Genomic DNA, 63,981 nt, shown 5'->3' on the forward strand with positions numbered 1-63,981 from the left:
CTTCATCTTGGTCGTCTTGTCTAGCCACCTCTTGGCCATCGATGAGGGTTAACATGTGTGGATGACTGAAGTGCTCGATCTGCAGGGCTTTATCATCAGCGGTGGTCTCAATGGCTGAGGGACATTTGGATGTGGATGGTTCATCATTATCATCGACGGGGATGAGCACCGAAATTCTTATGCATTTACTGTGGGCAGCATAGCCACGACATTCATCATCATGACAACAATACAAAGCACGGATTCCGTCCACGTTTTCTTCGCAGATGTCACAGAAATCTTGGTAATTGGGGTACTTGTCTTGGAACCACCAGGTAAGTTTGAGTTGGTGTTGGTGCCATGGTATTTTGACTGGGAGTGGTAACCAAGAGCATTTGCGATGGACAATGAGCTGGCAGATTTTACAGATGTAGTTGTATTGAAGATCGTCATCCCCTTGGCCACAGAAATCGCAGGTGAATTTAATGGGGCCCGTAAGGGTGGTGAAGTTGTGCTTATGACCGTCGTTTTGGTTTTGCCACTGGGAAGCACATTTGATGTCTATCCAGAAGTTGCATCCGGAACAATAGTAAGCTAGAAAGACTTCTCTTGGAAATAATTGGCTACACACACCACATTGGATGCCGCGGTGGAATTCTTTGTCGGTGAGAATAAGAGGGTGATTGGGGTGGATCGGGTGGGAGATCTCACGGGGTAACTCTGCACATTGCTTATGTATAATCCAACGGAAGCCACGATACCACTCCATATTACACGTGTCGCAAGCATAGTGAGGCCCAATCACTGGTTCCAGGCACCCGTTACAGAACTCCAGTGGACCATCATTCTTCTTCTCTTCCTTCAAAGTCAATGAATGCCGGTGAGAGAAATGAATTTTCGGATCCATCTCTTTATCTGATGCATGCGAGTACTGCTTAATTCAGTAGATATTACCAACTAATATAATAACAACTAAATACTTGTAAACATGGATGCAAATTTGCACCAACAAATTAATCATAAATCAAATATGTTTTTAAAATATTAAAAAAATAAGAATCATACTACTAATTAAGAATACAAGAGGAAGAAATATTATTTAAAAGTTTAATTACAAAGAAAAAGTTTGTACACAGAGGAGAGAACTCGGAGTTACCAATACGGGAGCTCTTCAACGCCTCCCTCGATAAAAGCTCGTGAACTCTATCTGATGCAAGCAGTACTACTTAAATCAGTAGATATTACCAACTAATATGATAAGAACAAATGTAAACATGGATGCAAATTTGCACCAACAAATTAATCATAAATAAAATATGCTTTTAAAATATTAAAAAACTAAGAATCATACTAATCAAGAATACAAGAGGAAGAAATATTATTTAAAAGTTCAATTACAAAGAAAAAGTTTGTACACAAAGGGGAGGACTCGGAGTTACCAATACGGGAAAGCTCCAACGCCTCTCTCGATAAAAGCTCGTGAACTCTATCTGATGCAAGCAGTACTACTTAGATCAGTAGATATTACCAACTAATATGATAAGAACAAATGTAAACATGGATGCAAATTTGCACCAACAAATTAATCATAAATAAAATAAGTTTTTAAAATATTAAAAAAATAAGAATTTAAAATATTAAAAAAATAAGAATCATACTAATCAAGAATACAAGAGGAAGAAATATTATTTAAAAGTTCAATTACAAAGAAAAGTTTGTACATAGAGGGGAGGACTTGGAGTTACCAATATGGGAAGGCTTCAACGCACGCCTCGATAAAATCTTGTGAATTTCCGGATCCATCACTTTATCTGATGCATGCAGTACTACTTAATTCAATAGATATTACCAACTAATATGATAAGAACTAAAGACTTGTAAACCTGGATGCAAATTTGCACCAATACATTAATCATAAATAAAATATGTTTATAAAATATTTAAAAAACAAGAATCATACTAATCAAGAATACAAGAGGAAGAAATATTATTTAAAAGTTCAATTACAAAGAAATGGTTTATACACAGAGGGGAGGACTCGGAGTTACCAATATGGGAAGGCATCAACGCTGATGCACGCCTCGATAAAAGCTCGTGAATTTCCGGATCCATCTCTCTATCTGATGCATGCAGTACTACTTAATTCAGTAGATATTACCAACTAATATGATAAGAACTAAAAACTTGTAAACATGGATGCAAATTTGCAACAATAAATTAAGCATAAATAAAAAATGTTTTTAAAATATTAAACAAATAAGAATCATACTAATCAAGAATACCTGAGGAAGAAATATTATTTAAAAGTTCAATTACAAAGAAAAGGTTTGTGCACAAAGGGGAGGACTCGGAGTTACCAATATGGGAAGGCCTCAACGCCGATGCACGCCTCGATAAAAGCTCGTGAGTTTCCGGATCCATCTCTCTATCTGACGCATGCAGTACTACTTAATTCAGTAGAAATTACTAACTAATATGATAAGAACTAAAAACTTGTAAACATGGATGCAAATTTGCACCAATAAATTAAGCATAAATGAAATATGTTTTTAAAATATTAAAAAAAGAAGAATCATACTAATCAAGAATACAAGAGGAAGAAATATTATTTAAAAGTTCAATTACAAAGAAAAGGTTTGTACACGGAGGAGAGGACTCGGAGTTACCAATATGGGAAGGCCTCAACGCCGACGCACGCCTCGATAAAAGCTCGTGACTTTCTGAATCCATCTCTCTATCTGATGCATGCAGTACTACTTAATTCAGTAGATATTACCAACTAATATGATAAGAACTAAAAACTTGTAAACATGGATGCAAATTTGCACCAATAAAGTAATCATAAATAAAATTTATTTTTAAAATATTAAAAAAATAAGAATCATACTAATTAAGAATACAAGAGGAAGAAATATTATTTAAAAGTTCAATTACAAAGAAAAGGTTTGTACACATAGGGGAGGACTCGGAGTTACCAATATGGGAAGGCTTCAACGCCGACGCACGCCTCGATAAAAGCTCGTGACTTTCCGGATTCATCTCTCTATCTGATGCATGCAGTACTACTTAATTCAGTAGATATTACCAAATAATATGATAAGAACTAAAAACTTGTAAACATGGATGCAAATTTGCACCAATAAATTCATCATAAATAAATACGTTTTTTAAATATTAAAAAAATAAGAATCATACTAATCAAGAATACAAGAGGAAGAAATATTATTTAAAAGTTCAATTACAAAGAAAAGGTTTGTGCATAGAGTGGAGGACTCAGAGTTACCAATATGGGAAGGCCTCAACGCCGACGCACGCCTCGGTAAAAGCTTGTGAATTTCCGGATCCATCTCTCTATCTGATGCATGCAGTACTACTTAATTCAGAAGATATTACCAACTAATATGATAAGAACTAAAAACTTGTAAACATGGATGCAAATTTGCACCAATAAATTAAGCATAAATAAATACGTTTTTTAAATATTAAAAAAATAAGAATCATAATAATCAAGAATACAAGAGAAAGAAATATTATTTAAAAGTTCAATTACAAAGAAAAGGTTTGTGCACGGAGGAGAGAACTCAGAGTTACCAATATGGGAAGGCCTCAACGCCGACGCACGCCTCGATAAAAGCTCGTGACTTTCTGAATCCATCTCTCTATCTGATGCATGCATTACTACTTAATTCAGTAGAAATTACCAACTAATATGATAAGAACTAAAAACTTGTAAACATGGATGCAAATTTGCACCAATAAATTAAGCATAAATGAAATATGTTTTTAAAATATTAAAAAAATAAGAATCATACTAATCAAGATTACAAGAGGAAGAAATATTATTTAAAAATTCAATTACAAAGAAAAGGTTTGTACACATAGGGGAGGACTCGGAGTTACCAATATGGGAAGGCTTCAACGCCGACGCACGCCTCGATAAAAGCTCGTGACTTTCCGGATTCATCTCTCTATCTGATGCATGCAGTACTACTTAATTCAGTAGATATTACCAACTAATATGATAAGAACTAAAAACTTGTAAACATGGATGCAAATTTGCACCAATAAATTCATCATAAATAAATACGTTTTTAAAATATTAAAAAAATAAGAATCATACTAATCAAGAATACAAGAGGAACAAATATTATTTAAAAGTTCAATTACAAAGAAAAGGTTTGTGCATAGAGGGGAGGACTCAGAGTTACCAATATGGGAAGGCCTCAACGCCGACGCACGCCTCGGTAAAAGCTTGTGAATTTCCGGATCCATCTCTCTATCTGATGCATGCAGTACTACTTAATTCAGAAGATATTACCAACTAATATGATAAGAACTAAAAACTTGTAAACATGGATGCAAATTTGCACCAATAAATTAAGCATAAATAAATACGTTTTTTAAATATTAAAAAAATAAGAATCATAATACAAGAGGAAGAAATATTATTTAAAAGTTCAATTACAAAGAAAAGGTTTGTACACAGAAGGGAGGACTCGGAGTTACCAATATGGGAAGGCCTCAACGTCGACGCACGCCTCGATAAAAGCTCGTGAATTTTCGGATCCATCTCTCTATCTGATGCATGCAGTACTACTTAATTCAATAGATATTACCAAATAATATGATAAGAACTAAAAACTTGTAAACATGGATGCAAATTTGCACCAATAAATTAAACATAAATAAAATATGTTTTAAAAATATTAAAAAAATAAGAATCATACTAATTAAGAATACAAGAGGAAGAAATATTATTTAAAAGTTCAACTACAAAGAAAAGGTTTGTACACATAGGGGAGGACTCGGAGTTACCAATATGGAAAGGCTTCAATGCCGACGCACGCCTCGATAAAAGCTCATGACTTTCCGGATTCATCTCTCTATCTGATGCATGCAGTACTACTTAATTCAGTAGATATTACCAGCTAATATGATAAGAACTAAAAACTTGTAAACATGGATGCAAATTTGCACCAATAAATTAATCATAAATAAATACGTTTTTAAAATATTAAAAAAAATAAGAATTATACTAATCAAGAATACAAGAGGAAGAAATATTATTTAAAAGTTCAATTACAAAGAAAAGGTTTGTGCATAGAGGGGAGGACTCAGAGTTACCAATATGAGAAGGTCTCAACGCCGACGCACGCCTCGGTAAAAGCTTGTGAATTTCCGGATCCATCTCTCTATCTGATGCATGCAGTACTACTTAATTCAGTAGATATTACCAACTAATATGATAAGAACTAAAAACTTGTAAACATGGATGCAAATTTGCACCAATAAATTAAGCATAAATAAATACGTTTTTTAAATATTAAAAAAATAAGAATCATACTAATCAAGAATACAAGAGGAAGAAATATTATTTAAAAATTCAATTACAAAGAAAAAGTTTGTGCATAGAGGGGAGGACTTAGAGTTACCAATATGGGAAGGTCTCAACGCCGACGCACGCCTCGATAATAGCTCGTGAATTTCCGGATCCATCTCTCTATCTGATGCATGCAGTACTACTTAATTCAGTAGATATTACCAACTAATATGATAAGAAAGAAAAACTTGTAAACATGGATGCAAATTTGTACCAATAAATTAATCATAAATAAAATATGTTTTTAAAATATTAAAAAAATAAGAATCATACTAATCAAGAAAACAAGAGGAGGAAATATTATTTAAAAGTTCAATTACAAAGAAAATGTTTGTACACAGAGGGGAGGACTCAGAGTTACCAATATGGGAAGGCCTCAACACCGACGCACGTCTCGATAAAAGCTCTTGAATTTCCTGATCCATCTCTATGCATGTAGTACTACTTAATACGGTAGATATTACCAACTAATATGATAAGAACTAAAAACTTGTAAACATGGATGCAAATTTGCACCAATAAAGTAATCATAAATAAAATATATTTTTAAAATATTAAAAAAATAAGAATCATACTAATAAGAATACAAGATGAAGAAATATTATTTAAAAGTTCAATTACAAAGAAAAAGTTGGTACATCGAGGGGAGGACTCGGAGCTACTACCTCAATGCTGGAATCATATGCCTCAACAAGCCGGTCAACCGGGTCGTCGAGTCGAGCCCAGTTGTAAAAAACTCACCAGTTTATGCAGAATTCGTCGGAATTCTTCACCGCTCGGCGTGCATGCTTTGACGTTAGATAGGAATACTGGGCTTTCCTGTCATCAAGCCGGTGAACGGAGCCTTCGAGCCGAGCCCAGTTGCAGAAATCTCACCAGTTTCTGCAGAATTCTTCACCGCTCGCCGCCGTGCATGCTTTGACGTTCGATTGGAATACTGGGCTCTGCTCTCAAACTCGAGGCGAGTCCAATGGTGGTCTGGACACGTGAGGAGAGACGAAACTGGTGGTGCCCTTGGTTTGGGCCATGGTGACCGGAAAAGTTGCGCACCGTGTGTGCACAGTGTGGGCGGAAGAGAGACAGCGTGAGGGAGGAGAAAGAGAGAGGAAGTCTTGGGTTGGGGGAGAGAAAGCAGGAGTGATTTTCGTTGGTGGGTGAGTACCTTCCTCAACGGGAAAACCTTTATTTAAAGTAAATAAAACCCACCGGCAGTTTTCACTTGCACGACATGTGCGAGTTTCACACAAGTCCGCGTAAAAATTTATCATTTATCGTCATACTTTAACGAGCATAGTTTTTTCGTTACAAGTCTGATTTTGGATCTAGTTTATGCTTACGGGTTCGTATTGAGGAGCAATTAAAAAATGAGTGTAATATTCATACATCTCATTTTACTTTTCATACATTTTTTTAATTTTCGACCGTCAGATCAGATGAATTGAAGAAGATCAATGAATATAAATTATCAAATGATGTGTGAGAAGTAAAATAAGATGTGTAAATAGCACATTCTTTAAAATAAAACAACCAGATGTGCTTAAAGTAGAAGGCAAGGCAAACAAAAGGCAAATGTGTGATTCCAAAAAAAAAATTGAAAAGGCAAAAGGCAAAGGCAGAGGTGCTTAAAGCATAACGGAAGCCTTTTTTTTTTTAATTAGAGCACAACAGTCGGCTTTAGTTTATAGTCATGACCTTTACGTTAAGAATTTAAGAATCCTTGAAGACTAGGCCATGTTTATTTCTTGGAAAAATTAGTATCCGATTCCTAGTTTTTACTGTTCATTGACTAAGACCTTATTAGTTCTCAAATTTTGATTCAAGTCCCTAACATTAATGTGATAATGAATTTACATGTTTATTATATAATTTTTTAATATAAAAATTAGTAATTAATTTAGGGTTTAATACTCACACCTCTATTAAACTTCTAATTAATTTTCAATTCAAATATTTCCAAAATAATAAAAAATTAAATTAAATTAAGTTTGTACCCATTAGTTTTTTTTTATATATATAAAAAGATTCTCAAGTTTTTAATCTTAAATGTACCCATTCATATAATTTTTCAATTTTTTTAATCTTAAATGTACCCATTCTCAAATATATCAATTTGTTATATGTAAAATGTACCTTTTTTTTAATATAAAATCCATTCAAATTTTTTAATTCATGTTTAAACTTATATGGGTACATTCTTTTTCGTTGATTTGAGAATGTATCCATGTTTTGGTACAATAACTTTTTTTGTTAATTTTGGTTAATGTACCCATACATATATGTATACACACACACACACAATATAATAGAGAGTATAATTTATATTTTATTATTTTTAATCCCATAAATTATGGGTTTTATTTAAAATCTCATTAATATAAACAATTACAAATTTCAATTTTTAATTTTTAATTTAAAAAATATAGTAACTTACATTATTACATTAATGTCAGGGACCTCAATCAAAAATTAAAAACTAACAAGGTTTCAATCAAAGAATATTGATAACTAGGGACCGCATCCAAAGTGTCCCTTATTTCTTTATCTCGTCGTGTATAATTTGATAGCTTGCATTGCACGAAAAAATAAAAGATTCTAATAATTTGTTAACCTTTAATAATTCTGGTTTAGATCATTGAATTTTCTTTTTCCTATGACAAAATATTTAACTTCATTTATAAGATTATTTTACAGAGATTATACTACGCAATGTTAGAGCAATACTAAAAAATATCAAAATAATACAAGAATTGTAATGATAATAATCATAATGAAAATTACAACATAAATTTAAATTGTTTACAAGATTAATATAAACAACAGAGAAAGTAAGAAATACTGACAAATTTATTGTTTGTTGGAAATTAATTTATAATATATATATATATATATATATATATATATATATATATATATTTGTGAATGAAAATAAAGAGTCAAAGTGTTATAATTGAATTCAAATTCATGAGTTGCATATGTTCGTTGAAACTTTAAGTAACAGTCAAATGTTTCAAAATGGATGGCTCGAATTCTATAAACTCAAGCATTCCACCTATCCAATACATACAAAAAAAAAACAGTAAATTCTTACTCTTGAGAAATAGGTTTTCCCACTCTATTTCCACCAAGGTTCAAAGATTTGAAGTGCTTCGACTTTGGATTATAGATTGTTAAATTCTGAGAGACAAACACCTACCGAACTACAAGCACAAGAGTAGGGGCGAAATTCAGTCTTTAGGACATTGCATTTATGCAAGTCTCAATCTCCAAGTTTGTTAATATTTCTTACATTCTCTGTTGTTTATATTAATGTTGTATACAATTTATGTTGTGATTTTCATTATGATTATTATCATTAAAATTCTTGTATTATTTTCATATTTTCAAATATTACTCCAACAATCTAAAGACAAATTATTTATGGGACAGTTAGAAAATATGGATGTGAAAAAAAATCTCAAAGAGAAGAAAAATTGACATCATAAGATGACAAATCTAGCCATCATTTGGAAGAAGGGGGCGTTTCTCTAATATGAGATATTAATGTCAAATGGTTTGGAACTTAATAACTGTTAGGGCATGTTTGTTGCACCTCCTTAGGAGGGATTGGCTTGGACTACCTTAAGTAGGACTATAAGCCTACGTTTGGTAGGTTGTGGGACTAAAATAAATGGGACTCACCTCGACTACGAGTCCCTGCGCACTTCGCTAAACCTCTCAACCTAATCCCACGCTTTCGCTTGGTATTAGCAAGGACTAGAAGAAGGAAACCAGGCCAACATCTAATCCCCACTTTCGCTTGCTAAACCCCCTAGTCCATCCATGCTCCGCCTTCTTCTACGGAGTCGTCACCATGGCCAAGCCGTCGGCGGTGACCCACCTTCATCTTTTGTGCGACCAAGATTTGGTGTTGTTGAGGGAGGACGACGACGAGCTCAAAGAAGAAGAGATCGTCGACGACCAAAGATTCGGTGTCGTCAAAGCCACGGAAAGGAATAGCGCTGCAGTTGCACACTCTAGAGCATTCTTGGACCTTCTGGAGTTTTGGTTTAATTTTGAGTTCTAGAGTTCTAGGATAATTTTGTTTGGTTGGTGGGAAAACTTACATGGATTTGGCATTGCAGTGTTGAGTTCTGGGTTTAATTTTGATATTAATTTCTTTCATTTCCTTTTTTTTGGGTTTAATTTTGAGTTCTAGGTTAATTTTGTTAGGGCCTCAAAGTCTCGTTCTCAAAGGAATATACAGTGTGTGGTCTTTGTCATCATCGGCATGCTTTTCTCATCTCCATTTTCTAGTGTTTTACGTTGCCCATATACAATGTGGCGTTGCATTTCTTTCTTAATTTCTTGTTCTCCTATTAACAAAAAAATTGGGTCAATATTTTAGTCCGACACTTAATCCGGCACTGCACCAAACACTTCATTATTTTTATCTTGTTTAGTCTAAACCAAGTCAATCCAACTTAACCCCTAAAGCTAATCTAGTCCGAGATAGTCCGGTGCAACAAACGCACCCTTCAGATTTTATCACATTGAGATGAGATTTCTACACTGTCTTATATACCTTTTCAGTGTGGCGTGCACGGGGGTGCAGTTATAACTTTTTGTTGAAATTTGGAATCAAATCATTCATACAAAAAGGTTTCGATGCTTGGCATGAACAACTGTTTGTTTCATTTTTTTTTTTTTTGGAACACCTACTGTTTGTTTGATTGGGGTAGATCTTGTATGTCAACTAAGTTATTTATGAATTTTACTTTTGTTAGAAATACATCTGGGTACGTTCTGCACATAATGTAATTATGTGTTTTCGCGCTTTTCTGCTCTGTTTTGCATTGGTTTAACGGAACCATAATCTTGTACGTGCACAAGTAAAAGTGACTAATTTGAATAATCATATGAAATGGTCAAACGGTTTGTCTTTGCAAACTGTGAGCATGTTTGATATACTAATCAAGACATGGCTTCACTGTTTACTGCAATATATATTTTCCAAAAATTAATCTAAGGACATGAATTTTGTTTTATATATGTTAGAACTTACTATATGTTAGAACTTACTAGAAAATCTGTTTGCGTTTTGCTACGGGCATTGAATGTATTATTCGCAATAGGCATAAATAATTTGCATATAAAGATGCACTAAAAAAGCAGTAGGAAGGGAATCACACCCTTAAATGCACCAATGCAGATAACACACATTTTACCAAAGCAAATAACACACATTAATGCCCCTTCACATAAACTACAGGCCAAGATGCAGAAAGACATTTGCATATTTCTTCAAGGAAAATTTCTAGGCCTTTGTTATATTATGTATTAAAGAGAACAAAACTCCATTCCCCAAACACTAAATTTGTTCACTTGAGTCACAATCCTCTTGCAAGGATAGTAAAACTCAAAAGCTTACTGTCCAAAACCAGAAACAATTTGTAACATTTACATGCCTGTGCAACATATGCCTTACACTAGAAAAATGTCTAAACTCAAATACAAATTTGTAATCACAGACAGATTTTGTTTTACATTTTTATAATCAAGTAGCAAGTAAAATTACAAACTTGCAGCAACGAAACACACAACATATTGTATGGAAGGTAACCGTAGAGGTTTGTGAAGCAAACTGTGGCATGAGCTGAAGCCTCTTGAACAAATTGGAGGTACTTTAGCCTCTGTTCTTCCTCCTCAATAAAAAAAAATTACAAAAACATAGTAGCTTCACCAAAAAATGCATGATGAAATGGATACATAGTTTTCATGCAAAGAGAGAGAGTACTTTAAATCATTTTATATAATATAAGACAACTATACAAAGATGTTTAGCATTATATCTTAGGTACATGTATAATACACAGATTTGATGTGCGCCTAAGTAAATCTCGTAGGATTGTCAACTGGCCAAAATATATTAGACAGTAACCAAAAGAAAGCACTTTTAGTAGGTTAACTATTATACACTATGGAAATTAGAATGAAAGTACCAAACCAAAACCCCGATCAAAACAAAAGGCCTGCTTGACCAACTTTATTTACACCGAAAAATGTTTTAGCTTTTTGAAAGAAGTTTTACATGAAATGTATCAATTGGGTGGATCAAGCTCTTGGAGCTCTTTGAATCACTTTATGATCCTAATTGGTACAATTGAAAATGAAGAGTGTAATCAAACTTCATGAGTCTAATTGAAAAAAAAAATTAAAGACCAGCTTGAAAATAAATTAAAAAGCTGAAAATATGCTGTAAAAAGGCATTCAACTCTGCATTTACCTGCATAGTTTCAAGTTGTCTAAGAAAATGCTTGGTATATTCTGGCAATTGAGCAATCAACTCTGTACATAGGTGTTCAGTTGCCTAAAAATATAACAGAAATGAAATAAATTGCAACATATTTGGAATACTGGTGTATGAAACGTAATTTTCAAATTAGATCCAAGCTAATTAAAATGCCAAACCCTTTCAAGTAAGCTTGGCAGCCACTGATCGTGGTGTGTTACAAATCGGAAAAACAAAACCAGATGAACAACAAAATGTAAGTCGTAATCTGCAGAAGATTAATACCTTCACTAACTAAATAAACCGAGAATGAAAACATATAACAATTACCAAAGGAATCTGAATAAAATGTCAAAAGTGATACATTGAGATAAGGTTGGTGCATCAAAATCACTATAAAATATTCATAAACCCAGTATGCATCAAAATCACTAAAACTTGACTTAACTTGCTTGTCACAACAACAACAACAACAAAGCCTTTTCCCACTAAGTGGGGTCGGCTATATGAATCCTAGAACGCCATTGCGCTCGGTTTTGTGTCATGCCCTCCGTTAGATCCAAGTACTCTAAGTCTTTTCTTAGAGTCTCTTCCAAAGTTTTCCTAGGTCTTCCTCTACCCCTTCGGCCCTGAACCTCTGTCCCGTAGTCACATCTTCGAACCGGAGCGTCAGTCGGCCTTCTTTGCACATGTCCAAATCACCAGAGCCGATTTTCTCTCATCTTTCCTACAATTTCGGCTACTCCTACTTTACCTCGGATATCCTCATTCCCAATCTTATCCTTTCTCGTGTGCCCACACATCCCACGAAGCATCCTCATCTCCGCTACACCCATTTTGTGTACGTGTTGATGCTTCACCACCCAACATTCTCTGCCATACAACATCGCTGGCCTTATTGCCGTCCTATAAAATTTTCCCTTGAGCTTCAGTGGCCTACGACGGTCACACAACACGCCGGATGCACTCTTTCCATCCAGCTCGTATTCTATGGTTGAGATCTCCATCTAATTCTCCGTTCTCTTGCAAGATAGATCCTAGGTAACGAAAACGGTCGCTTTTTGTGATCTTCGCTAGATTGCTCCGGTCATTAGTGTGGATAAGTATATAAATGGATAGAGATAGGAAAGCAAACACAAGATGTACGTGGTTCACCCAGATTGGCTACGCCCACGGAATAGAAGAGTTCTCATTAATTGTGAAGGGTTTACACAAGTACATAGGTTCAAGCTCTCCTTTAGTGAGTACGAGTGAATGATTTAGTACAAATGACATTAGGAAATATTGTGGGATAATGATCTCGTAATCACGAAACTTCTAAGTATCGGAGTGTGGTGTCGTCTTGACTTGCCTTATCTGTCTCATAGGTAGATGTGGCATCTTCTCTGGAAGTACTCTTCCTCCATCCAGGGGTGGTATCTTTAACTGGTGGAGATGCACAAGGTAATGTATCAATTTCACTTGAAGCTTACTTGTAGTTTCAGGCTTGGTCAAGCGCGATACAAACCATGTAGTAGGAGTCCCCCAAGTCGCCGAGCTAGGGGGTCTGCTGAAAGAGGTGACAGACAAGGTAAGCAATCAGAGCTCCGACTGATTGTTCACCTTCTCCCCATCTTGCAGCAGCATGAAGGATAAAGAGAAGAAAATTGAGAAGAGATGATATGAGATACTTTTGCTTTTGAAGAAGTAACTTTCCACAGGCTTATTCTTGAACTGAGCTGGAGGGTTTTCTGGTTTCCTCCAGAGTATAAGGCCGACTGAAGAATTTGAGGGTCAAAACAAGTCCATCAAATCTAGAGTACGTTCCACCCTGCTGATATGGGATACTTTTGCTTTTGACAGAGTAATGGATGTATCGGCACGTGTGCTGTTACGCTTGTCTCCACATGCTTCCTTGTATCCTTCGCACTTGCCCTATCTATTCCTCAAGCAGATGCGGAATCTTCCCTGGAAACATAAGATGATGAAGATGAGTACTCGAGAGCAATGCCAGGTAAGTAATCAGGTAAGGGGTTCCAGGCAGTCAGTTCCTGGTTGGAAGCTTGATTCCAAGTACTGACTGATTGCTCTCTTTCTCCTTGTCTTGCAGGTAAAAACAAGGCCAAAAGAAAAAACAGGGAAAAAGCATGATATGGGATACTCTTGCTTTTAACCCTGATGATATGAGATATTCTTGCTCTAGTATAGCTTGTTTGCAGAGGTATTATCGGGGGGAAAGAAAGCTGAATATTTCGAAAGGCTTTGTTGGGAGTGCCCTCTCAGATATGATGAAGGGTTGAGCATTTTTGCAGGTCTGCCTGTCCGTTGGGGATGGAGGTCGACATATATAGGAGTCTCCCTAACAACAAGTAGTAATGTTATTCCTTTACCCTGCTTGGTCATAGCACGGTAGTGGGAGCTGCCAGTTTCACATGTTTTAACTCTGTCAGAGCACTTTGAAAAAGTGGTCTGTGGTATCTGGCTCTCGAGATTCGGAGAACGATGCCTCTTCGATTTTTGAGAAAGCAATCATGCTGGGGGTCTGACTCTCGAGATTCGGAGAGCAGTGTCTCTTCAATTTTTTAGGAAGTAATCATGTTGGGAGTCTGGCTCTCGAGATTCGGAAGGCGGTGCCTCTTCGATTTTGGAGCAAGCAATCTTGTTGGGAGTGTTGTCTCGAATGTGAGTAAAGGTTGGACATGTTTGCTAGTCTACCTTGCCACGAAGCACAAATGTTGACACACAGGGACTTTCCAATTATCCAGCAATGGTACTGTTCCTTTACCCTCTCTTCGATTTTGAGAAAGTAGTCATGTTGGGAGTCTGGCTCTCGAGATTCGGAAGACGGTGCCTCTTCGATTTTGGAGCAAGCAATCTTGTTGGGACTGTTTTCTCGAATGTGAGTAAAGGTTGGGCATGTTTGCTAGTCTACCTTGCCACGAAGCACAGAGGTTGACACACAGGGACTTTCCAATTATCCAGCAGTGGTACTGTTCTTTTACCCTTGTGGGTAATAATATGGTAGCTAGACCTTCAAAATTTATGTGTCTAAACTTTGTTAGTGCTGTTTCTTTGCTATTCTTTTACCTTTCTTGGTCAGAGCGATGTAGTGGGAGCTGCAAGCTTCACGTGCTCAACTTTGGCAGAGAACTTTGGCAAAGTGATCTGTGGTACCCATGAGTTATTGTTGCGTGTGGGAAGTGGGTGATTGAACAGTAAGATTCATGTGCTTTCTACTTCACCAGAAGTCTTCGACAAAATGCCCATAATTTCTGCAAAGCTGAGTGTGCGTGTGACAGGTGCTGACAAGGCTAGAAAAGTAGGTGCCTCTTCGATTTCTGAGATCGGCCCTCGTGGTCTCTGAGCAGCCCAGCTTTTGAGAAAGCGAGCGCCTATTCGATTGATTCGGAGAACGGTGCCTCACCGATTTTTGAGAAAGCAATCATGCTGGGGGTCTGGCTCTCGAGATTCGGGGAGCAGTGTCTCTTCGATTTTTGAGAAAGTAATCATGTTGGGAGAGTGGCTCTCGAGATTCGGAGGGTGGTGCCTCTTCGATTTTGGAGCAAGCAATCTTGTTGGGAGTGTTTTCTCGAATGTGAGTAAAGGTTGGGCATGTTTGCTAGTCTACCTTGCCACGAAGCACAGAGGTTGACACACAGGGACTTTCCAATTATCCAGCAATGGTACTGTTCCTTTACCCGCTCTTCGATTTTTAAGAAAGTAGTCATGTTAGGAGTCTGGCTCTTTAGATTCGGAGGACGGTGCCTCTTCGATTTTGGAGCAAGCAATCTTATTGGGAGTGTTTTCTCGAATGTGAGTAAAGGTTGGGCATGTTTGCTAGTCTACCTTGCCACGAAGCACAGAGGTTGACATACATAGACTTTCCAATTATCCAGCAGTGGTACTGTTCCTTTACCCTTGTGGGTAATAATATGGTAGCTAGACCTTCAAAATTTATGGGTCTAAACTTTGTTAGTGCTGTTTCTTTGCTATTCTTTTACCCTTCTTGGTCAGAGCGATGTAGTGGGAGCTGCAAGCTTCACGTGCTCAACTTTGGCAGAGAACTTTGGCAAAGTTATCTGTGGTACCCATGAGCTATTGTTGCGTGTGGGAAGTGGGTGATTGAACAGTAAGATTCATGTGTTTTCTACTTCCCCAGAAGTCTTTGACAGAATGCCCATAATTTCCGCAAAGCTGAGTGTGCGTGTGACAGGTGCTGACAAGGCTGGAAAAGTAGGTGCCTCTTCGATTTCTGAGATCGGCCCTCGTGGTCTCTAGGGAGCCCAGCTTTTGAGAAAGCGAGCGCCTCTTCGATTTCTGAGATCGGCCTTCGTGGTCTTTGAGCAGCCCAACTTTTGAGAAAGCAAACGGCTCTTCGATTTCTGAGATCAACCCTCGTGATCTCTAAGCAGCCCAACTTTTGAGAAAGCAAACGCCTCTTCGATTTCTGAGCAGGCGCCTCTTTGATTTCTGAAGCTCCGTCGAGTGCAGATTTTTATAGAGGCTGGCATTAAGTTCCAAAGCACACTTGAATCTCCACCAGTAGAAGCTTCATTCTTGCACTTCTAATATCTTGATTTGTCCGACCTCTTCTCTCTTCAACACCTTTGAAAATGTCTGGCCCCTCCGACCGTCGTTTTGACTTGAACCTTGTTGAAGAGGCAGCCCCACCTTCTCCAGACAACATATGGCGCCCATCCTTCGTCTCCCCAACTGGTCCTCTTACCGTTGGGGATTCCGTGATGAAGAATGATATGACCGCTGCGGTGGTGGCCAGGAACCTTCTCACTCCCAAAGATAACAGACTACTTTCCAAACGGTCTGATGAGTTAGCTGTTAAGGATTCGCTGGCTCTCAGTGTTCAGTGTGCAGGTTCTGTGTCTAATATGGCCCAACGCCTATTTGCTCGAACCCGCCAAGTTGAATCATTGGCGGCTGAAGTGATGAGTCTCAAACAGGAGATTAGAGGGCTCAAGCATGAGAATAAACAGTTGCACCGGCTCGCACATGACTATGCTACAAACATGAAGAGGAAGCTTGACCAGATGAAGGAAACTGATGGTCAGGTTTTACTTGATCATCAGAGATTTGTGGGTTTGTTCCAAAGGCATTTATTGCCTTCGTCTTCTGGGGCTGTACCGCGTAATGAAGCTCCAAATGATCAACCTCTGATGCCTCCTCCTCCTAGGGTTCTGTCCAGTACTGAGGCTCCAAATGATCCCCCTCCGGTGCCTTCTCTTTCTGGGGCTCTACCGACTGCTGAGACTTCTCCTAAGCAACCTTTGTGAAGGCTCCCTCTTGTGTGTTTATTTTGACTCATGTATATGTACATATTTGTAGCTTATCGGGGATATCAATAAATAAGCTTTCCTTTATTTCAACGTATTGTGTTAAATACACCAAAGCCTTCTTCGCTAAGTTCTTTGAATTTTCTTTTGTTGAAGCTTGTATGTTGAAGCTTTCTGAGTGGAGCATGTAGGTTGGGGTAGTGTTCCCTTAATTTCCCGAGTGAGGAAAACTTCTTGGTTGGAGACTTGGAAAATCCAAGTCACTGAGTGGGATCGGCTATATGAATCTTAGAACGCCATTGTGCTCGATCCTGTGTCATGTCCTTCGTTAGATCCAAGTACTCTAAGTCTTTTCTTAGAGTCTCTTCCAAAGTTTTCCTAGGTCTTCCTCTACCCCTTCGGCCCTGAACCTCTGTCCCATAGTCGCATCTTCTAATCGGAGCGTCAGTAGGCCTTCTTTGCACATGTCCAAACCACCGTAACCGATTTTCTCTCATCTTTCCTTCAATTTCGGCTACTCCTACTTTACCCCGGATATCCTCATTCCTAATCTTATCCTTTCTCGTGTGCCCACACATCCAACGAAGCATCCTCATCTCCGCTACACCCATTTTGTGTACGTGTTGATGTTTCACCGCCCAACATTCTGTGCCATACAGCATCGCCGGCCTTATTGTCGTCCTATAAAATTTTCCCTTGAGCTTCAGTGGCATACGGCGGTCACACAACACGCCGGATGCACTCTTCCACTTCATCCATCCAGCTTGTATTCTATGGTTGAGATCTCCATCTAATTCTCCGTTCTTTTGCAAGATAGATCCTAGGTAACGAAAACGGTCGCTCTTTGGTATTTCTTGATCTCCGATCCTCACCCCTAACTCGTTTTGGCCTCCATTTGCACTGAACTTGCACTCCATATATTCTGTCTTTGATCGGCTTAGGCGAAGACCTTTAGATTCCAACACTTCTCTCCAAAGGTTAAGCTTTGCATTTACCCCTTCCTGAGTTTCATCTATCAACACTATATCGTCTGCGAAAAGCATACACCAAGGAATATCATCTTGAATATGTCCTGTTAACTCATCCATTACCAACGCAAAAAGGTAAGGACTTAAGGATGAGCCTTGATGTAATCCTACAGTTATGGGAAAGCTTTCGGTTTGTCCTTCATGAGTTCTTACGGCAGTCTTTGCTCCTTCATACATATCCTTTATAGCTTGGATATATGCTACTCGTACTCCTTTCTTCTCTAAAATCCTCCAAAGAATGTCTCTTGGGACCCTATCATACGCTTTTTCCAAATCTATAAAGACCATGTGTAAATCTTTTTTCCCATCTCTATATCTTTCCATCAATCTTCGTAAGAGATAGATTGCCTCCATGGTTGAGCGCCCTGGCATGAACCCGAATTGGTTGTCCGAAACCCGTGTCTCTTGCCTCAATCTATGCTCAATGACTCTCTCCCAGAGCTTCATTGTATGACTCATTAGCTTAATACCCCTATAGTTCATGCAATTTTGTACGTCGCCCTTATTCTTGTAGATAGGCACCAAAGTTGTTTGGGACTAGTTCATGCAATTTTGTACGTCGCCCTTATCCCTGATTCACTGGATAGGAGCATTGTGATTTGTGGGTTTTCATGTCAGAATATAAAAAATTCAAATAATATTGTTTCCAAAAAACTTGTTCAAAAGTAAAAAAAACCATTCATCTCTAAGGCTCTAACAATATGGCAGGGTGGACTTCCTCTTCCACATTTAATAGTGAATTGAAGACCAATGCTGGCGGTAGACCAAGAGTAAGTGCAACTCAACTGCAGCAACAAAAACTCAATTGATTTTCACACTAAAGAAATAAATAATAAATAATAAAAAAACACATACTTGCACCCAATCCGTTGTTTTTTCTTTCTTTCTGTGTAGTATAAGAATAAAAAAGGATAACATTCCGTTGAAACCAAATCCATCCCCCAATTTCTTGCAACAAATTTCAGTAAATACGAACGCCCCAAACTTACTAAAAGATTTTCAATAACCTTCTTTAATTGCAGGGTCCAAGAAGAGCCAAACCATTTCAGGAACTCGCATTGCAAACATAATGGAACTAATTCAGACATGAAAACCCACAAATCACAATGCTCCTATCCAGTGAATCATCTTCACAGACCGCAACTTCTAAAATCCTAAAATTTCTTTCTCCACTATTTGAATCTTACATTTCTTTTCTACTATTGATTAGGCCTGGCAATTCCTGACACGACCCGATAACCCGACACGACACGACACGAAATTAACAGGTGTTCGGGTCGACACGATAACGAAACGGGTCGTTATCGGGTAACCCGATAAGCACCTGTTAAGATAACGGGTTGGTTCAGGTATACACGTGGGTAACACGATACACGATAAGTATAATATTAATTTTATAATTTTATAACCCTAAAAAAATACTATAATAATTATATATATATATATATATATATATTAATTTAACAATTTTATACCCCTAAAAACTATAATAATTATATATATATATATATATATATATATTAAATTAACTATAATAATTATAATAATTATATATACTATAATAATTATACCCCCAAAATATTAACTATAATAGTTATATTTATATATATATATATATATATATATTAAATTTTAAATTAAATTTTATACCCCTAAAAACTATAATAATTATACATACAAAATAAATAGATTTAAATCTACTTAATAAATAAATAAATAAATATACACACACACACACCATTGAACTTCATAGGATACGAATTATACGAAACTAATTTCAACGATCCAACCGTCAAACTTGTTTGTATATACTTCGAGATCGCATCAGCAAAAAATTACAAAAAACAAACATTCACATATCAAGTAACGAGACAAAACTTTTCGACGGTTATAAACGAAAAATCACGATTTAACGGTTATTTTAACTCCGATTTTGATGATTTTTTACATCTACACTCATTGACCCTATATGAATACAATAAATGAATTCGATCTTCAATTTAAAATATTTACACTAGGGGATACCACAAAATCTTATGTTATACTTGATGAAAGTATGAATAAACTGTTAAGTGTTAGTGAATCTATTGTTTTGATGGGATACGCATTCTACGAAACTAGTTTCAACGATCCAACCGTCAAACATGTTTGTATATACTTCGAGATTGCAAACGCCAAAAATTGCAAAAAATAAACATTCAAAGATCAAGTAACAAGACAAAACTTTTCGACGGTTATAAACGAAAAATCACGATTTAACGGTTATTTTAACTCCAATTTTGATAATTTTTTACAGCTACACTCCTTGACCATATATGAATACAATGAATGAATTCGATCTTCAATTTAAAATATTTACACTAGTGGATACCAGAAATCTTATGTTATACTTAATGAAAATATGAATAAACTCTTAAGTGTTAGTGAATCTATTGTTTTGATGAGATACGTATTTTGCGAAACTAGTTTAAACGATCCAACCGTCAAACTTGTTTGTATATGCTTCGAGATCGTATACGCCAAAAATTGCAAAAAACAAACATTCAGAGATCAAGTAACAGGACAAAACTTTTCGACAGTCATAAACGAAAAATCACGATTTAACGGTTATTTTAACTCCGATTTTAATGATTTTTTACATCTACACTCCTTGACCCTATATGAATACAATGAATGAATTCGATCTTCAATTTAAAATATTTACACTAGTGGATACCACAAAATCTTATGTTATACTTGATGAAGGTATGAATAAACTGTTAAGTATTAGTGAATCTATTGTTTTGATGGGATACACATTATACGAAACTAGTTTCAACGATCCAACCGTCAAACATGTTTGTATATACTTCGAGATCGCATACGCCAAAAATTGCAAAAAACAAACATTCAGAGATCAAGTAACGGGACAAAACTTTTCGACGGTTATAAACGAAAAATCACGATTTAACGGTTATTTTAACTCCGATTTTGATAATTTTTTACAGCTACACTCCTTGACCCTATATGAATACAATGAATGAATTCGATCTTCAATTTAAAATATTTACACTAGTGGATACCACAAAATCTTATGTTATACTTAATGAAAATATTAATAAACTCTTAAGTGTTAGTGAATATATTGTTTTGATGAGATACGCATTTTGCGAAACTAGTTTCAACAATCCAACCGTCAAACATGTTTGTATATGCTTCGAGATCGCATATGCCAAAAATTGCAAAAAACAAACATTCAGAGATCAAGTAACAGGACAAAACTTTTCGACGGTTATAAACAAAAAATCATGATTTAACGGTTATTTTAACTCCGATTTTGATGATTTTTTACAGCTACACTCCTTGACCCTATATAAATACAATGAATGAATTCGATCTTCAATTTAAAATATTTACACTAGTGGATACCACAAAATCTTATGTTATACTTGATGAAAGTATGAATAAACTCTTAAGTGTTAGTGAATCTATTGTTTTGATGGAATACGCATTCTACGAAACTATTTTCAACGATCCAACCGTTAAACATGTTTGTATATACTTCGATATTGTATATGCCAAAAATTACAAAAATAAAAACATTTAGAGATCAAGTAACGAGACAAAACTTTTCGACGGTTATAAACGAAAAATCACGATTTAACGGTTATTTTAACTCCGATTTTGATGATTTTTTACAGCTACACTCCTTGACCCTATATGAATACAATGAATGAATTCGATTTTCAATTTAAAATATTTACACTAGTGGATACCACAAAATCTTATGTTATACTTAATGAAAGTAAGAATAAACTCTTAAATGTTAGTGAATCTATTGTTTTGATGGGATACGCATTCTACGAAACTAGTTTCAACAATCTAACCGTCAAACTTGTTTGTATATGCTTCGAGATCGCATACGCCAAAAATTGCAAAAAAACAAACATTTAAAGATTAAGTAACGGGACAAAACTTTTCGACGGTTATAAACGAAAAATCACAATTTAACGGTTATTTTAACTCCGATTTTGATGATTTTTTACAACTACACTCCTTGATCCTATATGAATACAATGAATGAATTTGATCTTCAATTTAAAATATTTACACTAGTGGATACCATAAAATCTTATGTTATACTTAATTAAAGTACGAATAAACACACTAGTGGGTCACTTTCATTAAGTTTTGAGTTCCATTGGCAAGATTTAAACTTTTGAGAAAGGCTTCACAACCTTGAAAACAAAAACGCTTTCATTTTGCATATCCTGCACATTTAATATTTGTAATAGATTAATAGTGTATGGATGTATTTTTTATGAGGCTCTTATTTTCGAGTGTAGATGTAGTACTTAAACGACAAATGTGTTTTAATGTTTTGAAGTAATATTTATGTGACAATATGTGGTATATGCAAATTTAAGAAAAAAAAAATATTTTTCTTAATGGGTCATAACGGGCCGGGTCACTTTACCCGTTGGGTAAAGTGACCCGACCTGTTAAGGACCCGTTAAGATAACAGATGTGACACGACACGAGCCGTCAAGATAACAGGTGTTACACGAAAACGACACGAACACGATTGACACGACCCGTTTGCCAGGCGTACTATTGATCTATGAAACCAAACTAAATTTTCACTTAATTAAATCTCAAACACTTCCAACTAAATCTTAAATTAAATAGAGCTATTCAATTATATTAAACTACATATAACGAGGGGAAAAGAGTGAAAAGAGAAATATATTGCTTCATACAATTACATATATGTGGCTATTAAATTAAAACAAAAAGAGGTCGGGGGGTTTGTTAATGGATACCTCTCTTTTATCTGCGCTTTCATCACTTCTCAAGCTAACAGATGATGGAGCGGCCTTAGCAGTGTTTTTATTAGTGCTTATTTCTTATAACTGGATCAATTGCTCTGTCCTGGCTTCTTCAGAAAACTATTGAATCCAGTAATCACATTGCAAATGTTATCACAATATTGGCCACAAATATCGGTGTATTCAATTATTTTAGAGAAGTAATAAATTGAAAATCAGTGATTTAGAAGAACATGCAGAGAATCTTAGTGAGAATAGAATTAGGAAAAGATACAATGAACATAGAAATTAAAAATCTTAAACAAATCATTGTCCGAATTATCACTAATTCCCACAACCAATCTTGAAAACAAAGTTATTGGAATAGAAAAATAGTCTGCAATCAATTTAAATGATTTCCTGCTGATTCATAGGTTCATTTAAGCAAAGATAAGTAAGTGATTCTCTCACTTTGTTTGTCTCTCTGTGAAGCGTTTCAGTATCTCTATATCTAAACACAGCAGAGGGGGTAATGCTGGAAGCTTATTGACCCAAGACAGATTTTGCAGCACTAATTAAGAGAGAATTATAGTTTTATTTACTTGTAACCAAATCTTGTTTTGTGGTAATTTGTATAGCAGACAGCCAAACAAAATATATAATTATTCAAACAGATTAAGACTTCTAATCAAATCAAACCGTTTCTGGTGCAGCCGCTGAAGAATCCAGTGCCGGAGCGACTTCTGCTTTTGAGTGACAGAAAACTGTACAGTGACTCGAACAAAGAAATTGAGTTAATAATAACAAAGAGTTGGGATCACGATACTCACCAAGATCAGATCACAGAGTACATTCTGATCAGCTTTGATCTCGTTGATGAAGTCCGTCAAACTTCTTGAGAGTCTAATCGCCGCTCTTGCCGATGTCGGTGCTATCGCCGTCTCGACCCTCGACATGCTTCCGGCCGTACTCCATGACCTTGGTGAGTAGTGGTGTTGACGAACACAGAGAGCGACAGTAGCAGCTTCGTAAATAAAGTGAAATTCACCCCAAATCACTTTTCATTTAATCAATGTAATTGGAAACCTTACTTTGGACTGAAGCTAGCAAGTAGGCCTGGCAAACGGGTCGTGTCAGTCGTGTTCGTGTCGTTTTCGTGTAACACATGTTATCTTAACGGGTCGTGTCGTGTCACACCCGTTATCTTAACGGGTCCTTAACAGGTCGTGTCACTTTACCCAACGGGTAAAGTGACCCGACCCGTTATGACCCGTTATGACCTGTTAAGAAAAATATATTTTTTTTCTTAAATTTGCACATACCACACATTGCCACATAAATATTACTTCAAAACATTAAAACACATTTGTCGTTTAAGTACTACATCTACACTCGAAAATAAGAGCCTAATAAAAAAATAATACATACACTACTAATCTATTACAAATTTTAAATGTGCAAGGATATGCAAAATGAAACAGTTTTTGTTTTCAAGGTTGTGAAATCTTTCTCAAAAGTTTAAACCTCAATTTACAAAATCCTCGATTTACATCGATCATCATGAAATTGCATTGGAACTTTGGCTTGATCTATTGCCTTCAAGAGTTATGTTGATGATGTTTTCAATAAGGTTTTCCACGTCATAACTATCTTCTGCATAAACTAAGCATAGAAAAACCAAACATTAAAAATCATTCAAATTATGAGAAGTTTACCAAAATAATTATGAAAAAAAATAAAACAATAGTACTATACCATACTTTTATTAAGTATAAACATAAGATTTTGTGGTATCCACTAGTGTAAATATTTTAAATTGAAGATCGAATTCAATCATTGTATTCATATAAGGTCAAGGAGTGTAGCTGCAAAAAATCATCAAAATTAGAGTTAAAATGACCGTTAAATCGTGATTTTTCTTTTTATAACCGTCGAAAAGTTTTGTCCCGTTAATTGATCTCTGAATGTTTGTTTTTTGTAATTTTTGACGTATGCGATCTCGAAGTATATACAAACATGTTTGACGGTTGGATCTTTGAAACTAGTTTCGTAGAATGAGTATCCCATCAAAACAATAGATTCACTAATACTTAATAGTTTATTCATACTTTTATTAAGTATAACATAAGATTTTGTGGTATCCACTAGTGTAAATATTTTAAATTGAAGATCGAATTCAATCATTGTATTCATATAAGGCCAAGGAGTGTAATTGTAAAAAATCATCAAAATCGGAGTTAAATTAACCGTTAAATCGTGATTTTTCGTTTATAACCGTCGAAAGGTTTTGTCCCGTTACTTGCTCTCTGAATGTTTGTTTTTTGCAATTTTTGGCGTATGCAATCTCGAAATATATACAAACATGTTTGACGGTTGGATCATTGAAACTAGTTTCGTAGAATGAGTATCCCATTAAAACAATAGATTCACTAATACTTAAGAGTTTATTCATACTTTTATTAAGTATAACATAAGATTTTGTGGTATCCACTAGTGTAAATATTTTAAATTGAAGATCGAATTCAATCATTGTATTCATATAAGGTCAAGGAGTGTAGTTGTAAAAAATCATCAAAATCGGAGTTAAATTAACCGTTAAATCGTGATTTTTCGTTTATAACCGTCGAAAAGTTTTGTCACGTTACTTCCTCTCTGAATGTCTGTTTTTTGCAATTTTTGGCGTATGCGATCTCGAAATATATAAAAACATGTTTGACAGTTGGATCATTGAAACTAGTTTCGTAGAATGAGTATCCCATCAAAACAATAGATTCACTAATACTTAAGAGTTTATTCATACTTTTATTAAGTATAACTATCCACTAGTGTAAATATTTTAAATTGAAGATCGAATTCAATCATTGTATTCATATAAGGCCAAGGAGTGTAATTGTAAAAAATCATCAAAATCGGAGTTAAATTAACCGTTAAATCTTGATTTTTCGTTTATAACCGTCGAAAGGTTTTGTCCCGTTACTTGCTCTCTGAATGTTTGTTTTTTGCAATTTTTGGCGTATGCAATCTCGAAATATATACAAACATGTTTGACGGTTGGATCATTGAAACTAGTTTCGTAGAATGAGTATCCCATTAAAACAATAGATTCACTAATACTTAAGAGTTTATTCATACTTTTATTAAGTATAACATAAGATTTTGTGGTATCCACTAGTGAAATATTTTAAATTGAAGATCGAATTCAATCATTGTATTCATATAAGGTCAAGGAGTGTAGTTGTAAAAAATCATCAAAATCGGAGTTAAATTAACCGTTAAATCGTGATTTTTCGTTTATAACCGTCGAAAAGTTTTGTCACGTTACTTCCTCTCTGAATGTTTGTTTTTTGCAATTTTTGGCGTATGCGATCTCGAAATATATAAAAACATGTTTGACAGTTGGATCATTGAAACTAGTTTCGTAGAATGAGTATCCCATCAAAACAATAGATTCACTAATACTTAAGAGTTTATTCATACTTTTATTAAGTATAACTATCCACTAGTGTAAATATTTTAAATTGAAGATCGAATTCAATCATTGTATTCATATAGGGTCAAGGAGTGTAGTTGTAAAAAATCATCAAAATCGGAGTTAAAATGACCGTTAAATAGTGATTTTTCGTTTATAACCGTCGAAATGTTTTGTCTCGTTACTTGATCTCTGAATGTTTGTTTTTTGCAATTTTTTGCGTATGCGATCTCGAAGTATATATAAACATGTTTGACGGTTGGATCATTGAAACTAGTTTCGTAGAATGAGTATCCCATCAAAACAATAGATTCACTAATACTTAATAGTTTATTCATACTTTTATTAAGTATAATATAAGATTTTGTGGTATCCACTAGTGTAAATATTTTAAATTGAAGATCGAATTCAATCATTGTATTTATATAAGGTCAAGGAGTGTAGCTGCAAAAAATCATCAAAATCAGAGTTAAAATGACCGTTAAATCGTGATTTTTCTTTTTATAACCGTCGAAAAGTTTTGTCCCGTTAATTGATCTCTGAATGTTTGTTTTTTGTAATTTTTGACGTATGCGATCTCGAAGTGTATACAAATATGTTTGACGGTTGGATCTTTGAAACTAGTTTCGTAGAATGAGTATCCCATCAAAACAATAGATTCACTAATACTTAATAGTTTATTCATACTTTTATTAAGTATAACATAAGATTTTGTGGTATCCACTAGTGTAAATATTTTAAATTGAAGATCGAATTCATTACTTGTATTCATATAGGGTCAAGGAATGTAGTTGTAAAAAATCATCAAAATCGGAGTTAAAATAACCGTTAAATCGTGATTTTTCGTTTATAACCGTCGAAAACTTTTGTCCCATTACTTGATCTCTGAATGTTTGTTTTTTGCAATTTTTGGCGTATGCGATCTTGAAGTATATACAAACATGTTTGACGGTTGGATCATTGAAACTAGTTTTGTAGAATGAGTATCCCATCAAAACAATAGATTCACTAATACTTGAGAGTTTATTCATACTTTTATTCAGTATAACATAAGATTTTGTGGTATCCACTAGTGTAAATATTTTAAATTGAAGATCGAATTCAATCAATGTATTCATATAAGGTCAAGGAGTGTGGTTGTAAAAAATCATCAAAATCGGAGTTAAAATGACCGTTAAATAGTGATTTTTCGTTTATAACCGTCAAAAAGTTTTGTCCCGTTACTTGCTCTCTGAATGTTTGTTTTTTTTCAATTTTTGGCGTATGCGATCTCGAAGTATATACAAACATGTTTGACGGTTGGATCGTTGAAATTAGTTTCGTATAATTCGTATCCCATGAAGTTCAATGGTGTGTGTGTGTATATATATATTTATTTATTAAGTAGATTTAAATCTATTTATTTTGTATGTATAATTATTATAGTTTTTAGGGGTATAAAATTTAATATATATATATATATATATAATTATTATAGTTAATATTTTGGGTATAATTATTATAGTATATATAATTATTATAATTATTATAGTTAATTTAATATATATACATATATATATAATTATTATAGTTTTTAGGGGTATAAAATTGTTAAATTAATATATATATATATATATATATATATAAAATTATTATAGTATTTTTTTAGGATTATAAATTATTAAATTAATATTCTGCTTATCGTGTATCGTGTTACCCACGTGTATACCCGAACAAACCCGTTATCTTAACAGGTGCTTATCGGGTTACCCGATAACGACCCGTTTCGTTATCGTGTCGACCCGAACACCTGTTAATTTCGTGTCGTGTCGTGTCGGGTTATCGGGTCGTGTCAGGAATTGCCAGGCCTACTAGCAAGTGTCCACGTGATACGCTGATACTGCAGGCCTATTAAAATGTTTTAAAAATATATACAGGTAAGCAGTGGCGAAGTCAGGATTTTTCAGGAGGAGGGGCGAATTTAAAAGAGTGCAAGATAAAGAAAAATGACAACAACTACATATTTTTATATAATAATTTCTTCCATAATTAATCAATACAAATAAATTACAATTGTTGCCGACCAGGTTTCATGTCATGAAAACGTCACATAATAAGCTCATTATCAATAAAAGTAAATATATCTCTCTCAATGTAAACAACCATGCTATCACTCAACCATTGATCTCCCATTTTGTTTTGCAATGATGTTTTCACAATCTTCATAGTAGAAAAAACTCTCTCCACCGAAGCGGTTGCAACCGGTAATACCAAAGCAAATGTAAGAAGTTTGTACACTAACATATAGCTTTCACACCTCCTGGTCTTCACTATGCATCGTCATATCATGAATGTAATTGTTAAGTTGAATTGGAAGATTTATGAGATCCATACGATCAAAATCTTGAGAATAAAGTTGGGCTAAACGAACAATTTTTGCTTTGTCAAAAGATACAAAATTATTCACCGAACTCAAACATGCCATACAAAGAAGCAACTCGGTGTTCACCTCATTGAAGCAATCATTCAATTCCTTTAGTTGCTCATCAAGGACTTGAAAATAGAGGTCTACACGATAGTAATGGAAGTTTGTGATTTTTGGAGCTTTACGCCTTGATTTTCCAAGTACAAAATGCAAATCCTCCATGTTAGGAATGATAATATCATGCTCCTCACAAAGCCTTTCTACATCATGAAACAAGTCCCCAAAGTCATAATCTCTCAAGGATTGTAGTCTTTGCTTGCATACTTCCACTAACGTCATCGCATTCACAATATCTTGATATTTCTTTTGCAATGTTTGTGATAACTTATTAGTAATTCCCAATATAAGTCTCATCAAGAAAAGGTGAAACAAAAAAATCAAAAGTTTGTATGTCTTTGAATAACCTAGTTGCTTCACCGAGATTATCTTGGTTGCGATCACTTTTAATCCATTCAACCACCTCCACCACGGCTTTAAACATAACAATAATACTAACTATAGTACCATAATGCGAGTTCCACCGTGTATCACATGAACGCATGAGACTACTTTCTTCATTTAATATGTTTGTATCATACTTAGGGCCTCCGTATTTAGACCTCGTATAAATACTCGGGGGACTCAAGGGTAATTATGTAATAAATGGAGGAGGCCAATTCTTAGGCCACACCCTCACCCTCTTAGAGCTTTCATCCTCATAGAGAAGCTTCATCTCTCCCTCATAATCCTCTCAGAGAAATACAATATCAATGTGGAAGTAGCCCAAACATTGAGATGAACCACGATACATCTTATGTTCTTTACTTTCTTGCAGATTCACTGTCGGATTTACGTTGTTCCAAGACCTCCGGTTTTGTGCATCAACCCAAACATTGTGGTGAACCATGATACATCTTGTGTTCTTTACTTTCTTGCAGATTCACAGTCGGATTTACGTTGTTCCAAGACCTCTGGTTTTGTGCATCAACATTTAGCGCCGTCTGTGGGAATCGACACGAAAAGTTATGTCGGTTCTCTCCCAATTTTTCACCTCTGCTGTGAATCTGCAAAAACCCAAAAACCCAAAGTTTTCCCAGAAAACCCAAGGAGCCACCTCCTCTCTCACTTAGTCTCTCTCTGAAACACACAAAAAACTTTTTTTTCCTTTCCAAAAAAAAAAAAAAAAAGTCCAAGCAATTCAGTCCGAAGAATACTCGCAGAGAGAGAGACCTAATGGAGGAATGGCTCAGCAGAGAGGAGTACTTGTTCAAAGTGGTGCTGATAGGCGATGCTCACTTTCTCTCAAAGCCCTAATCTTTAAACCTAAAAAATCCCCAAATCTCTTTATCTTTTTTCCCCCGCACGTACAACGATGGCCCTAATGAGACCCGGATCCGGAAGCCAACCCCCAAAGCTCCGATGGGGATAGCTTGAGAAGGACGACGGCGAAGACCTCGACTTTCTCCTGCCGTCGAGGCAAGTAATTAGGCCCGATGAGGATGAGATCAAGTAACACAAATTCTACGAAATTACCAAGGTGGTCTGAGATCCCACTAGAATTACTGCAGTTGCTCATGGAAAAGCTTCCCTCATATTTCGTCCACGCCCTTTGATTCAAAGTTGTTTATCCTTCTTGGAATCACGCTGCAAAATCGTATGTCTCCGACTCATCTTACACACCACTGCCTTAATCTTCATGGCTCATGCTCCCCGCTCAACGCCGGAAGAAGCGCCTCCCAAGTGATCCTGATGTGGAGGAGGATGAGGGCTACTTCTTTAGCCTTGCTGAGGAAAAGGTTTACAAGATCAGAGTCGACAATTGCTTTCATCAGCCTCTGTAGCTCATTCTTTAACTTTGCCGCCTTGGCTACCGTTGTCGGATCAGAGTCGAAAACCACCCGCATTCACCTCTTCCACACTTACAGTTTCGCATGAGTTTTGCAATCTGAGAGAGTTACTCGCATTTCTTCTCCGCAATCCCTCCCATTTCTAGCCCACTCCTTCTCGCTGAACCACCCCACCGACCGCCGAGTCCTCGTCCTGCTCGACGACCTCGCCGTCAAATCCTCCCACTCCTTGTTCTTCAAGTCTCTTCAGTCTCGAGGCTTCGAGCTCGATTTCAAGCTCGTCGATGATCCCAAGATCTTCTTGCAGCGATACGGCCTCTACAACTACGACGCCTTGATCCTCTTTTCTCCTTCCATCAATCGTTTTGGAGGATCCATTGACTTGACTGCTGCTGGAGGATGCGGGAAAACCACCTTGGCTAAAATTCAAGATCAAGAAGTCAAAGATACATTCAAGAATAACATCTTCTTTGTCAATGTCTTAAGAAAGCCCAACTTGGACCTTATGGTACACCAACTATATTAACGGAAGGGGTCCGAGCTGCCTGCTTTCGAAAACGAAGTCATGGTAGCTAATTGTTTGCAACAATTTCTAAAGGAATCAAGACAAAATCCTTTACTGTTTGTCCTGGATGATGTTTGGTCAGGATCAGAGTCCCTTCTTGAGAAGTTTGATCAATTCAAGTTTTCAAATTACAAGATTTTGGTCACATCAAGATTTGCATTTCCAAGATTCAGTTTTCCTTATCATTTGGCACCCACTCATGACACTGGGGTCAAGGTTGAGCTCTTTGAGTCGGCCAAGGCTAGGGTCAAGGCCAACAGTGATTGGGTCATGGACAACATAGGCAAAGGGACACGATAAGATTCTTCATCATGAACCTGCCCATTTTCTGAAAACCAACTGTCGACCACCAACTTCTAAAACAACTTTCATCATGCATGTTCCCATTTTCTGAAAGCACAAAAACAAAAGCAAAAGTAGAAAGCAAAAGAAGATAAAAAAAAATCAGACATAATTGCGATGGTGATAGTATTATGGGCGTGACCCATTGAGTAGAGGGTTCGATTTATTTTTTAATGACATAATTTATTTTTCTTATCTTTCGGAGACATCTGTATAATCCCCATCAGAGGGTTAAAAAAATAAAAGGCAAGCCCAACATAATGGGCTGGAATGTTGTATGGAGGGCGAAGACCCATATGCCCAAAAGAGCCAGGCCCGCTATTATCACCAACCAGGTGATCAAAAGTACGCCCAGTACTCCAAAATTATTCGGCAACCTGCCGTTATTATCACCAACCAGGTGATCAAAAGTACGACCAGTACTCCAAAATTATACATGAACATCACTCATGTCATTCATATATAAACATTCATGAGCATTACTCATGACAATCATACATAAACATTCATGAGCATCATTCATGTCAACATTCATGAGCATCACTCATGTCAACATTCATGAGCATCACTCATGTTAATCAACATAAATATTCATGAGCATCACTCATGTCAATCTAGCTTCAAAAACTTCATTTACAGAGCTCTAGCTTCAAAAGCTCTATTTACAGAGCTCTAGCTTCAAAGCTTCACCTACAAAGCTTCAGTGCAGGGTATACAAACATCGCCTCCGAAAAAACCGCCACTTTGACCCACACATAGATTGAATTTGAAGCCTCCAGCCAACAGCCTCTATTGACTGAAGACTTGGGGGACTACATTATGTACCATATATTGGACCTCAACTGGGCCTTATGAAAAATACTCGGGGGACTTAACCCATTATTCATGTATTGAGGAGCGAGCCCTTATTCTATAAAAGAGACTCTCTCACTTTCATTAGAGAACATCCATTATTCATGTATTGAGTAACAAGCCATTATTCTATAAAAAGGACTCCCTCACCATCATTAGAGAGCATCGCCACCTGCTGAGCAACCGCCTCGCCGTGAGCATCACTATAGCTCATCACTTATGTATTGAGGAACGAACCTTTATTCTATAAAATGGACTCCCTCACCATCATTAGAGAGCATCGCCGCCTGCTGAGCAACCACCTCATCGCAAGCATCAACTCTAGTCCATCATTTATGTATTGAAGAGCGAGCCTTTATTCTATAAAAGGGACTCCCTCACCTTTAACGCCACAAGCCGAGCCAACCAAGGCAACATAAGCCACAAGCCGAGCAGCCTCGCAACATGTGCTACTTCTAGTTGAGCATCATTTCAGATTGAGCACCGCCTCATATCGAGTATCAGTTCAAGACGACATCTAGTTACTTCGACCCACACATGGACTGAATTTCAAGTCTCCAGCCAAAAGACTATCGTGATTGAAAACTTGGGGGACTACTGTTTGTACTATACTTAGGGCCTTTGTATTTAGACCTCGTATAAATAGTCGGGGGACTTAAGTGTAATTATGTAATAAATGGAGGAGGCCAATTCTTAGGCCACACCCTCACCTTCTCAGAGCTCTCATCCTCATAGAAAAGCTCCATCTCTCCCTCATAATCCTCTTAGAGAAATACAATATCAATGTGGACGTAACCCAAATATTGGGGTGAACCACGATACATCTTGTGTTCTTTACTTTCTTGCAGATTCACGATCAGATTTACGTTGTTCCAAGACCTCTGGTTTTGTGCATCAATATAACCCTTTACCCGTTTCAAGATTACCAAGATTAAGAGCTTTCTGACTTTGTTCTTGCTGTCTCATCAAGAAAAGGTGAAACACAAAATCAAAAGTTTGTATGTCTTTGAATAACCTAGTTGCTTCATCGAGATTATCTTGGTTGTGATCAATTTTAATCCATTCAACCACCTCCACCACGGCTTCAAACAGAACAATAATACTAACTATAGTACAATAATGCGAGTTCTATCGTGTATCACATGAACGCATGAGACTACTTTCTTGATTTAACCCTTTACCCGTTTCAAGATTACCAAGATCAAAAGCTTTTTGAATTTATTCTTGTTGTTTCTCTCTAAATGCATCACGACACTTGCATGACGATCCAATAAGATTCACCAAACTACTAGCATTGATGAAGAAATTGACAACATCCTCATTTTCCTTTGCCACGAATACAAGAGCTATTTGGAGTTGGTGTGCAAAACAATAAATATAAAATGCTTGAGGGTATTTGTTCAAAATCTTTGTTTTAAGACCATTTAACTCAACCCTTATATTATTAGCTCCATCGTAGCCTTGCCCTTGTAGCTTGGACATACTCAAATTTGTTTCAGCAAACAATCTCTCAATGACATCTTCAAGTGAGCTACTACTTGTAGATGAGACATGTTGAACACCCAAAAACTTTTCAATTGCTTCTCATTTTTTGTTTACATAACGCAATACCATCGCCATTTGCTCTTTAGTGGAAGCATCACGTGATCCATCAACCAAAAGAGAAAAAAAATGTACCTTCCATATCTTTAGTGATTGCATTAATAATTTCAATAGCACAAGCACGAACAAGATCCTTTTGAATATCGGAAGAAGTATACTTGAGATTCTTAGGAGCATTCTCAAACACAACCTTCCTAACTTTCTCATTATGATCAGCAATAAATTGCATAAGCTCTATATAATTACCCCTATTGCTCGATTTCAAAGATTCATCATGCCCACGAAAAGCCAAACCCTGTCGCAACAACCATCTTGTGCAATCAAGTGCTCCACTCAGTAAGGTGTGATAATTAACGCGAGCTTCATCAGTTTGCTTAATCACAAATGTTTCAATGTGTTGTTTTTGTGTCATCAAGTCTTTAGCTTGTTGCATAGCTTTATTATGAAGACTTCCAACACCTCCCTCATGGACTCGAAAATTTTCGGATCCTTTCCTCCAATTTTTAAACCCTTTTTCAGTGAAGACATCACTTCCACTACCACCAGCTTTATCAAAATCACATTTAAAAAGATAGCAATAACGGCAAATGCAGCATCTTTTACTATACTATACTCCAACCACTTAAATTTATTAAACCAACATGTGATAAAACATCGATTGTCACTAGCTTTCCTTGGCATGTTGTGAGATTTAGGTTGACAAGGTTCATTTTGGAGGTAGTACCTACGAATTGATTCTCGACAATTGAGTGGATAATCAAGCATTTGATGTCTCAATCCAGGGTCTGCAGGAAGATTAGCTAATATTTCATCCTACTCAGTAACCTCACTTTGTTGTGCACTACCCGGAATACTCGAAGGATGACTACTCGGAATATTTGAAGGTGGAGGAAGACTACCCGGAATATTTGAAGGAACAAGAGGACTATCCGGAATATTTGGATAAGGATTTAAGCACTATTTCTTATAGTATTGTTCCATTACGTAACTGTATAATGAAAGAAAAGAAAATATCTTCGACTCTTAATCCTAGAGTATATTACAAATTTAATTAATCAGTACCAACAATCATATGAAATTATGAATAATCAAGCATTCAATTTTTATCCTAGAGTAGACTACGAATGTAATTAATCAATACCAAAAGCAACAATGCATTTGAACGAGGGTTTTAGTTGGTTGAATTGGGGTTTATTATGTTAATGTAAATATGATGTAAAAGTCATCACCATGTTCAGCTTTTTTTTTTTGGAGTTTTAACGAAAAGCCCGCGGTACTGTTCACTTTAACGAAAAACCACATTTTTACACTAAAAAGTCAAACCTGTTACTATTCATTTTACCCTTTATTTTGCCCTTATCATTAAAACTCAAAGTTTTCAAGCCCTTTTCATTAGTTTTCATTTTTTTTTTCTTGGTAGACTATATGTGATTCATGTTCGTATATGTATATATAATGTATCAATCCTCTTTTATGTACTTCAAAACAAAAAAAAAAATCAATAATCATAGTATTCATATGAATAATCTATAATCAATAACCATATAATGTATAACCCTATAATCCTATATCAATTAAACAAAATTTTGTATTCAATTATCAATTAGGGTTTGAAATAAATAAAAATTAAAAAAATTAACATTTTACCTGGAGCTTCTGGTGTGGCGTCTCGACTTTGGACTGGACAGTGGTCTTAGTGGCTAACCAACGGAACGGGGTGGGGGTGGTTGCTTTCTTGTGTTCCTAGGATTTGGGACAATTTTGAAAAGTTAAATCTGGGACTAGGACTGGGAGGCAGGGGCGAAGCTACATAGGATCGATCATCCCTCCGCTTACTAGAAAACAAAGGCAGGAGTGATGCTTGAACCCCCCTGGTTCTGCCGAAAACTGGGAAGCACCGCGCGGTGGTTCTGAAACCAGAAACCTGCGCTGCTCCCTGCGCGCAGGGTTTTTTTTTTAATTTTAAAATCCAGGCTACAATTGCGAAATGAACACGCTTTCGTTTTAGTCATGGCATTCATTTTGATATTGTCCTTTTATATCTACTAGCTAGCTTCTTACAAACCTATGATGTGAACTTTTCTGGCAGTGGCTTGCAACTCAAAGGGGCAGTCCAACTACAATTAGATGTCCAGCCGCGTCTTCACAAACAGTTGGAGGTGTACATTCATGAGATCCAATTCAGTGATATACATACATATATACATACATATATATATATATATATATATATATATGGGAAGTCTTTAAGAGAAATGATCATTTTTATAAAAGCGAGGATTAGTTGTGGGGTCCACATCACACCGAACTGTAACGATTCAAATCATTTATTTTTTAAGTTGCACCTCATAAATTATCCTTGTAAAATATTAGATAAATCAGGAATATTTAAAACATCTAATTGAGTTAAAAAAAATTAACAAATACTTTATTATATAAGAAACAATGAAATTTTATCTTAAAAATTAAATAGGCAAATGGTTTCGGATTGAATTGAATTTTTGTAAAGATGATCTATGAATCAAGATTTATAAAATAAATAGTACAGATCGTTGAAGTTCGATGTGCACTGAACCTGCTAATCCCTACTTTTTGAAAAAAAAAAAGATCCCCTTGTATACAGGGCCATATATATATATTATTTCGAAATATTTCTAGTAGCGTTAGTAAATCATTCTTGAAATACTCCAATTTTCATAACAAATTTATTCAACTATTTCTATGTGCTGATTCAACAAAAGTTACATTTACGAATTGAAGAACAATGGAAGCAGCTCAAGAAGATGTTTGATCTGCAACAACAAATTAAAAGGTAGTAACCTGTTGAAGACTCAGAATGCGAATGTCACATGCCACGAAGCTGCCCCATCAAATAGTCTCGACGACACTGATCAGGTTTCAACTTCTGAAGGTTCTGGGAATACAAGTTTTCACTCCATGACAAGTTAGCCTTGAAAGGAGAATTAGTCAGTCATTCTTCACACAACAACTGAACTCATACGGTTCCAAAGTCCTCAAAAAGTCGATGTGACTACTGGTTAAGTAAGAAAGAAACTAGAAATTGGAAGATGATACGAAGACTATAATCAATTAACCGGCACTCAGACATTGATCGTAAGGTAAATTACACTTTCATACCTCAGGTTTGGGGTCTATTTTAATTCCTTACAACATCTTTAAAACATTTTACTTTCATACCTTAAATACTATTTTATTTCAAAATGATACATCTGTTACATTTTCCATCCATTGATCTGTTAAATGCTGACATGGCTACCACATATATGCCACATGGCTGCCAAATGTCTACCATGTGTCAAATAAAATAATTTTTTAATTTTTTTTAAAAAACCTGAATTTTCTCAACAAAAAAAACAAATTTGAAACCCACATCTGCAAGAAGAAGAAGAAGAGGGAGGAAGAAAGAAAAAGAAAAAAAAATTGTCCCTCCTCCCCCCAGCGACCCAGAAGAAGAAGAATAAGAAGAAGAAGGAAGAAAATCCAAAAAAAAAAAAATAGAAACCCACATCTGCAACAAGAAGAAGAAGAAGAAGAAGAAGAAGAAGAAGAAGAAGAAGAGGGAGGAAGGGAGCTGGGTCGGGGTGGGGGGAGGGTCCCCGGGGGGGGGTTCTTCTTCTTTTTTCTTCTTCTTCTTCTTCTTCTGGTCGTTGGGGGGAGGGACAAATTTTTTTTTTGTTGAGAAAATTCAGGTTTTTTAAAAAAAATTAAAAAATTATTTTATTTGCCATGTGGCATATATGTGGCAGTCACGTCAGCATTTAACAGATCAATAGATGGAAAATGTAACGGAGGTATTATTTTGAAATAAAATAGTACTTAAAGTATGAAAGTGAAATGTTTTAAAAATGTTGTAAGGAATTGAAATAGACCCCAAACCTGAGGTATGAAAGTGTAATTTACCCTTGATCATATTCCATTTAAAGGATATGAATGTTGGAAATTTTGAGTAGAAATTTCATTGTCCCACATTGTTCACTACCAAAAGGTTCGCTCATTTTATAAGACTTTGTCCCTTATAAATAGTGATTTGAGTGATAGACCATGAAAAATGAAATTGAACTCAACCTTGGGGTTGGGCTTTGAGATGCACTAATTAATTGATAATTAATAAAGATGGGCCTTGGGTTCTAATGATTAAAATTTTTAATTAATTTCGAATTTAATTAAATTATTTTTTATTTAAACAGACTCATCTTTTCAGATGAATTCTACAGTGATGAAAAAACACAGAGAGCAAAGCACCCCCCTGAGAAGATGTCTTCCAACAATCACATCTCATTCTCATACATGTTGCGAACATGCATAATCCTACTATATACACATCAATTTGCATGGCATTTTGAACACAAAAATATAAAATTCTTCTTCTACAATCCTAAACCTTCTTACTGAGAGAACCACAAAGAAATTTGCAGAAGTCAATTTTCCGGTGCTGGAATTCTAACTTAGATCGTTGAATCTTGGTAAAGCAAACGTCTATAACGATTGCATATGGTTACCATCAAGTTCTCATGCTTCCATGTAATCACACTTGAAATTTTGTACTGTGAATATTCTTTTTTTCGCTCGGAATAAATTAGGATTATATTTGAACACAATGTTAAACTTTTTAGTTGGATAGAAGATGCAATAAGATAATTTTTTTAGAAGTTTTGTTATTCTACCCCTCCTCTTAATAATAACAAATTAAAAATAAATAAATAAATCTTGCACGCTATTTTATTAATCTTGCTTCCATTACTTTCAAGAAATTTGCAATCTATATTTCTTCCCTTTCGCATAGCAATTCCAAGAAACAAAAATATAACAATTTGTAATGTTTAGTAGTGTAGTTCTCTCTTTTCCATCGTCATAACTGGCAATTCCAAGGTTACATGTGCACTTTGGAAATAGACTATGCCATATTACACTTACAACGTCCTTGTAGTTTACTGCAATTTTCATTTCGTCCTAGTCATTTTCTTATTATATTTTCGTCCTTGTAGTTTCATTTTTCTTTCACTTTAGTCTAATTAGTCGACCAAGTTGATTCATTTTTCATCCTTGTAGTTTCATTTAGTGATTTTAGTCATTTTAAAAGCACTTTTAAACGAGCTTTCAATATGTAGATTCACCAACTTTCTTAAGATTGACACTTGTCGCCTTGTGCACATATGTTGCCACATTTTTAATCTTTTTCAACCAAATTCCCTGTCACGCAAATTAGATTATTTTTTTGAAAAAAAAGGTTGCACAAGGTCTAAATAACACACAAAGAAACAAAAATACAACAATTTGTAAAATTGAGTAATTAATAATAATTAGTGAGCTGCGAATTCTTAAGCACTCTAATACTCATTTTCGCTTGTTCATCACTGGCAATTCTAAGGTTACAAATGTATTTTGGTAAATAAATTAGGCACATTGTACTTGAAGCTTCTTTCATTGGGCGTTTTATATTGTTGAAATGTTCTCCGAGTACAAGATGTAAGATGTCATCAAGCCGGAAACTGTAGATAAAATGTAAGTTTACATCTTTTTTACATCTTTAAAAGTTATGTCTGCATTTTCTGGGGGAATGTATAATGAGATGTAAATACGACTTTTTCATCTTATGCACTCTCAATTGAAGATGCTCTTACCGTTCAGGTAGTTCAACATGATTTCTACTTTCATCACAGTAGTTTTCTTGTTACATTTTTGTCCTTCTAAGTTAAATTTACTAACCACGATTCTTAAACAAAATGAGTAAATGTTCTCTCTAAGTTTTGTTTTTTGAACAAACGATAATATTTATATTAAGGGGTAGGGGAATGAGTTAAGCTTTACAATGAGTTTGTCATAATAATGTGATTTAAATTCATATTTTTTTATAAGAATCAAACCTAACATCTCTTAAAATAAAATAAAGATAAATGCCGCTATACTAGGATTCTTGAATGGTGATTCACACTAGATTCTATTAATGAATTTGACGAGTGTTACATATTCACTCGGACAGTTGCTCAAGCTCAACCACCTTGTCGCTCAAGCTCAACCACCTTGTCGTACCGTTTCTGCATTTGGATGGCACTGAAAAGACCATTTCTGGCGGCGATGTGCCACTCAATCAGCAGCAGCAGTTGGACAAACTCTGCAGTCGGAGCGCTAAATCTCGCCGATTAGCGAGCTTAAATCCCCCCCACATTTTTCATCAAAATTCCAAGGTAACCCTTTCGTCCCGAAAGACTTGATGTTTCCATTTTATTCGGCAGAATCTTGGCATTTGAGCTTCCGTAGAAATTACTATGCTGGGAATCTCATCAAATTGATGATGACCCATATGCACAAACTCAGAACAGCATCTATTCTCAAATGGGTTTCTTCAAATTTTGATAAAAACCACTTTAGATCGACAAGAACCCCAATTCACCCAATTGGGTATTTCCCCATTGTCCAAAACCCTAGGTTTTACACAACTAAAAGGGATTCTGTGACTCAAAGTTGTGAAAAAGGGGATACTACTTCGACTGCCATTGCTAATGGCAAAAGTGATGCTCAAATTTCTCGTGCTATTAGAAAAGAAGCGGAAAATGCATTGTTCGATTATTTGTATTTTACTAGATACTTACAGTTTGCAGATGCAGAGAACATGAGTAAAAACTCCCCACATTTTCTCAGGAAGCTTGTAAAATGTGCTGGTAATGAAAAGGGATATGGGGGTTCAATTGCTCGTTTCTTGCGTTACCACCCTATTAATGAATTCGAACCTTTCCTTGAGAGCTTGGGGTTGAAACCTTCCGAGTATAGTCCTCTTCTTCCTCGCAATTTGATGTTCTTGATCGACGATGGTTTGTTGCTTCATAATTATGCTGTTTTGTGTAATTATGGGGTTGCTCGTAATAAGATAGGAAAGATTTATAGGGAAGCTACTGAAATCTTTCAATACCGTGTTGGGGTGTTACGATCAAAGCTTGAAGCTTATGAAGAACTAGGTCTCAGCCAGTCTGATTTGATTAAGCTTGTTGTTGCTAGTCCTAATCTTTTAAGTGGGGTCGTCAATGCCATGTTGTTCAAGGTGTTGGAAAAACTGAAGTCTGTTGGATTTGAAACCAGTTGGATTATAGGGAACTTATCGGAAGAAAATTCTTATAATTGGAGCCGGTTGCTTGAAGCTCTAAGTTTTCTGAGTAAGATGGTTTGCAGCGACAAACAGTTGGGTGAATTAATTGGCCAACACCCACATATTTTATTTGAGGGCTCAGGGGAAAAGATGTTTTCAGTTATTGGGTTCTTACTGAAATTTGGATCCACAAAAAGCCAGCTATGCTCAATATTTCTGCAATTTCCACAGATTCCAGTTGTGAAATTTGTTTCAAATTTGAGACAATGCATTTTGTTCCTGAATGAGATTGACATGAAGGTTGCAGAGATTGGAAAGTTGATTCGTTTTCACCCCTTGCTACTGGGTTCATGTGCTTTGAAGAAAACTAACACCTTACTTCTTCACTTGAAAGTTGGAAAGAAGAGCCTGTGTAGATACATACAGGAGAACCCTCAAGAATTGAAGAATTGGGTTTTAGGTAAAAGACTTAGGCCATTAGAGAACCGTAGATCAATAACAGAGAAGACTATGTTCTTGTTAGACATAGGATTTGTAGAGAACTCAAACAAAATGAAAGTAGCGCAAAAGGCATTTCAAGGCAATGCATGGGAGTTTCAGGAAAGATTTGATTGTATTGTGGAAGCTGGTTTGGATCGCGAGGCTGTCTGCAAAATGATTAAAGCATACCCTCTAATTCTTAGCCAGTCAAAGGCTGTTATTGAAATGAAGATTGATTTTCTTGTAAATCATTTGCGTTATCCGTTATCAACTGTGCTGACCTTCCCAAGATTTCTTACATATGGAATTAAAAGGGTCAAGCGTAGGGTGTTTATGTACAATTGGCTCAAAGATCAAGGAACGGCAGATCCTAGGTATGCTTTGAGCACTGTTGTTTCATGTTCAGATGCATGTTTTATAAGGAAGTATGTAAATTGCCATCCTAATGGTCCTGAAGTGTGGGAGGATTTGAAGAATAAAATTCATTTGGAGCAATAAAATTTTCACTGCTCTCTTAAAAAAGGTTCTCCACTGTTGATTATCACCATGTTGATGCTATGTTAGTTTTTCTTTAACATGCTGAGGTTTTCATTAGGATTACGGTTTGTGGTGAGGTGACAAATACGAATAGATACTATGAAATTAGTTAGGCATGACTGCATCTCCACTTCAGCATAGTAAACTTTTACTTTCACATTCATTGTGGAAGGAGAAACTGTCCTCATAACCCTGAAAACGTATCTCCTCATTTTGCAGTTATATTACCAGAGTCATTTTAGTTAGGCTTTCCTGCATGAGGTTAACATTAGAAGTAACATCCAAGTTCGAATGACTTTCAGCCGTTATCAGAATACTATACAGCTATTATTTTATTATCGAAACTCGTGGCCTTCAACTGCCCTTATCAAACTGATGACAAGGTGAGACAAGAACTTGCACAAGCGGCTTGTGTCATGCTTGATATAACTTGCCAGGATAGAATGGTTTGATTTGTGATGGTGTCTGCATAAAACCAATAAACCGATGCACTAGTGTTGTGTTTGGGATTGATTATTGTTTATTAACAGTTTACGGATATTAGCTTCGTATGCTAGTGAAGTTCAATATGAATACAGGTGCAGTCTTTCATGGTTTGAAATGATGGATTGACACCCTTGTAGTTCTGTGTGAAGTTGATGGAGTTGTTTTTATTGCTGCCATAGCTCGAAGCCCTTGTACAACGCGACAACATTCGTGTAAGTTTGTAACAAAACAAACTCTACAGAAAGAAAAAAAAGAAGATCAATTGTTGGTTTGTTGCTTGTCATCGTCTCTGGTTCTGTTTTGTGACAGAAAATACACATCAGGAGCGTTCCAGGAATTAGAAGGAATAAAACCATTCGAGATTTTTACTCGAGAAAAAAAGTTTGAACATAAAATTTGTTTTTAAACTTGGTGCATTGGTTTGGAAGATGTGGATCATACGTAGGATGGTGGTTGTAAACTTGTAGTTCTGGAATATGAAAATTGTTGTACCACTCAGAATCAATAGTAGTAGTCTGCCCATTAGGGCTGGTTGCAGAAGGATTTTTCAAATTACGGTAATCTCAGCCTTTCCAATCATCATTAAGTTACTAATGGGTGACACGCTCTTAGAATGATGATAATATTATGGTTTTTATTGTAATAAAATGTTATGAATATCACATTTTGTATACCACATCAAAACGGGACATTTTTATATTGGGATCCCCATTTCTATTAAAGAGATGGTTTCGATTGATCTACACAATGTGGTTTTGCTAACACCAACTTTATAAAGAAATAAGAGTGTAAAAGCAAACTGAAAACATATAAAGCTTCGGCTACGGGTGAGCACTTTATTGGGTTTATTGACCGGTCCGATCAACCAACCGAAATTCATTGGGTTGGTTTGTTTGGATGGGTTAGTTTGCCCATTTTCTTGCGCGAAAATGAGTTTCAATAATATCAACCCAAGCCTATTACATTGGCTGTTGAACTCAAACCCGATCAACCCACTCAATGCCCATTGCCCCTCCCTAGTTTAGGCTTCAAACAGTGACCCTACTCAAAACAAATTGACCCGCCTTTTGAATGGGGGAAATGTTGTTGGCATTCCAAAAATTTTATTCTATATTCCTCACAAGTGTATTTTTCTTTATAAATATAAAAAATTTAGAATGTAAAATGAGAACTTTAAAGTCTCAATAACAATTAACTTGAATTCGCTTAATTAGTAATTGAGCCCCTAGCTTCAAAGACAAGAGTGGCCCCACTATTGGACCTTAACTTTCCTATGATTTGGCCTAAAACCCTACTGACCTGACCCTGCAACAAAAAAGTGCTAAAACCCTTCGGGTCAGAGAACAGCTCATCGGCATCGCTACCGAAGCTCCTGCAAAATCTTGCCGAGGATTGAGCCCATGACTGACTGTTCGTCAAATCCTAAAGGTAATACTTCATCAAAAGGCACCATATTTATTTGTGTTTACCTGGAAATCTGGGGGTTTTAGGCTCTCTAGCAATCACTAGGGTTGGAATCTCTTCAAATTTGTCATGACCCATTTGCAGAAACTCAGATTAGCATCTCTTCTCAGCTGGGTTTCTTCGAATTTGTTCAAAAACCGTGTTAGATCATCACCAATCCCATTTCATCCGATTGGGTATGTCTGCAGTGCCCCAATCTTTAGAATGTACGGAACCAATGGAGCTTCTGAAATTGAGGATTCTGAAAATTCGTATAAAGCTTCGAGTGGTAAGGGAAAAAATGCTGGTCGAATTTCTTGTTCCATTCGAAAAGAAGCTGAAGATGCATTGTTGGATTATTTGCACGGTACTAGAGGGTTGCAGTTCACGGATGCAGAGAATATGAGTAAAAACTCGCCTCTGTTTCTGGACAAGCTTCTGAAACAGGTTGACATTGAAAAAGAAATTCCTGCCACAAAGAATAATCAGAAAGAAATTGGGCGAGCAATTGCGCGGTTCTTGCGTTACCACCCTATTAACGAATTTGAGCCTTTCTTTGAGAGCTTGGGTTTGAAGCCTTCTGAGTATTCTCCGCTTCTTCCACGCAGTTTGACGTTTTTGACTGATGATAAGTTATTGGTGCACAATTATACTGTACTATGTCATTATGGGATTGCGCGCAGTAAGATAGGAAAGATTTACAAAGAATCGACAGAAGTCTTTCGATATGATTTTGAGGTTTTAACATCGAAACTCAAAGCTTATGAAGAACTAGGTCTTAGCCAATCTAGTTTTGTTAAGTTTATAGTTGCTACTCCTTGTCTTTTAATTGGGGATGTAAATGTTGAATTTGTTAAGGTATTGGAAAAATTACAGAGTTTTGGATTTGAAACCAATTGGATTGAGGGGAATCTGTCTATTGATGATTCTCATAATTTTCGTCGGATGCTTGAAGTTCTAAGTTTGTTTAGTGAGATGGGTTGCAGCAGCGAACAGTTGGGTCAATTGATTGGCCAGCACCCAGATATTTTGTTTGACGGTTCAGGTGAAAGGACGCTTTCACTAATTGGGTTCTTTCTGAAATTTGGATCTACAAAAAGCCACCTATGCTCAATATTTCTGCAATTTCCACAGATTCCAGTTGTGAAATTTGTTTCAAATTTGAGACAATGCATTTTGTTCCTGAATGAAATTGAAATGAAGGTTGCAGATATTGGGAAGTTTGTCCATACCCACACCCTGCTTCTTGGTTCTTGTTCTTTGAAAAAAACCGGCAGCTTACTCACTAACTTGAACACCGGGAAGAAAAGATTGTGTATATACATCCAGGAGAACCCACAAGAACTGAAGAATTGGGTTTTGGGTAAAAGAGTTCAGCCATTTCCGGACTCGGGAGATGACCTTAGATCAAAGACACAAAAGATTAAGTTTTTGTTTGATGTAGGATTTGTAGACAACTCAGACAATATCAAAGAAGCACTGAAAGCATTTCGAGGCAAAGGAGTGGAGCTTCAGGAAAGATTTGATTGTATTGTTAAAGCTGGTTTGAGTCCAGAGGATGTCTGTACAATGATTAAAATAAGCCCTCAAATTCTTAACCAGACAAAGGATATCATCGAAGAGAAGATTGATTTTCTTGTAAATCAATTGGGTTACCCCATATCGACTTTGGTGACCTTCCCAAGATATCTTTCCCATAAGATCGAAAGGGTCCAGCTTAGAATACTGATGTACAATTGGCTCAATGATCATGGAACAGTTGATCCTCGGCTTTGCTTGAGCACTATTGTTTCTTGCTCAGATAAAAGTTTTATGACTTCTTATGTAAATCGTCATCCTAGTGGTCCTCAAGTGTTGGAGGATTTGAAGAATGAAATTCATTCCAAGAATTAAGCTATTCATTGCCTTTTCTGTTATGGTTCTTTCTGCATTGTTGATTTTTCTTAAGTTGATAGTTGATACTAACATACTTCTTCCTGTTTCTTTCACTTGTGGAGATTTTCTTAGCGTTACAAAACAAGAAGGCACATACGAGTTAGATACAGCAAAAAGTTTTTAGCATCGGATTAGTGTAAATGTGGGTACTTCTGGACGTATTAATTGTTCATGTTCTGCGTAGATGCTAAATCAGTTTATTTTTATATCGAAGTGATACAATAATTTTCTATATAATGTAATGCTTTTTCTGTTTATTCCCTCTCTCTTTTGATGTGAAAAGTTTATCTTTATCTTGTTGATTATTAGTTCATGAGTGCATCTCCACTATACACAACCAATTGCACTTCCAAGTTCATGGTAGTTCAGTTTAAAATGGCTTATCGTCGTGATCCTGAAAACTTCTCAGTTTGACTTGGTTATCAAACTTTAAGCTGTATCTTCTTTAACCGAGGTTTTACTGTTCTAATCAAATTTGAAATTCTTGGGTATGCGTTTCTGAAAACGGATGAAGGGTAAATGATAACCTGCATATGTGGCTTATGCTTGCTGAAACTTACCAGGGCATAATTACTGGATTGGTGGGAGTCTGGTGAAAGCATATGAAGAGTTATACATTCACCTGTTTCTTCTAATTTTGTTGAAGTTTGGAAGTATGTATCGCACTCTTGATGGTGTACAGGATTTCAGAACTGACGTGCTGGTGTTTCGGTTACTGCTCAACAGATTTTGTTCATGCCTTAAAACATATTAAAGCATTCATAAACATATCCACTGTATCCGTTCGAAAAATCAGAGTTATCTTGTTCAACGATTTGATTTTGTCTTTAATATTAATTGAAATAAATAACAGCTAGTGTCAATTAATGCAGTACTAAGTAGGGCAACTGCCACAAAGCTTGAGGTCTTTCGCAGGCGATGTGGCGCATCTCCTCTTTGCCCTTTTTGTAATCTCCATGAGGAATCGATTGAACATGCCTTATTATTATGTTCGTGGGTTGAACGGGTCTGGTTTAGGGGCCCTTTGGGTTATCGTGTCACTCGGGATTCTCTAACCTCCTTCCATGTTTGGCTGGTACACATGTACGAAGTGGTCTCCGAGAGTAGGGAGGACTAGGGGTGGGTTTTTTTGCCAAATTACCGTGCCAACCGTGCCATACCGATTTTGTGCCAAATTTTTTGTACCATCGGTAATGGTACAGTATTGTACCGTACCGAAATTTCATGGTACGGTATTGGTAATGGATACCATTACCACGGTATTACCGTACCATACCGAAAATACAATATAATATATCATTTATAAATTATATAATAGATAATTATATAACATATATTTATAATATTCCAATAATTTGAAAATAAAACCCTACTTATATTAGCATTGTTATTGATGACTTTGATCTCTTGAAATTGTGGAAATCAAACACAAAAGAGTTCCTAATTCTTTCACAAATAGCCAAAATATCTTTGTAACCACCACTTCTATTGTTGCTAGTGAAAATGCATTTAGCCTAGGGAGGAGGGTTGTGGACCCTTTTAGGGTATCCTTGACTCCTAAAATAATGGAGGCACTAGTGCGTACTAGTGGTTGACTTAGGGCAGATGAAGTAAACTTCTACAAGGAACCAACGGAAGATATGCTTCAATTTTTCAAGGAAATGGAAGAAGAGAAAACAAGAAAGATATGCTTTAATTTTTTCAGTAAATTTGTTATTAAATGGTTTTCAACTTTAATTCTTCTTGCTACTAATTAATATGTTTTCTTTGTTTGTAATGTAGGCTTGACACAAACTCAATCTTCTACAAGTTCAATGCCTCCTCCAAAAACTTCGACATCTCAAGCTTGAATAACTGATCAATGATTTCTCCTTTTTGAATTTTACTTCCAATTTTCATTTGGTTTGAAACTTTAATTTCTATTTGGATTGTTAACTTCTATTTGTTGTGGTTCGTAACTTCTATTTGGATTGTAAGCTTAATTTTCATGATGAATCTTGATGCATCATTTGAATTATTATGTGTGTGAATTGTGAATGATAAATTTAATCTATAATGTATGAGATAAAGGTACAAAAAAAAAAAGTTTTGCCCTTGAATAGGGTTAAAAAAACAAAAACAGATTTTGTCCCAAAACAAAATGGCAATTACCATTGCCATATCATGCCAACCGAACTTTTGGCAATACTGAACTTCGGTATACCGAAAGTTTGGTATGGTAATGGTAATAGATTTTACCAAATCGAAAGTTTGGTACGATAATTGGTACAAAGGTTTTGGTACGGTAACCGTACCGAACCCACCCCTAGGGAGGACCGGATGCACTACATGGCTTTGGTTGCATTCACTTGCTGGAACATTTGGAAGTCCCGGTGCAATGCTATTTTTAACCACAAATTGCCGTCTCCCCACCAAACTTTGCTCACAATTTCTGCTGCTACCACATCGTTCTTCAATGCTCGTGTTGTGAGTAGGGTGGGTTAAAAAAAAAACCGAAAAAAACCGAAAACCAAACCGAACCGAAACCGAAAAAACCGAACCGAATGAAAAAACCGAACCGAATTGAAAAAACCGAACCGAACCGAATTCTTTTGGTTCGGTTCGGTTTTAGTGATTTAGAAACCGAACCAAACCGAACCGAACCGAATTAATTAAATTAATTTTTTTATTTAATTATTTGTTTTGGGTATTATTTTCTAAACCCAATTTGTAAATTAAAATGTGCTAAACCCAATGTGTTGCCAAACTTTAAGCTCAAATTATTAAAAAAAAGCCTATAAAAACTCTAAACCCTAACCTATTATTTCTTCCCCATATAAGGTTCCGGAACCAAACCTCCTCCTGAAGTACCTACATCCATCTCCATAGCACTGTCTACTTCTGCCCTAGCTTTCTTTTCCAAATCTACTCTCATATAACATGTAACAGAATCCATAAACATTTATTTCGGGTAGATTACTTGGGTAATTTGTTATGGAAAAAAATCCAACACATACTAAATAAATCCACCCACGCATTACTTTTACTAATCAAGTTGTCAACATGCAGTTACAAGCAAACAACCCTGATCTTTGAACAACATCATACAATTTAACTTTTCTAAGTCATTTGTACGATTTTTGTGTTGTGAGGTTGTTAGTTTAGACTTTGAAGACTTGATTGATAATTTTAGTTCAACTTTAAATGTTTATTTTCATTGTCTTTGATTCTAGTTAGAATGCTTATGTTATGATTGTGTTGGATATGTTAAAATTTAAAATTTCAATGTTTTTCATTTTTTGAAAAGAAAAAAAAACAAAAAACCGAAACCGAACCGGAAAAAACCGAACCGAAAAAAAACCGAACCGAAAAAAACAGAAAAAAAAATGAACCGAACCGAACCAAAATTTCGGTTTGGTTTCGGTTTTGTCAAAAAACCGAACCGATTTAAACCGAACCCACCCCTAGTTGTGAGATTGGGGGGAATCGGCCGGGGGTAGGTTGGCTTTTCTCCTAATGCTTCTTGGTCTCCTCCTCCGTGTGATTCCGTTAAGGTTAACGTGGATGCAAGCTGGTGGGCATCCGATAATCATGGTCATGTTGGGGTGGTGGTGCAGGATTCTAATTCTCGTTGCCTGGCTATTCGTAGAATAGCAATTAAAGCCCCGAGCATCGTAACAGCTGAAGCTCTAGGTATTTTGGAGGGGTGTTTGCTTGCTCAACATCAGGGATTTTCAAATATAATTGTGGAATCGGATTCCAAAGAAGTTATTTCATGGGTAAATGGATGTTTTGAGAAATGTAGCTGGGAGGCATTCCCTACGGTGTACAAGATATGGTGGCTGGAGGGTGCCATCCACGCATGTGTCTGGTCTTGGATCCTAAGTTCGGCAAACAATGTGGCGGATTTTGTTGCATTGCACGTGGGCGCAGAGATGTGTGAATTGGTTTGGGTCATTCAACCCCATCTTCGTTTGTGTGAGTCCTGAACAAAGAAGGGCTACCTTGCCCCCTATTTAGACCATCTCCAACCGAATGGTCCAGAGGGTTAGATGGCTAAAAATAACCCAAAAATCGTCTCCAACCAAGGGCTAAGCCAGATAGCTCGTGGAATCTGAGAGAGCCCCACATAATCTGAAAGGGCCAAAGGGCTGGAGGGCTAACTGCAACACCAATCCTGTCACTTATAACCAACATGTATGCTTAAACTAAAATTTGACCGGTACTTAAACAAAAAATTAAATACATTAACTAAGAATTAACCAGTACTCAAACACCAGTTAATATATAGCTCAATTCGATTATCACGGTTGCACTCAAAATCTTGTGTTGCTACTAAAAGGATTTGGATCCTCTCATGAGCTAATGGAGAGGATCCTCCTGACCAAGTGTTATGAGCCGTTGGATTTTCATCCAACGGTTATAATTATTATAACTTTAAAAGGACCCACCTATTTGTAGCCGTTGAATGAAAATTCAACGGCCCATAACACTTGATCAAGAGGATCCTCTCTTTTAGCTCAGGAGAGGATTCAAATCCCTACTAAAAGGTCAATATTGCTCGTATTAACAAAAAAAAAATATATATATATATATTTACAATAAAAAAAGGGAAAAAAGTGCACAGTGTCAAAGTGATACCCAACTGGATTCGATTGTGACCTAAGCACACTGTTCATTATGTAAAGACACTTGGACTAGGAACTAGGAAGAGCACGACAAAACCTATCTCTCATTACTTTCTCACCAGTTTCTCCTCTTCCCTTTGCCTTCTTCCTCCCTTTACAAGCTCTCAAAATCTTATTGCTTTTGGTTAATCTCTTCACCCTCCATTATTTCTGCTAACCTTTCTCTTAAGTCACATCGTTTTCTGCTCTCGGTCTTCATTGCTTGTTTATTTCAGATCATAGTTTTCAATTTCATTCGGGTTCTGCTAACTTCATCACCAGTGATAGAAAAAACAAGGCTATTCTGGTTGATGGGTTTTTGTTGGTTTCGTGATTGGTCTATTCATAATCTGAGAAATGGGTTTTGTGAATAAGATGCAGAAAGTGGATATTTGCTTTCAGGTCAGCCCTTCCCTCTTCTCTCTTCTCCATGTGTGTGTGTGTGTGTATATTGATTTTCTCATATGAATGCTTATGTTTTGTTATGTGAATAAATGGTAGAGAAGAGAAAATAATTTGCTTTTGTCATCGTGGATTTCTAATTGTTTGGAACCTGAGAATTTTGAAAGTCGGTGGAGTTAATTCATCATAATCTGAAACTGAAAGCGTAAGTCTTCACGTTCAAATCTATGAATTCTCTCTTGCATATTTTTTTTTATGCAGCCAAAGTTGGGATTAGGATTTGGATATATAAAAGTGAAGCCAGAATGGTTTGCCTTGCCATTGGTTGTTGATCCAAAAAGGATCGGTCTTTCTTGTTGATCTGCAGTTACTAGTAAAATAAGTTATAGAGAAGTCGAAGGAGAAATAAACGGAAACACTTTAGCTGTTTCGTGATACTTAGTTACCGTTTCCAAGTGTTTCCGCTTATTTCCCCTTCGTCTTCTCTATACTAACGTGATTAAACTGAGATTAAGATGCGCTTTTGGTTTTGGATATTTGAATTATTGAGATCAAGGGTTTGGACCTGCATTTTCTTTCTTCTTAATTGAATTCAAGAGAAACAAAAGAGAGTGATAGGAATTAACTTTATATTGGCGGCTGATATGGATTTGATTCGGTCGTCTTCTGCTTGTGGATAGCTTATTTGTTTTCTGTCATACAAAGTTTGCAGGTTGACAGGTGGAGTTCATTCAGCTACACAGTGTAGTTTTTGGAAATCATTGGTTGCGTGTGGAAAAATTCCTTTAGTTGGGATATTTCTTCACGACGTTTTTGCTACTATGGGTAGAGGTAGAGGAAAAGCAAAGAAACAAAATGTTATTGCTGCTCGTGAGGATACTGGAAGTGGTGAAGAGGAAAGGATTCTACCAAGCAGGAGAAGAGGAAGGCCACTAAAGACATTGAAGGACGATATTGTAGAAGGAGAAGTGGCTTTAAAGACAGAAGATGGCGATGATGCAAAAGGTCGTGTTTTGAGTAAAGACATGAAAGACCAATCTGCCATAGAGAATGGAAGGAAAAGGAAGAGGTCGGCTCAGGTTAAAGAAACTATAAAATCAGTCGAAGAGGATAAAATGATTGAAACAAAATCAAGTCTTGATGACCCGAAAAAGGCTGTTGGATTCCGACAAAATGGGAGTAGGCGGAAAAATAAGCCTCACCGAGCTGCTGAAGCTGGTGTTGAGTGCAAATGAGTTCAGTTCTTCTGTTGTGATGGTTACACACCTTCTTTGCTCACCTCCTTGTTGGTTCACCTATCATTCCTTATACTGTCTTTGTTATGTGTTTTGCATTTCTATAATTTCTGAGTTCCTTCTTAGCTAGCGGATGATTTTGACAGTGAGGTTCCGATAACAATGTTTGCTTGTTCCGTACTCTTTGCTTCTGTTGCTAGCCAGAGACATGCTTTCTGTTAGCTGTAAAAAGAATATCTCTGACCAACTTCATTTTTTAATATTAGACGAAATGCCTTCATTTTTTTTGCATCTATTCCTTTTTGCCCGAAAAGGAAGATAAATATGGGCATACACATGTGATGAATGTGAACGTATGCTTGGATTTGACTACTAGTTAACGAAATAATAGTCTAGGGAAGGAGTATGTAAGCGTTCAAGTTATCAAAATCCAGTTTAAACTAGTGCTTTGATGCTCAAAAGAATGAATACTGAAAACTTGTAGCTGGAGATAGACCTGTAGACCCGATGTTTGAATAAAGATATGTCCTTCGTGATGCTGTATTATAGGCCTTGAATGGATTTTGTTGCACATTCGTTGAACATGTGAACTAGAAATGTGGCCTTTGTAATGGTTTTCCATGGTATCGTCTGAACTCTCTCTCTCCGTCTCTCTAACAGCAAATGAATAACGACGTACTCTGACTTCTTATGAACATGTCCAGTTTACCTCACTCGCACTCTGGAAATTATCGAACCTGCGATGGCTTGATGTTGCCTTCTCCCATATTTCCTTGTCATTTTAAGCCTACTTGTTTGAATTTACTAGCGCTTCTGTTAGAATCCTGTATTTCATTTTCTATTTCACAGATTTTTATGCTCTCTCTCTCTATCAATAGAACCATTAAAACTAGTTTTTATTCATCTCTCTTCTATTTCGCTCGAGCACAGACGAACCCTCGCTCTGTTTATATGTTGGCAGCAGCCATCAGGGGCGCACTTGCACGCATCTCTCTCTTGTACCTAGTTGGATGCCATGGTTCGAAAACAAGAAAAGTTGTTGGGTACAGAGTTGTTTGCAGATTAACATCAAATAATTTGTTGGATAAGTTTACAAACTCATAGTAACACTCAAACAAATTGAACCAATGCGTAATACAAAACAAAAAGTATTTGAGAATGAAACACCCTTCGTTAAAGTGTTGCTACCATTAATGGCTAAACATGTTTTGGTACCCTGAACTCTGTACCGTGAATACCCTGACGCCATCTACTGCTATTATTATCGGGCTCATTAGAAGGAATGAACATCTTAAGCAAGTCAGCCAACAACTCGAGAAATCCCCTATTATCCGCCGCCCACTCGTGCTCCAGGTGTATATTAATACCACACTCCAAACATTCACAAACCAATCCTACGCACATGTTAAGACAGTCGGGACACGGACGTAAGCGCTCTCTCTTATCATTAGGAATCGCGCTTTTTCTCTTATCAACAAGAGCGACATGGTGCTGGTGATCATCATGCTTGTAAGAGCCCCCTAACTTGACTTGCGGATACCTCCCTCGAATGCAATCAGGATGACATTCAAAGTCACAATCCGGGCAGGAGTAGAACCAATGTTTTCGATCTCGTATTCCTTCGCATATGTCACAATAGTACTCAAGGACGTCATTTTTAACACTAGCATAAGTGAGTCTGAGAGGATGATTGTCGTATTTGTACCTGACTATAAGAGGTAATTTAACACAAGGAATACACAGACGGAAGTCGCATCTCTTACTGATACATCTGAAGCAGAAATTCTTATCACGAGTACCACAACTGCTGCAGGACACGAGCTGTCTGCTGAACTGGAGGGTGTGAACATGAGCATCACAAAGGATCGTCTTACGCTCATAAAGACTGCTGCAATAAAGGTCCAGGTAGAAGTCGCAATCTCCACAACTGTACGAGAAACCTTGGCTCAAGGACTCGCACATGTGACACTTAAACACGCCACCAACAAAAGATGCCTTTGGAAGGAGTGTGAGCTCGTGTTCGTGAAGTGGGAGAAGCCTCTTTCGGGGTAATTTAGCACAATTTATGTGGAGAGAGAAATTACATGGCTTTTCTATTGCTTGTTCTGTGCATGACCTATAAGACTCACCCCTCATGATGGGTAGCATGCAACCGTTGCAAGTAATTCCTTCATCTTGGTCGTCTTGTCTTGCCACCTCTTGGCCATCAATGAGGGTTAACTTGTGTTGATGACTGAAGTGCTCGACCTGCAGGGCTTCATGATCATCAGCGTTGGTCTCATTGGCTGGGGGACATCTGGATGTGGATGGTTCATCATCATCATCATCATCATCATCGACGAGGATGTTCATGATTTACCTCTCTTTTCTTAAGCATTTACAGTGGGCAGCATAACCACGACATTCATGAACAACAATACATAGCACGGTTTTCCTCCATGTTTTCTGCGCAAATGTCACAGAAATCTTGGTATTTGGGGTACATGTCTTGGAACCACCAGGTAAGCTTGAGGCGGTGTTGGTGGCGTGGTATTTTGACTTGGAGCGGTAACCAAGAGCATGTGCGATGGACAATGAGCTGGCAGATTTTACAGATGTAGGAGTTGTATTGAATATTGTCATCCCCTTGGCCACAGACATCGCAAGTGAATTTAATGGGCCTCCTCATAATGGTGAAGATGTGCTCATGACCGTCGTTTTGCCACTCGAAAGCACATTTGATGTCTATCCAGAAGTTGCATTCGGAACAACAGTAAGCAAGTAACCATTCTTGTGGATATAACTGGCTACACACACCACATTTGGAGCCCCAGTGCCTTGGCCGATCTAGGTTTCTGAGAATAAGAGGGTGTTTGGGGTGGAGCGGGTGGTGGATCTCACGGGGTAACTCCGCACATGACTGATGTATATTGACGTCACACATGTCGCAAGTGTAGTGAGGCCCAAGCACTGGTTCTAGGCACCCCTTACAGAACCGCGGTGGACCATCATTCTCCGTCTCTTCCTTGAAAGTCCATGAATGCTTGTGAATTATCGGATCCATCTATTTATCCGATGCATGCAGTACCACTTAATTTAGTAGATATTACCAACTAATATGATAACAACTAAAAACTTATAAACATGAATGCAAATTTCTACCAATAAATTAATCATAAATAAAAAGAAAAACTAATGAAAAAGATTTGAAAAATGACAAAATAAAGAGTAAAGTGAATAATAGCATGATTGACTTTTTAGTGTAAAAATATGGTTTTTCGTTAAAATGAACAGTACCGGTGTTTTTCGTTAAAGTCCCTGAATAAAATAGGTTATTAAAATATTAAAAAATAAGAAACATACTAATCAAGAATACAAGAGGAAAGTAAGTGATCATTTATCAATTTACCAGTGGTAGAAATGTGTTGTGCTTGACATTGGTGGGTAATCTAACATTTAAATTACTAAAGTTATTGTTTCACTCAAAAAACAAAAAATAAAGAATACAAGAGCAAGATCATTTTAACGAAAAATCATATTTTAACATTAAAAAATTAATACTGATATTATTTACTTTTTCCTTTATTTTATTTTGTTTTTATTTATAAAGTTTTCAAGTTCCCATTCGTTTTCATGAAGAAATATTATTTAAAAGTTGAATTACGAAGAAAAAGTTGTACACAAACCTCGACCGCCGGACTCGTACGCCTGCCGTGCGTGCTTTGACGTCCGATTGGAATCTGGGCTTTGCTCCCAAACTCGAGGTGAGTCCAATGGTGGTGGTCTCGAGCCTCGGCCGAGACGAGGAGGCTAGGTGTTCTGGCCTTGTGAGGAGAGCGGAAACTGGTGGTGCCCTTGATTTGGGCGATGGTGACCGGAAAAGTTGTGCACCGTGTGTGCACAGTATGCACAGTGAGGGCGGAAGAGAGAGTGCGTGAGGGAGGACACAGAGAGAGGAAGTCTTGGGTTGAGGGAGAGAAAGCAGAGGTGGATTTCGTTGGTGGGTGAGTGCTTTCCTCAAAGGGAAAACCTTTATTTAAAGAAAATAAAACCCACAAAAGACAACACCAAAGTCAGATATTTCTTTTTCTAAACAGTAACCCACCGATAGTTTTCACTTGTACGATTACAAGCCCGTGTTAAAATTTATCGGTTATTATCAAACTTTAAACAGTGTAGTTTTTCCGTTACAAATTTGATTTGGGTCTAATTTGTGCTCCCGTATTTGTATTGAGAAGCAATTTTCAAATAAGATACTGAGAAACAAGAACTTCCATTAATTTAGTGGACGGGGTAAAATACTTTCTTGTTTCTGTACATCTACTAAATTCATCTAATTTTTCATAGACAGTTTTTGAGAAGCACTCACCGCATATGAATAATGTAAGATGTGACATTATTGTATGCGCAGCATTGGGGCCCTAGATTTACTCAGAGAAGCATGTTAATAAGTAAATAGTAATGTTAGGAAAACTAAATTTATAGACAAAATTTGCAAAACTAAAGGACATGAAAGTTGATGATTTGTTTATTACTTAAGTGTTGATAAACGTGTTCATTCATATTAGCAACACGTTACTTAGTTTACAAATTTAGTCTCTAAATTTAATATTCCTAGCATGACCCGTAAGTAAATAGCCAGATGTGCTTAAAGTAGAAGGCAAGGCAAACAAAAGGCAAAGGTGTGATTCAAAAAAAAAAAAAGCAAAAGGCATGCTCGTTTTTTTTTTTTTTTGGTTTAAATGTCAAAATGATATCTGTGTTATAGTTATCTTGCCAATTTAGTCTCCATGTTTTCAATTTGGCTAATTTAATCATCGTGTTTGTTTCTTTTAGACAATTAAGGACATTTCATTAAATTTCTTTTAAAAAAATTCATAAGAAAAATTATATGAGATATAATTACGCTTTCTCTTTACATAAAAATGCAAATCAATGAGAAATAACACATATAAGAGATAAAACTTTCGATCTGAAAAATGATAAAGGCTGTGACATAAAAAAGAGAAGGGTAAATGTTAGAGAGGAGGTCGGAGAGTTGAGAAGAAAATATATTTTATTTTAATTTTTAACTTTATGATCTTGTGTGTCATGACCCTTACGTTAAGAATTTAAGAATCTTTGATGACTAGGCCATGTTTATTTATTTATCGTTGTACATTAAATTTGATAGCTTGCATTGCACGAAAATTAAAAGAATCTAATAATTTGTTAACCTTTAATAATTCTGGTTGGTTTAGGTCATTGAATTTTCTTTTTCGTGCGACAAATATTTAACTTCATTTATAAGATTATTTTACAAAGATCATACTATATAGTATTTGAGCAATATTAGAAAATATAAAATAATACAAGAATTTTAATGATAATAATCATAGTAAAAATTACAATATAAATTGTATACAAAATTAATATAAACAACAAAGAAAGTAAGAAAAACTAACAAACTTGAAGATTGAAGACTTCAATCTAGGGGTGGGCAAATGGGTCTTGGATCCGCGGGTCAGGGCAAGTACATTCGGTTTGTGACACACCCCGACCGGAGGCGAGGCATGTTGGCCATCACCTGAAGGTGACGTAGCCAAAAGGTAAATGATGTATAAAATCTGGATAAATTTAAATCAAAACTAGAATTTATTTAAGCTAATCAAGAGAGTGTGCAGTAGTGGGAAGAACCCATAAAACATTAGTCAGAGCATAGATGACAGTATTACATAAGTAGAGTAGTCAAATTTAGTTAAAGTACTTATTACACAACCGGAAATAAGCTCATACATTTATTTAGGGAGATGTCAGAATCGCCAAGGTCCCTCGTGCACCACAGAGGATTCAACTAATGAAATCCTGGAGGGGCGAAAAAATAGAAGGTGTGAGTGGGCAAAAACAAAGGTTTATAAAACACATTTATTTTTCCAAACATACTAACCCCTCGCCATAAAACAAATATAGTTTCCAGAAAATCATACTACATATAAGTATGAAATCAAGGTAATTCAACAATAATTCAACAAATACACAAAACCATAGAGTCTCGGCTGTGGCATAAGAAAATCAAGTGCTCATCAATCTATGCTAACACACAAGTTCATGCAGAGAATTTTGGTATGAACAGGACTACGTGTAATCATAATATACGCTCTGTTACTACAATCATATGAAGACTGGCGCTAGGTGCATCATATATGAGTCCTAGTTGCCTATTGCAACCTAGGACAGGACTGGCACCTACAATGGATTCAAAGTGAGCTTGCGATGCGATGTGAACATAACGCGAAGCCTAGCCCTGGCCCGGGGTAAGTACTACATCAATGCAAGCATGCATGATAAGCAGGTAAAATGTATGTGAACATACCATGACAAATTATAAATCTTAACAATATAATAGCACTTTCAAAAACTTTTTGAATTGGAGCGTTTCTTGCTTGCAATTTTGAATTATTTCAAATTATGAGTGACTGTTTTTTTCTTATTTTTTTACAACATTGAGGAGAGTGGGTTTTGCTTAAGCTTTGGAGAGCTTAGAGCAATTCCACCATTGCAAAGGCCCCCCCCAAGGCTATTCACTATTTAATCCACCCAGTGAACAGTAACTGTCTTTTGCATCTTCATCCTTACACTGAATAGCCCTAGCAATAGGTAATAAAATATTAGTATTTTTTTATTTATAAAATAATACAAAATAATTTAATTTGTAATTTCGGATAAAATATTTAATCATTCTCGTTGCGCCACGTGTCATTATCCGAAAACTGCATGCTCTGCTGGTTAATCGTTCTCGTTGCGACACGTGCCATTATACAAAATAAGATTTTTTATTTTTTTATTTAGTTGATAGCTGATAGCTCTAGATGTGTTATTACATAATAATTAGCTCTACTGGTTAATCCAATTAGTTGAGGTAAGGAATATATTTTGGCTTATAAAACTACATGCTCTCATGGATTTCTCCCAAAGATTGGATTTTCAGTTTTTGGCATGTTAAAAATTTAGTTTTTTTTATCATTTCTTGAAGGGTAAATTACATTTTCATACCTCAGGTTTGAGGTCTATTTCAATTTCATACAACAACTTTAAAACATTTCACTTTCATACCTCAAGTACTATTTTATTTCAATATAATACATCCGTTAGATTTTCCATCCATTGATCTGTTAAATGCTGACGTGGCTGCCACATATATGCCACGTGGCTGCCAAATGTCTACCATGTGGCAAATAAAATAATTTTTAAATTTTTTTTAAGAAACCTGAATTTTCTCAAAAAAAAAAAAACAAATTTGAAACCGACATCTGCAAGAAGAAGAAGAGGAGGGAGGAAGAAAGAAAAAGAAAAAAAAAATAGAAACCCACTGCAAGAAGAAGAAGGAGGAAGAAAATTAAAAAAAAAAAAAAATAGAAACCTAGATCTGCAACAAGAAGACGCTGGGCGCCGGGGGGGAGGGGTCGTTGGGCGCGGGCGGGGGGAGGGAGGCGGGGATGGGAAAAGGGGGGCGGGGGGGGGCTTTTTTTTTTTTTTCTTTTCTTCCTCCCTCTTCTTCTTCTTCTTTGTCGTTTGGGTTGGGGGGGGGGGGGTTTGGGACAAAAAAAAAATTTTCTTTTCTTCCTCCCTCTTCTTCTTCCTCTTCTTCTTCTTTGTCGCTGGGGTTGGGGGGAGGGTTAGGGACAAATTTTTTTTTTTCTTTTCTTCCTCCCTCCTCTTCTTCTTCTTCTTCTGGGTCACTGGAGGGGGGGAGGACAATTTTTTTTTTATTCTTTCTTCATCCCTATTCTTCTTCTTCTTGCAGATCTGGGTTTTTTTTTTTTTTTTTGAGAAAATTCAGGTTTTAAAAAAAATTTAAAAAAATTTTTATTTGCCACGTGGCAGACATTTGGCAGCCACGTTAGCATTTAACAGATTAATGAATGGAAAATCTAAAGGATGTATTATATTGAAATAAAATAGTACTTGAGGTATGAAAGTGAAATGTTTTGAAGTTGTTGTATGGGGTTGTAATAAACCTCAAAACCTGAGGGGCTACTTTGTAATTTACCCTTTCTTGAAAGGATATGAAATTGGAAATCCAAAATATCAATTTTTTGTTGAAATTATTTGACTTGTGGGTTCAAAAATTTAAATGCAAGAGGTCATGTTGGTCCATTTTTGACCTTTATATATATATATATATATATATATATATATATTATTTTGTTGTTAGGTATGAATTTATGAATGTATGAAAACAATGGATGCTAAATTTAGGAGGATATTGCTCAAATGAAGATATTTTTGTATGGATATTTAGGATTAGTGTGATTTCTGCTTCTTGAATTGGGGCAAATAGCACTTTGATATTGCTCTTGAATTGGGGTAATTTTAGGAAACATGTGAAATTATAGAAGTTTCTATGTTGAATTCACTTTATTTCACTTTGAGTTGTTGTCAAGGGATTGGTTTTAGGAACTTTATGGTGCATGAGAAAGTTCTTCGAGTTATTCAAACATTCGGTGGTTAACTTTCCATTTGGAGATTCTATAAAATAAGTCGTAGTCATGAATTTTCAGTTTCATTTAAAATGGTGTACAACAACATCCATAATTCTGTGTTAAGTTTTTTGTTTTTGGGTTAGGCACTTATATGGTAATGCCTCTGTTCTCTACCTCATCCTCTAATCTTTTTCTTTTTCTTCTCTTTGTGCAACTTCCAAGTATGGTGGAATCAGTGGAGCTTCCCACTCGCCTAGGCATCTTTCCTTTCTGAAACAAGGTCCTTGTTCCCTGCGCCATCTTCGAATTCATTGCACTTCACCCTGCAAGTACCTTTGAGCCTTAAAATTTGTCTATTGATTGATCGTTTTTTCTATTCGAATTCTGAGAAAACTTTGTATGTACTTTAACCAGTAGTTGTTTTAGCTCAGCACAAACTTTATAGCTCTGCAATTACTCTGCTTGATTGGAAATTATGTTCCTTTTTATGCTATTTGTTGCCCAAACTGTATCGTTTACCTTTTGCTGCATATTTTGTTCTTCAATTTTGCTAGAGTTAATTTCAAATGCCAACTTTCCTTTTTCTTTTTTTTAGGTAATTGATCATTATGCAGTTTGTAAGTTGGAAAAAGGTTAAAATCTATGGCTTCCTTTACGAATGTGAGCTTGCATAAAAGAGAGAAACAATAACCAAAAATTTATCTGAACCCCCATTTGGTTTTGTTTGATTGATTGTCTATTTAGCGTGTTTTTTAGTTTTGCTTGGTGTGTTCAAATTCATTTGGGTTTATATGTGATTTCCAGTCAATTATTTTTTTATTAGTTACAGATCATATTTACTATGGAAGTTTGAATCTTTGTGGATGTTTCAGTGTAGTTCTTGGGTACACACATATTTATCCAATAAATAAGTTCATGACATTGTTTTCAGGGGATGGACAAGTCCCAGGCAGCAATCTCTCTATTGATCATTGCCGGGAAAATATCGTGGTCATTTTGAGTTCGGATTCAGCCAGCATGTGGTAAGCGTTTCTTTTCCGATACTTTCATTTGTTTATTTGTGAATCAATAACTTTTTTAGGAATAATGAATGTCATAATTGCTGATAAATTGATACTTCGTTCGGAGCTTGAATTGTAGATCTGTGCAAGATATCCATATATGGATCAATGCTATGGACTCTTCTCAACCTAAGGACCTCAAATTTCAGTGTGTCTTCTATTACATTTGCAATCATATTAATTCCTTGAAAACAATATTTATATTTCTCTGTAAACTACTAATTTTGGAAAATATGAAAAGTAGTCTCAATCTTGCCCGGGGGTGTTGCAAGTCGATTCAATGCTACGAGGCACTTCGTTTAGGGCTATTTGAGGGAGAGAGGTGTTGGGTGTCTGAGAAAAGGGGTTTCAAGGATTAGGTTTTGGTGGGATTTTCAAGGATTAGGTTTTGGTGGGATTTGAATGATTAGGTTTGGGTTTTTGTTTGTGCGATTGGTAGAGAGATGGGGGGGGGGGTCCAAGATAGGATTAGGAGATTTGGTTTAAGGTTTGCAAAGTCAGAGATAGGGGGTGTCCAAGAGAGATGCGGGAGGATTTAGGTGAGGGATTTGGTTTAGGGTTTGTTTTCTATGATTTGCACAGACATAGATGGGAGGATTTTTTGCAAGGGTTGAAGGGATCGGGTAAGGGAGGTATGGGTATGGGTTTGTTGTGATGGGGTTTAGTAATTTTCAATATTCTTCAACTCTTTTTAATCTGCAAAATCAAATTACCTATTGAATTTATAACGTGCAATCAGTTTCTTTTTAGTTGAGTTCAAATAATGTTGATTGCGCTGTTATAAAGCTCTTTTTTATAGTTAGGTTGAAAATCATAACGATAGATTCTTTATTTATTTGGTCCAATCTGTAATAGATGAGATTATTTTGTTTGATGTTTCAATCAAAAATTGATCTTTTTTGTGTGTGAAATTATAAAGGAATTGCAAGTCAAGTATATCTTAGATTCTTGGTTCCATACTCACCTTCCCACAACTATTATATTGTCTTTTGACTGGATGGATTTTTATAATTTCCTGGATCTACAGTTACAATGCTTTTATAATTTCCTAGATCTATCCTTATTGTTCGTTCATGATTATGTTGAATGTTTTTCAGGTTAAATGTGTCTTATTCATGTAGTTAAGCCTAGTGCATTCAAGCATCGCGCGGGCATATTACTAGTTTTTGTCTAATTTGAGTTAGTGAATACAATACACGCTGAAAGCATGACTTGTTCTCTTAGAGATTCCAGAAACTCAATTACTTTCATCATCATCTAACATGCATGGTATCAGAGTTCAGGTTCAATCTGAACTGGGCAACGGTCTCTGTGAAAAGTTTGAGAGAAACCAACAAGAAATCTCTCGGATTCGAACCAATTCAGACCAAAATGGTTGGATCTGGAGGTGGTGAGCTACGAGCTCCCATCTTTGATAACACCGAGTTTGAATTACATATACTGATTAAAGCAATTTTAGAAAATGACCGTATTGCTTTGCATGCCTGCGTTCTGTTGATATTATCATCACATGGATCTATAAGATTATAGTGGCTACGACATCAAACACTGATTACTTCTTATGAACATGTGAACAGATGTCTGTATCCCGCTTCTTGCGGTTGATAATTGAGGATACTCAGCATAGGAAACCTATGTGAGTTCAAAATTGCGATTTTATTTTTACTTTACAGTATTAAATCTCTGTAATCGTGTGATGTCATTTGCCTTCAAGCATGATGAGAAGGAGAATTCCCGGACCCCGAAGCTTTTCGTTAGTGTTTGTTGGAGAAGTAAACCAAATTTCAGTTAGTACGTTACAGTCATGAATAAGGATTAATAATATATAGAAGTTCCCAGAGTTCTGATGATTGAAATTACTTGAGTCTATCATGATTTCTCTAGAGTTTCATTGACAAAGTTGTTCTTAATTAGCTAAATAAATTATAATGTATTGAGCTATAAAAGCCATGTACTGTTATCAGTTTTCTGTGTGAAGAAATCAGAAAGTTTTTTTCGAGTTAAAAGCCTCTCCCTTCTCCACTACACCAAAAGTTTCAATCAAGATTTTCTATCCCTCTTCTTCCTAAAGTGTTCGTATAATCACTGATCATATATGACTGTTAGATGGTGAACGTATTATGTAAACACAAGTATCATAGCCAAGTCCTCAATCAAATAGTAAATATGAAGTTTATGAAAACTTCAGGGAAAGGTGCCAATATTGTGTATACAAGATATCGATATTTATGCAACCAGAAGAATGAAAAGTTTCATTCCAAACGGTACATAGCTGATAGCAACATTTCACCTTAATATTCACCTAGCTTGTTCTTAGAACACTATTGCACATTAACTTAAGAGGATGATTGTACTGTAAAATCAACTTAAGAGGATCTTGTCAT

At 36.2% G+C, this 63,981-nt stretch overlaps 4 protein-coding genes and 2 long non-coding RNA genes across 13 annotated transcripts in view; 3 read left to right on the forward strand and 3 right to left on the reverse strand.

Moving 5' to 3' along the window:
- The window catches only part of LOC103454335 (uncharacterized), a 7,661-nt gene extending 1,073 nt beyond the window's left edge, over nt 1-6,588 (reverse strand). The window contains exons 1-18 of one of the 8 annotated variants that reach the window (XM_070812093.1): nt 6,025-6,567; nt 5,721-5,826; nt 5,412-5,483; nt 5,104-5,175; nt 4,795-4,866; nt 4,486-4,557; nt 4,188-4,259; nt 3,856-3,951; nt 3,571-3,642; nt 3,263-3,334; nt 2,931-3,026; nt 2,646-2,717; nt 2,337-2,408; nt 2,028-2,099; nt 1,725-1,790; nt 1,419-1,469; nt 1,136-1,186; nt 1-894 (exon numbers count right to left, since the gene is read on the reverse strand). The exon at nt 1-894 is cut by the window's left edge and continues 1,073 nt beyond it. In XM_070812093.1, coding sequence (XP_070668194.1) covers nt 1-894; nt 1,136-1,186; nt 1,419-1,469; nt 1,725-1,790; nt 2,028-2,099; nt 2,337-2,408; nt 2,646-2,717; nt 2,931-3,026; nt 3,263-3,334; nt 3,571-3,642; nt 3,856-3,951; nt 4,188-4,259; nt 4,486-4,557; nt 4,795-4,866; nt 5,104-5,175; nt 5,412-5,483; nt 5,721-5,784 — 2,038 coding nt within the window. In that variant the 5' untranslated portion in view covers nt 5,785-5,826; nt 6,025-6,567. Of the gene's footprint in view, nt 895-1,135; nt 1,187-1,418; nt 1,470-1,724; nt 1,791-2,027; nt 2,100-2,336; nt 2,409-2,645; nt 2,718-2,930; nt 3,027-3,262; nt 3,335-3,570; nt 3,643-3,855; nt 3,952-4,187; nt 4,260-4,485; nt 4,558-4,794; nt 4,867-5,103; nt 5,176-5,411; nt 5,484-5,720 lie in introns of all 8 variants that reach the window. The other 7 variants (XM_070812094.1, XM_070812100.1, XM_070812096.1 and 4 more) reach the window with 7 other exon arrangements.
- An 11,954-nt stretch (nt 6,589-18,542) lies between these two features.
- Nucleotides 18,543-23,715, reverse strand: LOC139191391 (uncharacterized). The gene is made up of 3 exons (XR_011575441.1): nt 23,540-23,715; nt 22,725-22,850; nt 18,543-18,707 (listed from the first exon to the last, which is right to left on the reverse strand). It is a non-coding gene; the product is annotated as an uncharacterized lncRNA (long non-coding RNA).
- Nucleotides 23,716-39,801: 16,086 nt separating this feature from the next.
- LOC103454264 (transcription termination factor MTEF18, mitochondrial-like) lies at nt 39,802-41,933 on the forward strand. Its single transcript, XM_029092192.2, has one exon. The coding sequence runs from the start codon at nt 40,062-40,064 to the stop codon at nt 41,907-41,909; it is 1,848 nt and encodes a 615-aa protein (XP_028948025.2). The 5' UTR covers nt 39,802-40,061; the 3' UTR covers nt 41,910-41,933.
- A 1,791-nt stretch (nt 41,934-43,724) lies between these two features.
- On the forward strand, nt 43,725-45,793 carry LOC103424332 (transcription termination factor MTEF18, mitochondrial-like). Its single transcript, XM_070812471.1, has 2 exons — nt 43,725-43,862; nt 43,983-45,793. The coding sequence occupies exon 2, from the start codon at nt 44,103-44,105 to the stop codon at nt 45,768-45,770; it is 1,668 nt and encodes a 555-aa protein (XP_070668572.1). The 5' UTR covers nt 43,725-43,862; nt 43,983-44,102; the 3' UTR covers nt 45,771-45,793.
- Nucleotides 45,794-50,418: 4,625 nt separating this feature from the next.
- LOC103424320 (uncharacterized) lies at nt 50,419-52,375 on the forward strand. The gene is made up of 2 exons (XR_011575452.1): nt 50,419-50,860; nt 51,573-52,375. It is a non-coding gene; the product is annotated as an uncharacterized lncRNA (long non-coding RNA).
- Nucleotides 52,376-53,146: 771 nt separating this feature from the next.
- Nucleotides 53,147-56,079, reverse strand: LOC103424321 (uncharacterized). The gene is made up of 3 exons (XM_070812387.1): nt 55,761-56,079; nt 54,508-55,138; nt 53,147-54,449 (listed from the first exon to the last, which is right to left on the reverse strand). The coding sequence occupies exons 2-3, from the start codon at nt 55,136-55,138 to the stop codon at nt 53,293-53,295; spliced, it is 1,788 nt and encodes a 595-aa protein (XP_070668488.1). The 5' UTR covers nt 55,761-56,079; the 3' UTR covers nt 53,147-53,292.
- Between the last annotated feature and the right edge of the window lie 7,902 nt (nt 56,080-63,981).

This window comes from Malus domestica, chromosome 14 (assembly GCF_042453785.1).
Source record: "Malus domestica chromosome 14, GDT2T_hap1".
NCBI lineage: Eukaryota > Viridiplantae > Streptophyta > Magnoliopsida > Rosales > Rosaceae > Malus > Malus domestica.

Coding starts and splice junctions, on each gene's coding strand:
- LOC103424321 (XM_070812387.1), bottom strand. CDS start 55,138: ATGGATCCGATAATTCACAAGCATTCATGGACTTTCAAGGAAGAGACG. Junction 54,450..54,507: donor AAACCGTGCTATGTATTGTT/GTTCATGAATGT, acceptor AAGAGAGGTAAA/TCATGAACATCCTCGTCGAT.
- LOC103454264 (XM_029092192.2), top strand. CDS start 40,062: ATGTTTCCATTTTATTCGGCAGAATCTTGGCATTTGAGCTTCCGTAGA.
- LOC103424332 (XM_070812471.1), top strand. CDS start 44,103: ATGTACGGAACCAATGGAGCTTCTGAAATTGAGGATTCTGAAAATTCG.